This window comes from Arachis stenosperma, chromosome 4 (assembly GCF_014773155.1).
Source record: "Arachis stenosperma cultivar V10309 chromosome 4, arast.V10309.gnm1.PFL2, whole genome shotgun sequence".
Classification (NCBI taxonomy): Eukaryota; Viridiplantae; Streptophyta; class Magnoliopsida; order Fabales; family Fabaceae; genus Arachis; species Arachis stenosperma.
This window is the reverse complement of record NC_080380.1, coordinates 2,272,534-2,344,622: the sequence shown is the minus strand read 5'-3', so window position 1 is coordinate 2,344,622 and position 72,089 is coordinate 2,272,534. Positions and strand designations below refer to the sequence as shown.

The following is a 72,089-nucleotide window of genomic DNA, read 5'->3' as shown; positions in this document are numbered from 1 at the left end:
AGGACATATTCCATTTAATAAAATTGCAATGTTGCAGAAAGATTTTTCTTATATCCAATGTAAAGAAAGCAAAGTCACACCTTGTGACCTATGTCATTTCGCTAAACAAAAGAGATTACCATTTTTTCATAGTATTAGTAAATCTAAAAATTGTTTTGATCTTATACACATGGATATTTGGGGACCACTATCCACACTTTCTAGTTCCGGACACAAATATTTTTTAACAGTGGTAGACGACAAGAGTAGATACACATGGGCTTATTTCATGAAAACAAAGTCAGAAGCATCCATACTTTTACAAAATTTTGTGCAATATGCTAACGTTCAGTTTAATGCACAAATAAAATGCATTAGAACTGATAATGGACCTGAGTTTTATTGAGAGATTTCTTCACTAAGAGTGGAATAGTCCATCACATCTCTTGGGTAGAAACTCCACAACAAAACGGTATCGTTGAGCGCAAGCATCAACACATACTTGGCGTTGCAAGGGCATTGCTGTTTCAGTCTCACATACCTAAAATTTTTTGGCAATTTGTCATAGCTCATGCAATTCATTTGATCAATCGAGTTCCAAGCATTTTTTTTTAGACCATAGCAGTCCTTATCAGATTCTATTTCAAACTTTGCCGAATTTACAAAATTTGAAAGCATTTGGATGCTTGGCTTATGCTGGTACACTTGCTCATGGCAGAACTAAATTGGACCCTAGAGCTAAGAAGTGTGTATTCTTGGGTTTTAAAGATGGTACAAAAGGTTACATTTTACTTGATCTTAATACTAGGGAGATCTTTACTTCAAGACATGTTATCTTCTATGAAAATTATTTTCCCTACTTGTCTCATTCTTCACAGTTGCATGATTCTACTTACACTTCAACTATTGGTGCTGGTTGCAGGACTAATAATCTTCAATTTCAAGATTTAGATCCATTTACTTCCTGCACTTATCACTCACCTGCATCACCGCATTCTTCAAATGCAACTTCTCCTGACATTCCTATTTCATTGGAAAATAATGCAGCACATTCATTAGAAAATAATACATCTCATTCATTAAATCATTATGAGTCTCATTCATTAGACACACCATATGAGGATTTAAATACAACACAACATCACCCTGTATCTCAGCAGAATTTAGGCACACATGTTTCTGCTGACATCATTCCTATTGCATCAACAAGACCTATTAGGAACCGCAAACCACCCTCCTACTTACAGGACTATCATTGTATGTTGGCCACAGCAGGTTTAGCACCTTCTTCTACTCAAAGATATCCAATTTCTAACTTTCTTTCATATAATAAGCTAAATTTTAATTACAAATCTTTTTGTTTGGCCGTCTCTTCAAATCCTGATCCTCGCACTTATGAGGAGGCTGTTGCTCATCATTGCTGGAGAGAGGCTATTCAAAGTGAGTTGGAGGCATTGAAGTTAAACAATACTTGGAGAGTTTGCAAACTTCCAATTGGTAAGCGAGCCATTGGTTGCAAGTGGGTCTTCCAAACCAAATTTCATGCAGATGGTAGCATTGAAAGACGCAAAGCTAGCTTGGTTGCGAAAGGTTTCACACAGATTGAAGGGGTCGACTTCATTGATACATTCAGCCCTGTGGTTCGGATGACTACTTTGAGATTAGTGTTAGCAGTTGCAGCAGCTAAGAAGTGGCACTTGAAACAACTTGACGTCAATACGGCATTCTTACATGGCGATCTAAATGAAGATGTTTACATGAAAATCCCTCCGGGCTTGGATGAACAGCAAGGGATGGTGTGCAAGTTACAGAAATCTCTTTATGGCTTGCGACAAGCAAGTAGACAATGGAATTTGAAGTTGACAGCCACACTTATTACCTCGGGATACAAGAAGTCCGTTTCGGATCACTCTCTTTTTACCAAAATTACAGCTTCAGGGATCACCATTATCCTTGTCTATGTCGATGATTTAGTGCTCACGGGGGATGACATTTCGGAGATTAATCGAATTAAAGGAATTCTTCATGACAAGTTCAAAATCAAGGACATTGGTGACTTGAAATTTTTCTTAGGCATGGAAGTTGCACGTTCAGCCAAAGGTATTCATCTTTGTCAGCGAAAATATACCTTGGACATTCTTGAAGATTTTGGTTTCTTGGATTGCAAACCTGTCAGTACCCCCATGGACTACCATGCGAAACTATCTTCCGAAAATGGCACTTTGCTCTCTGATTTCACCAATTACCGGCAACTAGTTGGTCGCCTTATGTATCTAGCCAACACACGTCCGGACATCTCTTATGTGATGGGCAGATTGAGTCAATTCATTGACTGCCCAACTACTGCTCACCTCGAGGCAGCTTTTAGGGTCTTGAGGTATCTCAAGGGTTGTCCTACACTTGGCCTTTTCTTTCTTTCTGATTCTGACTTTTCAGTAACTGGTTTTTCCGATTCTGATTGGGCTGCTTGTGTAGATACACGACGTTCAATCACTGGTTACTGTTTTTATCTTGGGTCAGCATTGATTAGTTGGAAGAGCAAGAAACAATCATGGGTCAGCATTGATTAGTTGGAAGAGCAAGAAACAATCAACCGCCTCCAGGTCTTCATCTAGAGCTGAATATCGTGCATTAGCAAATGCTACTTGCGAGGCCCAGTGGCTTTCTTTCATTTTCCAAGACATTGGCATGCCACTTACGGCTCCGATTACCATTTTTTGTGACAACAGATCTGCAATTCACATTGCCGCCAATCCCATCTTCCATGAGCGTACTAAGCACATTGAAGTTGACTGCCACATTACTCGTGAGAAGCTACAAAGCAGCCTGATACACTTATTGCCCGTTTCCTCTGCTGATCAATTGGCAGACTTCCTCACCAAACCTTTGGCACTAGGACCTTTCTCCACCAATTTGTCCAAGCTAGGACTGCTTGATCTCCATCGTCCTAGCTTGCGGGAGGCTGTGACTTGATTGGTTCAGTCCAATAAGTTAATAATAGTTTGTTAGAGATAATTAATTTGTAAATCAAAGCAGTTAGAGATAGCTAACAAAGTGATAATTAGTTGTAGATATTTTTGGTCACTTGATAAGTTTGTTACAGATGAATTCATTCCCTGATGTATATATACTAGCCTCATGACTAATAGAAAACCCCAAAATCTTTCTGTTTCACTTCACAAAACTATTTCCCTTTATTCTCTCCTTCATCTTCTCTGCATCTCCAACCTCTCTATTTTTCATCCTACTTTCACATTCTTCTCCTCTCAAGAACTCATTCCACAGAGTTCGATGAGAGCTACTGTGCTTCTCGCACGCATTTAACAAGAAAACTCCATTGTTGCACTAAGTGCTTAAGCCACAATTTTGTTACTTGGTTGTCCCTGGTAACTAGTTTTATTTACCTTAAAAGTTATATAATAATTTTGAAGTATAATGGCTACTATCAAGCTTTGAACATGTTTTTAACCTTGTCCCTATTCCAAATTTAATAGTATTGCCACATTTTTATTTTGATTTACTCCCATGCAGGCACTTGAGGTCATTGAACTTGAACAAAAAGCTCAGCTTGTTCGTGAGCTAGATGGACATGTCATGAGATATGCACGAGATCAAAATGGGAATCATGTTATACAGAAATGCATTAAATCTAGTCCAACTGATCCAATTGAATTTAGTAAAGTCACATAAAATCATCTCCTATAAATTCATAGAATTTAATTATTTTATGCAATATTAAGTTACTCTGAATACTCATATTGCAGCTAGAAAAGAACAAAAATATCAAATATCTCATAATTTACTTTAACACCCTCAAAAATATATACTAATCATCAATGCGAAACCTATGGCTCTCTTGTCTTTTTCATCAATCTCATGGATCTCATTTTTTGCTCTCGTCACTTGCAACTTCTCTTCAAGTTGCAATTGAATTTTGCTAGCTGTGCTAGGCACATGATTGAATTGAAATGTATAATAAATTCGGCTTTCAAGTCTTAAAGCATTTATAAAGTTAAGTGCACTTGACTAAAACTGATAAATTACACTAAAAGTCATCTAATTATATAAATTTAAACAATCTTCAAATAATATTTATCACATAATTCAAATATATATACCAAATTTTATTGTATGCATCACAACATTGTCCAATTCAATTTTATTCGTTCAGCCATGCTGTAATAGCACCTCAAATTCAATTGCATGGTGGAACAGAATAAGGACAAAGTAACTAATCTTTGCCGACTTTGCATCAGTAAGTTTCCTTAAAAATAAATGACTAAAATAATATATAGCTGGAGATATTAGACTTTAAAGAAATAACAGAAATATGAGTACTTTATAACTGTATTAACAACAAACAAAAACAGAAAACTGTGGTAAAAAAAATACTGCTCCTAACCCATTGCCATAGCTTCAATATAATTAGTGTGTATGCACAATAGGACAAATAAACACGCTTTCGCCTCAATATACACAAACCAATTTACCCTCCATAAGAATTTCATAAAGATTACTATAACCAGAGCATTTAAAAAAAAAAAAGATAAAAAAACTTTCTTTTCTTTTCTCCTTTTTCTTCTTGTCCTTTTCTACACTCCAAACTTACCATTTTTTAATTACAATGGACCTGGGGTGCTATTACTACTACAAAAGCCAGGCTACTCAGAAGATTCATGAGAAATTGAGAATCTAGGTTTAAAACCATCTCCAGTAGGGAACTCATCCCAGTTTCTGTTTATGGCCCACCTGTCATAAAAAGTAACTCCACATCAGCTTTTGCGTCATAAACAGTAAATAGGAACTCAAAGCATCTCTCTCTTCTCCATTAGAAGGAACTAACTTTAGTCCCTGTTGTGGTCCCACTTAATTAATTAATTAAAATACTTATAATTAATATAATTAATTTTTTTTAATAATGTAATTTAAATATTTAAATTTAAAAATAATTCACTATTAAAAGATATTAATATTAAATAAATTCATATATAACAATAATACACAATAGATAATTCGGGGTTACACTAATTTGTAAAATTTCTTAATACAAAGAAAAAACATAATTAAACTCTATAGTTGACGACAAGCATTGTGAAATTGCCATATGTGTTCAATCAAGTCTTCCTTCAATTGTCTATGATGCTGCCTATTTCGAAGTTGGGCATTTCTTTGGAGAAATTGATGGTATGGTGCAAAATCTTCCTCTCCCAGCTGAGGTTGTGATAAGCCATTTTCAACATCATCATACTTTAAGCCTTGAGCAAAATTTCCTGCATAACTGTCTATTTCATCCTCAACAATCATATTATGCAATATAATACAAGCTCTCATTATGTTGGCAAGCTTTTTCTTTTCCCAAAAACGAGCTGTACCACGTATAATTGCAAAGCGTGCTTGCAACACTCCGAATGCTCGTTCCACATCTTTTCTTTGCCCTTCTTGGTATTGTGCAAATAACTTGCGTTTCTCACCTTGTGGCTTTGAGATTGATTTGACAAATGTGGCCCATTCAGGATAAATACCATCAGCTAAATAGTATCCCATTGTATAATTATTACCATTAATAGTATAATTTACCTCCGGAGCACGGTCATTTAGAATATCATCAAACACTGGAGAACGATCTAACACGTTGATATCATTATTTGAACCAAAAACTCCAAAGAACGCATGCCATATCCAAAGGTCTGAAGATGCTACAACCTCAAGTACTATGGTTGCAACCCCACGATAACCACTCATGTACATACCTTTCCACGCCTTTGGACAATTTTTCCATTGCCAATGCATGCAGTCAATGCTACCCAACATGCCAGGGAAGCCACGACCCTCCGCCATTTGTAGCAGGCGTTGTGCGTTATTTGGATTGGGTTTTCGCAAGTATTCATCCTGAAATACGGAAATGACACCTTCAACAAAATTTTCCAAGCATTCAATTGTAGTGCTCTCGCCTATGCGCACATAATCATCAACAGCATCAGCTGCTACGCCATATGCTAACATCCGTATCGCAGTGGTACATTTCTGAAGTGGCGACAAGCCTCTTCTTCCAGTTGCATCAACCCTCTGTTGGAAATACGGATAGACATTTGAGAGAGCGTGTACTACCCGAAGGAACACATTTCTTCTCATTCGAAATCTCCGTCGGAAAATGTCAGCATGATACACCGGTTCATATGCAAAATAATCTTGGAAAAGGCGATCATGTCCTGCTTCTCGATCTCTGTTGATCCATCTACGAGTAAGTGGGATAGGGCTTCTATCGATATCTTCTTCTTCTGAATCTTCGAGTAAATACTCATCGATCCAGTTATCTATGAGTGTGTTATCTTGCCGTCTTCTTTTGCCATACAAAGCCTCATTGAACATATCATCAAAATTTCTAGCCATATGGAGAAATGTAATTTTTAGTTCTCTGTCGAGGTGAGAAACAAGAGTTGAAGTGGAGTTGTGGAGTCATTGATAGTTGATATTTATAAGTGTGTCTGCAATAAGTACCTTAACGGCTAGTTTTGTAACGGTTAGTTTTGCAACGGCTACTTTTGCAACGGCTACTTTTGCAACGGCTAATTTTCCTTAACGGCTACTTAACGGCTAGTTTTGCAACAGCTACTTAACGGCTACTTTTGTAACGGTCACTTTCATGAACAATAACGACACAATAATATTGACTAATTTAAAAACTTACATCAGAAATAAATAAAACAAACTACATCACATAGCAGTAATACGCAATAAATAAATAAGAACATACTACATAACTCTACGAATACAAGGAACTATTAAGTAAACCACTTGGCCATTATTTTCTCACATGCAATCTCATGAAGAGCTCGTCGTTTCTCACTCATTGTAGACGTGTCAGCATTAAGTATTTGCATATCCATTTCCCTTTCTTTTGCTTTTATCTCCATTTCTTTAATATACCTCTGAGTTTGTAATTCTTATTCTTTCATTGCCGCTTGAATTTGTATCTCCTTCTCTTTGATTGCCATCATCTTTGCTCTATGTTCCTTCTCCTCTTCTCTTTCTTTTTCCCTTTCCATTAGTTCCTTTTCTCTAACATTCTTATATCTTCCATGAGAGATAATTTTTTGACAACCGATGATTTTCTTTCGCTAAAATCTTCAGACATCTGTGCTTTTCTCTTACCTCTTCGCTTGCTCTTCTTTGATCCTTGTGGGCGAACGGGAGAGTCCACACCGGGTTCGTCAGCCAACGGTGTTTCTGGGTTTGATGAGGATGAGTATGCTCCAGTTGCACTAACCTTGGTTCTCTTTGAGCCGCCACTCTGTGTAGGTAGTTGGCTTCTCCATTTTTGCTCCAACCGAAGCATGTTCCAATGCCTCTCAAAAGTGAATTTCTGACCATAATTTGTGGAATAAAGTTTATAAGCCAACTCCTTTATATCATCAGCGTTCGAACCACTCCTTATGTTTCGACTAGCTTGATCGTAGCAACCAGCAAATTGTGCCACAGCCTTGTTGATCTTATACCATCGTTTCTTACATGCAACTACCCCCCTTATCATGTCGGAGCAAAATTCTACACAGTAGCTATGAATTCGACTCCAAAATGTTTCTCCCTTTTGATCGGTACCAACTATAGGGTCAATTGAAACATTTAACCATGCACTGATCAGCATCTCATCCTCTTTCCAATGCCAGTGTTGAATACTATCTTGCCTCCGATCTTCAATATCATCATCATTGAGGTCGATAGCATCTAATCCATGAGGGTTGGCAAAATCTGAATATTACGAATTTGGACTAGATTGTATAGGAGTCTAAGAGGATGGATTAGAAGAGCCACCAACACCAGATGAGTTATGTCTTGATGCACTAAATTGAGTTGGAAACGGCAAGGAAGTTGGAGTAATATTTCCGATAGAGGGGTTAAATATGGATGAAAATGGTAAATGGGGTGTTTGTGAATTTTGATTTTGCGGTTGAAATATAGGAAATTGATTATTATAAGGAGTTTGAAAATTGAAATTAGAGAGATTTTGTGGATTTGGATTTTGAAATGTATTTGGTAGTATGAAGTTTTGATTTGGAACTTGAGAGTTTGAGGTTTGAGATTGTTGGGTATTTGGAATTTGAGGAAAGTTTTGTAAGTAATTGAAGAAAGAGTTGAGTTGGTTTGGATCCATTTTTTCGAACAAAAAATAATAGTAGCAGAACTTTGATTTTGTAAACTTAGAAGAAGATGAAGAAGAGTAGTAGAGAGTGTGAGAATACAAATGTATCTAAGTGGTATATATAGAGTAACAAAATATTAATTTATTAATTTAATAACAGTAACATAGTAACAACTACTTTCTAACGACTATTTTTACAACGGCTAAATTAATATAATAATATAAATATAAATAATATTTAATATTAATTATGATATAAATAATTAATATAAATTATTAATTAAATAAATATTTAATTATTTAATTTATTTAATTATTATAATTATTATTAAATTAATTATTTAATTAATTATTATTTAAATAATTAATATAATTATTTAATATAATTAATTATTATTTAATTATTTAATATAATTATTTAATTATTTAACATTTTTATAATTATTTATTTTTTAAATAACTTGCCATTTGGCAAGTTATCATTGGATGTATGGAGTCCCCATTCAGAGGGACTCCCCTTCTTGGCCCCGTGAAGGAATTGCATTCCTTTTCACTCCAACGCTTCAAAGTTCTTATGTGTCAGAGAAAGGACTCCACTTTTATACCATTGGAGTTGCTCTAAGTGTTGGACCACTATTTTGATGAGAAGGACTAAACTTTTGAATCCAATGAAGAAGCCCTTTCTTATGATCCTGGTACAAAGGGTTTTGCACCAGAGTCAAGGTTCCGTCCAATGCAAGTGATGATTCGAATTGTTCTAACACCTCAACAACCTGCCAGAACTCAGGCCTCTTGTCTGGATGCACGGACCAACATTGCTCGATTAAAGCGTCCATTGCAGGTGGGCAATCGGAAGAAATAACAGGCCTTGAATTCTGAATAAATACAAACATCACAGAAGTATTAGAATTACTTGGGCAAATCCTATAGTTTGAAATGTCATAATAACAAAGTCTACGAACAAGAAGGCCGATCATCCTCAAATTTAACAAGCTCCATTCATGGTAATCATATAAGCTAGAATGAAAAAGCCATTTATGTAAATTCATAATGCAAGTTATTTCATTTTCTAACTAGTGGACTTTCCCTGCCAACTTTGCCAAGTATAGATGAATATAATTTTTACCACTCCACCACTATTTTAAAAGTCATGCAGTCAAAGAGGTACCTCACCTAGGAATTTTGCTATAAAATATAGTGTGCTTTCAGGACATCAATGGAATGTAAACATAGACTAAAAAAGTGTAAACAATCGTTTTAAAGACTAGAAGAAGCTTAGAAAAATTAAGAAAATGTTTTAACCAATGAATCATATGTATTTAGCTAATGTTTGTAGCAACCAAATATATGTAACAAACAGCAAATCATCGGAAAAAAATGAACAACCATACAAATCTGTCCTGCTCTAAGCATAATTAAGCATGATATTACACAGTAAATCTTCAAAAAAAAAAGGAGAAATAATAATTTCTAGCAACGATCTCCCTTTAACATTCATTTTCATGTACTAAGTGATTATTCAGCAAGACAATAACAAATTCAAGGTTCAATTACTAATCAATTCAACTCACATTTCCAGCAACAAAAACATTTAGCAAAGTAATTATTTGAGCAAAACAACAACAAATTCAAGCTTCATTGATGATAATCAGTACAAAATTTGATGATTTTAAGCAACAAAGAAATTAGCTCAACAAATTATTCAAGGTTCGGTGGTGATAAATAGTAACAAATTCACGACAATGATGATTTTCAGCAAAAATAAAAACTAGTTCAGTGATATTTTTAGCAACAAATTTCAGCAACAAATTAAAATCAAAGTGCAGTGATGAATAGGGCAACAAAACTGGAAAAAAAAAAAAGAACAAAGGAATTTATTGGAAATCACCACATCGAGGACCAGCTTCTGGTTGGGCGAAGGAATCTGAGGGCAGGGAGGAAGCTGACGGCGAGATTCAAAGTAACAAGACGACAACGACGTCCAACCTCGGGACCGGCTACTTCGGCCGCTGGCAACGAGGAGCGCGAGAAGGCACACGACTAAGTGCGAGACGGTGAGGATAAATGGAGCGATGACGACGACTAGTCCCGGGACTAGCTGCTTCTGCCGCCGGCGACAACGAGCTCAGGAAAGGCGTGCGAGCGAGACTGAGTGCGAGATGGTGACAAATGGCGACATGGAGAGCGACGAGAACCTTGAGTGCGAGACCAGAGACGAGAGAGGGAGAAAGCTTGAGATTGCGAGAGCTGATGAGCAGGGAGGTGAGAGAGCTCGAAGTTCAGTGGGAAAGGGAGACGAAGGGGACGCTAAGGTAGCGTTTGTTTTGAGATACTGGGACAGAGACTGGGAGACTGAGACGCAGTATCATGTTTGTTGGCTCAGAGACTGGTACTAAAATTTCTGTCTCTGTCCTTAAAATTTCAGTATTTCAGTACCTCCAAAAAGTAGGGACACAAGGGACTGAAATTTTTAGAGATGGAGACTTAAATTTTAATAACATTTTATACCTAATATACCCTCATTTCAATTAATTAATTCCAATTTTATCTTTTTTGCAAATTAAATTAGAGTTTTATTCTTGTTTCAATTTCTGTCTCTCACTTTGCACTAAACAGAATACTAAAATTTATTTCGGTCTCTGTCTCTTAGTCTCTGTCTCTCGGTCTCAGTCTTTTAGTCTCTGTCTCTCTACCAAACGCTATCTAAGGGCTAGGGCTCTTTTGGGACAGATTCAGCTATTGGTGAGACATGGAGATTCGGCTTGGCTTGCTTGGGTTTGGCTAGAACAAAAGTCTAAAAATTTTTTGTAGGAACTTAATTATAATTTTAAATTTTTATGAATTTAAATATCTATAAAATAAAAAATTAGGAATATATTTATTATTTTGATAAAAGAAATTTAAATATAATTCAATTTTGATTATGTAAATCGATCGGATAGGATAATTATAATAAATCGATTTTTTTTTGTTTATTAAAAATAATTTATTGACTAATTTAATAATTCGTCCAATAATAACATAACATACATACGTTTTTGAAAAAAAGATATTTTTAATGTCTTTATTGAAGTAGCCTATTCCATTTTACATGCAACTAAAATGTTAAAATACTATACTACTATCGTATCGATTTTCTTTGAAAACCAATAAAATATATTATCTTTTAAGAACAGAACAATTTCGTATTATTGTTATTAAATTGCATGCCAAATCCTACGGTTAATTGAATTCATAGTAAAATTGAAGAAATTACTAGACGATGATAGAAAATCAATACAAATAATAATGTCACTAAAATTATTACAAAGGAGATGGTGGGAACATGGTCATGCAAATCAGAGGTTGGCCACTCTCTAACTACCTGGCTAACGTAATCCACCTTCAATTTGTCTTCCTAAAATATTACATTAAAAGTCAACAAGCACAAGAAATTATATATATAAGATTTTGTAGTCTAGAGATAACTTAGGATATATTTTAAACGCTTATATGCCTTTGTAATAATATCGGTAGCTGCCGATAATCACTTTATACAAAATGAACAATTTTGAATGTTCCTTCATATTGTTCCCTCTCTATATAAGCACGTCTCTCTAAGTATTTCCTTTATCTCCATACCCAAGTCTAAGTTGCTAGAACAAGAACACAGGATGGAAAGTGTTATGACAAAAAAAGTGAAGCTTCTTGTGGCATTAATGGCCCTTCAATTTTGTTTTACAGGATACGACATTGTCTCTAGACTTGCACTTAATATTGGTGTCAGTAAAGTTGTTTACCCTGTTTATCGAAATATAATTGCCCTTCTTTTGTTGAGTCTACTTGCTTATTTCTTAGAGAAGTAAGTTTCATGATTAAACATGCATATTTTATAGTTTCCTATAGTGTCTGTCACTTTTTATGTTGGCAAAATTTTAACATGAAACAATGAACAGGAACGAAAGACCACCCCTTGCTTTTTCTTTGCTGTTTCAGTTCTTCCTATTAGCATTGCTAGGGTAAGCAATAAAAAAAAAAAAAAAAAAAAAAAAAACCTGCAATTTTCGAGTTATTTGTTTCCGTTTTATTCTTCTAACATTATTTTCATTGGCTGTGATAGCATCACTGCAAACCAAGGGTTTTACTTGTTGGGATTATATTATGCTTCTCCAACTTTAGCTTCTGCAATGCAGAACTCAGTTCCTGCAATCACTTTTGTCATGGCCTCAGCTCTAGGGTATTTCATTTCACATCTTCTGAGTTTGAACATTTTTGTCATCTGATCTATTCACAAGTTTTTTATAGACTTGAGGAAGTCAACATTGCAAGAATAGACGGATTGGCAAAAATTCTAGGAACCATTGCAAGTGTTGGAGGTGCAACTGTGATCACTCTATACAAAGGTCCTCCTCTTCTCCACCTGCAGACACCTCAGATGCAAGAAGATAGCTACATACATCAGTCATCAATCAAAGTTCAGAACTGGACATGGAGTTGCGTATACTTTACTTGGACATTGTTTGTCTTGGGCTGCTCGGATGGTTTTTCAGGTGTCTTCGTCATAATCATTATTGATCATGAGTTGCATGCATGAAACTGCAAATTAGTGAACGCCTGGCTTCATTCTTAATAAGGTTGCACTGACTCTATTTGCTTAATTGTTTTCTATGTTAACCAAAGTGGCTAAACCCTTTTTTCAGGCTCCTGTGGTGAAGAAGTATCCAGCAAAACTATCACTCACTTCCTTTACATTCTTCTTTGGATTAGTTCAGTTCTTGATTATAGAAGCCTTTTTAGAAACTCATATGGAACGTTGGAAGATAATATCAACAGAAGAGCTTCTTACCATCCTATATGCTGTAATACTCTTCACTTCATCAATGAAATATAGTTCGGATGTTGATAATCTTAATTGAAAATGTCACGGGAATGTGATTCATTCTTATCTAACCTCAAATCATGCAACTTGGTGTAAGTCAACTGAATTCATTTATGTGTTGATGATTCCAGGGAATTGTATCGTCTGAGGTTGTCATATCTCTGCAAACATGGTGTATTCAAAAGGGTGGCCCTGTATGTGTTGCTGTCTTTCAGCCATTGCAAACCTTTTTAGTTGCTATAATGGCAGCCCTCATTCTTGGTGATCAGTTATACTCTGGAGGGTATGTACTATGTAGAACAATTTATTAACCCTGAATATAAGATTTCTTCAATCAGTTTTTAAAATGGCATAATTCCGTAATTTGAACCCCCCCCCCCCCCCTCCCCCTCTTCTTTTTCTCTCTTTTTTACAGGATTGTCGGCGCAATAAGCCTTGCTCAACGATGAGGAAGAGAATAAACATGCTGATGCAGCACCTAAAGGCATACGTTGACATCTCGATCCATTGACATTGACAAATACATGCAATCATGCATACCATGGCATCCAGTTTCTGGTGTAGTATCGGCACAACACAACCACTGAAATAGTCCAGCTCTTTGCAGCATTGCAACTTGTGCAAGATTCAGTTATTTTTCATTAATGTATCTTTATGCTTATTTTCACCTAGTAAATCATATCGTACTAGATATTTCGAGTCAAGGACTCGAGGCATAAGGCCTGGCTGACGTTAGTTTAAGCGAAAGATAAAACTGTCCGTTAGAATCCATGTGCTTTTGCTTTACCCATTGACATGTACATCTGAATTTAATTATGAAAGGTCACAGTCATTATGAATATTTAAAAATAAATTATCATTTAGGAAACATTTCAAGTGCACCGGGAGTATTAGTGCACCAATTTTAACCGTTGATCTGAATTATAAAAAAAATATATAATATATATTAATTGAAATCAAAAGTTAAAACAACTGGTGCACCAGTACTCCCTGATGCACTTAAAATATTTCCTATCATTTATATCTATAAAAGTTTAAAAACTGACAAATTTATCAAAAAAAAAAACGAAAATAACTTTATCAGAATAGCCTCCATAAAAGATAAATTTTTACAGACAAATATATCCAAATCCTAAAAAAGTATTTAAAATTTCTAATCTATCCTCTAAATTTAATCTAATTTTAATTTATAATTTTACTCCTCATCTTCTCTCCCCCAATTCCAAACTCTAGGTTCCTATCACAGCTCTCATCCATTACTACCACCATCACCGTCGCTATCAATGTCACCACCACCTCTACTGCCATTATACTCAACCCCATCTTCGTTCGTTATCGTTGTCTTCAATCTCATGCACCTCAACAACGTCTTCATCATCGCCCCCTCATCTTCATCTATCTCTTCCCCAAACTCATTATCCTCTTCATCTTTCTCTGAATACAATTATTCAATTAAGCTAAGCAAACGAAGCACCCATCTTTATATAGAAGAGAGAGAACAAAAACAGCATAGAGATAGAAGACATGTCTGCCTTTGATACCTTCAGTGTCGACTCCAATCACCACCAAAACCAAACCGACGAAGACAATTTCTCCGGCTACGGCGGCTACTCCAGCTTCTCCGGTGGAGATGTACCTACCGTCGACCACACTCCTCCAGCTGCATCGCCGAACATCTTCGGTTCCGATCCGGATCCAAGCTACTCCCAGTTTTCCTTCGAACCGGTGCATGTAGCAGAAAACGGTAACGGCAACGGCTACCATGACGATGGCATTTTCATCTCAGACAGACCAATGCTTCCAGCACCCGCAGAGATGGGACCAGAGGAAGGTTGGGGAATTTGAAAGATTCAAAAAACCCTAATAAGGATGGGGTTGTTGATGTTGACGATGATGAGGAGAGCGAGGCTGATGAGGAAGAGGCAGAAACATCGAGAAGGGAGAATGGTGGGTCGAATCGCCAGGCCAAGGGATGATGCTGAGGAATAGAGGGCAGTTGGGAATTTAGTAAAAATCTATCTTTTTATGGGTACAAAGCCTGTGAAAACTCACATGCAGAAGATATTTTTGGATGGTTGATACGTTTATTTAAAAAAATCGGTTTAAATACATCAAATAACTACCTACTACCTTTAAAATAATTTTAATTCTTTCGGCGTATTATTCCTAAATTTCTAACAGATGAATTTGGTATGTTCTTCTTCTTCATTTTTATTGGCCAATTTTTCTTTAAATTTGTAACACCCTACCACACTAAGTTTTACGCTTAAGTCGTAAAACAGAGGTGGTGTGGTATTACGACCTCTGAATAAAATAAGTACATATAATAGCAGAAGAATTATAATATGCTAGGAGCCTTGAAGAATAGAGGAAACAAAAAATCGCGAAATAAAAGCGCAACGCTCAAGGAACGAGTTAACCTGCGTGCTAAGAAAACCATAACTATTAAACACAAGATAACAGAAGTGGGAATAGAGTGCCAAAGATACAAAATATCAAGCTCCTAACTCAGCCTGCGAAGTCAAGACTGGCCGGAGAATATTTACACATATATACATACATATCCAAAACCCAAAAGTACATATACACAATCCTGCCTCTCCATAAACCTCTAAGAGGATCAAAAAGAATAAGTCATGCGGAGAGAAAACTAAGTACATATATATATACATCATAGCATAACAAAATATCCCAGTAACCACTCCGCCTCAAGAGTCCAGACGCCTAACGAGATGCCTCTCGACCTGCATCTGAAAAATAACAACATAGTATGGAATGAGAACCGGAGGTTCTCAGTATGGTAAAGGTGCCACACACATAATATATAAGGTCCTGGGAATGCCAGAGGCAATCCTAGAACGCCGACACTCAGATTGTAGAGCTTAAAGTATTAAACAGAAGCCATAAAAGGAGGTTTCTAAAGAATATGTAGACCTGACTTAACTTAACCTTAAACCTAAATCTCATACTGCCATTCCTCCACACCTCCATCTCCATCAGTATTTCACAGACAAATAAACAGATAAAGGAAAGCACAGGAAGGTTACAAATACTGCAGGTAACAAATATACATTTAGCATGGCAAATACATTTAAGCACACCAAATTAAAGCACAAGCAAGTAGTTCAAGTAATATGCATATGATGCATGCCTGTCCTATGGCTGATGAGGCTCATCTGTCGGTTATCCAGCCAACCCGACAAGTCTGAATTGTCCTTAGACTGTCCCCCGACGTGCATCCCCAAGAGTCTATGCATAGCTTTATCTCAAATAATCAATATTGCTCAATGGGGGTAACATTCCCGGGAATTTATATAGTGCCCGGTCACACTTACGTCGTAGGGTCAACAGAGCATCGAGTTTTCAACCTGGTACACGTGGTGGCAAGCCACGGCACTTAATCCAGGAAATCTCGTATCTCAGATTATTCAAATTCATAAGCCATATAAATAATTCAATTATAATTCATCAACTTCAACATCATTCTCAATCGCATTTCATTCATCATCATACATCAATCATATTCAATCCTTATCCTTCATTATCACACCTCTCATTCCGTCCATCAATAGTTCCAATTCAAAACATAACTCATTCTTTTCTAAATGAATCAAACTTAAAACATGTTCATTTTCTTAATAACTCTAAATCAAACCATATAACCTTTGAATCTAAATCTTTTTAAATAATCATATAAACAAAATCTCTAATTTTCATAAAATTTTGGCAGCATCTCCTCTAAAACTCGGACTTTGCCACCCTTTTCGGGTCCAAACCTGCTTTCTTTTCAATTCAACATACCCTTTCTCATTATCATAACAATCTCCACAAAAAATCTACCTCAGATCAACAATTAAACTCATACAATATTCAAATCTAACAACCAAAATTCAACTAAGAGTCATAGTTCACAAATCCTAGGCTTCTAGCACAAAATACCTCATTATCACAACAACCTCCACAATAGTTATACCTCAAATCAATAATTCACCAGATCATTAGTTAATCAACAAGCACCAAACCAACCATGTTCATCAACAATAACATTCAACCATAATTCTCTCCAAATTAATATAATAACATTCACCATCCAAAATTAATAACTAATTATCCAATAAACTTCAACCAAATATATTCATCGACAAATTACTAAACATTAAACATACACCTGCATTCCAACTTATCCTATGGTCGTCTAGCCTAAGTTTTCACAGAACATTATATATTAAATGCAAGAAACCTAAACCATACCTTGGCCGATTTCCACGTAACGACCAAAGCAAATTATTTAAAACCAAGGCACCCCTTCAAAATTCAACTAATCAGCTTCCTCCAAGTTCCAGTATTCACAATTTCAAGCTCCAATTATTTATTCACAGCCTAATACACATTCATAACACATATATATCCAATTTAATACTCAAAGCTCAAATTCAATGAAATTAAAATAGAATTATCATATCCTCACCTTACCCAAGCTTCACATAAGCAAGAGTGAACATTTTTCTCAAGCTAATTGGATCCTAAAACATCAAAAATTAAAGAAATTCAATACCTCCACTCAAATTCCCAAAAATTGGGGAAGAAGAGGCTGAGAATTAAAAAAACAAGTTACCTATGAAATTGTTCCGGTAGAAACATAGAGCTCGATGCGGTGAACGCGTGACCGCAAACAGTGCGGCGATTGGAGTTCGGACGGAGAAGTTACGGCGTACGGAAGTTAACGTGAGGGTTTACGGGAATCTCTCATTCTTCTTTTCCCTGGAAGCTGAAAGCTTCGTTTACGTTGAAATGAGGGGAACGAAGGCTTAGGTTCACTTAAAAGGGGCTGGTCCGGTTGAACCGACAGCCCGGTTCGGGTCCGGTTCAACCGGTTCGGCCCGTTCGGTCCAATTTTGGACCGTTTTCTTCGAAATTAGTGTCAAAATTTTCGTTTCAATGAGCTCTATCCTAATTTGATATAATATTCACATTTCTAATCCTCCTTATTAAAAACTAATTTATTGACTAATTATTTACTAATTTTACCGGGGTTTACATCCTACCCACCTAATAAAGAATTTTGTCCTCAAAATTCAAATCTAGTTACCTGAAAAGAGATGTGGATAGTCCTTTCGCATATCTGATTCGAGTTCCTAGGTATGTTCCTCGATACCAGCTCGACTCCAAACTACTTTTACCAATGATACTTCCCTTCCTCGTAATCGTTTAACACTGGCGTCATCAATCCTCACCGGAATTACTGGGAGTGTTAGATCTTCTCTCACTTAGATTGGTTCTGGTTCTAGAACATGACTTGCATCAGGGGTATACTTCCTAAGCTGAGACACATGAAACACGTCGTGCAAATTCGAAAGATATGGCGGTAAGGCAATTCTATAAGCCACTGGCCCAATCCTCTTCAGAATCTCAAACGGTCCAATATAACGGGGATTCAGTTTCTTAGTTTTAATAGCTCTTCCCACGCCAGTGGTTGGTGTAACTTTCAGAAAGACATGTTCTCCTTCTTCGAATTCCAAAGGCTTTCGCCTCTGATCATCATAACTCTTCTGGCGGCTTTGGGCTATAAGCATTCGACTACGAATCTTCTTTATCTGCTCAGTCGTTTCAGCTATCATCTCAGGCCCTAATAAACTCCTTTCTCCAGTTTTATACCAACACAACGAAGATTGACATTTTCTGCCATACAGAGTCTCATATGGAGCCATTCCGATGCTCGCATGATAGCTATTATTATAAGCAAATTCAAACAATGGCATATACCGATCCCAGCTCGCAGGCTGGTCCAAAACACAAGCCCTTAGCATATCCTCCAAGGACTGAATAGTTCTTTTTGACTGACCATCTGTCTGAGGGTGATACGCAGTACTCAAGCTTAGTTGAGTCTCAAATGCACGCTAAAAAGCTTCCCAGAACCTTGATGTGAAACGAAGATGTCTACCAGATATAATGGTAGAAGGCACACCATGTAACCTGACAATCTCTTTAATGTACATTCGAACCAATTCTTCCATTGTGCAACTTATTCGAATGGGAAGGAAGTGAGTTGTTTTTGTCAGTCGATCCACAACTACCCAAATAGCATCACAACCAGATCGGGTTCTAGGCAACCCTATCACAAAATCCATTGCAACACTCTCCCATTTCCATTGTGGAATCTTTAAAGGCTGAAGGGTCCCTGATGGTCTCTGATGCTCAATCTTAACCTTCTGACACGTTAAACATTTAGATACATGTAATGCCACATCATTCTTCATCCCTGGCCATCAGAACATCGCTTTCAGATCCTGATACATTTTGGTACTCCCTGGATGAATTGAGAATCCATTCTTATAGGCTTCCTTCAAGATACTTTGTCGCAGGTCTCCAACATTAGGCACAATAATCCGGTTCTTGAACTTCCATAAACCATCCTGACCTTCTGACACTCTCCACTGCTTCTCCTGTTCAACTGCTGGTAATACCTTACGTAATGCTTCACTATCTCGATGAGCCTTCAAAAGTTCTGATTTAAAATCACTTGAAATCTGCAACTGACTCAAACACAGGATTCCAAATTCTTCTCTAACTCCCAAATTCAAACCTTGAAATGCTTTCAGTAACTCTTCCTCCCGTAGCATCATCCAAGCTGCATATAAAGACTTCCGACTCAAAGCGTCCACCACAACGTTCGCTTTTCCTGGATGATAATTCAATTCAAAATCATAATCTTTTAGAAGCTCCATCTACCTCCTCTGACGCATATTCAACTCCTTCTGCTAAAAAGATACTTCAAACTCTTATGGTATGAGAAAACATGAAACTTAACACCATAGAGATAGTGCCTCCAAATCTTTAAAGCAAATACAACAGCAGCAAGTTCCAAATCGTGTGTCGGATAGTTCACTTCATGCGGCCTTAACTGCCGTGAGGCGTATGCCACAACATTCTGGTGCTGCATCAGAACGCACCCTAAACCCTTCAGTGATGCATCACAGTACACTTCAAACGGTTCACTTGGTTCAGGTAATACCAATACAGGTGCAGTAGTCAACTTGTGCTTCAATGCTTGGAAACTCTCTTCACACTCCGGAGTCCAGATAAAAGGCGTATCCTTCCTAGTCAATTTAGTTAAAGGTAAGGCGAGCAGTGAAAATCCTTTAATGAATCTACGATAATATCCCGCCAAACCTAGGAAACTTCTGATCTCTGTCACTGAAGTTGGTCGCTCCCAATTCATCACTGCTTCCATCTTAGCAGGATCCATAGCTATTCCCTGCTTACTCACCACGTGGCCAAGAAACTTCACCTCACTCTTCCAGAACTCGCATTTAGATAACTTAGCGTACAACTTTCTGTCTCTCAGAATTTGCAGTACAATTCACAAGTGATCAGCATGCTCCTCTTCAGTCTTAGAATAAACAAGAATATCATCAATGAAGACAATATCAAACATGTCCAGATACAGTCGAAAAATCCTGTTAATATAATCCATAAATACTGCCGGGGCATTAGTTAACCCAAAAGACATCACTGTATACTCATAATGACCATAACGCGTCCTGAAAGCAGTTTTTGGAATATCCTCGTCTCTAACTCATATCTGGTGATACCCGGATCGCAGGTCAATCTTAGAAAACACACCAGCACCCTGTAATTGATCCATTAGATCATCGATTCTAGGCAATGAATATTTATTCTTCACAGTGATCTTATTCAATTGCCGATAGTCGACACACAGCCGCATACTCCCATCCTTCTTCTTTACCAGTAACACTGGCGCTCCCCACAGAGAAACACTTGGTCGGATAAAATGCTTACCCAAAAGATCTTCCAGCTGAGCCTTCAGTTCAGCCATTTCTAAAGGTGACATTCTATAAGGAGTAATTGAAATCGGATCGGCTCCAGGCACCAACTCAATTGCGAATTCCACTTCCTGGTTAGGTGGAAATTCATTAATTTCATCCAGAAACACATCTAAAAATTCACATACAACCGGAATCTGCTCTAAACTCTGATCATCACCTGATACTCCCGCAGTTAATAACATAATACCCTGACATTCAGTTCCAGAACAGTTTACTATCATAGAATTTAAATAGTAACTATTCACCACAACTGGTGCTTCTGACCCTTCCGGCATAAACTGTACTGGCTTCTCAGAACAATCAAGCAAAATATGATTCTTAAATAACCAATTTCCCGACTATCACAGCGCCACCTGCCTGCAGGATACATCGTGTCCCCTGTCACCCATACTAAACTTCACCTTGCAACTGATAATTTCCAAATCCAACCCATTACTCCTCAGGAACCTGTTGTGCCTGTAACGCCCTTTCCAGAGCCTGAATCCAATTATGTGCATCAGTGGGATTGAGGTTCTCCTGAAGATCGGAGGGTGAACTTTTAGAAATGTAGCAAGTGTCATAGGACCGTCCTCATCATTATTGTTACCGTGATTACCTTGGTTTATCTTATTACCCAGTGCCTCGGCTGTCACCTGCATAGCTGCAGCCATATTTTCCAGGGCAGCCATAAAGTCTAATGGATCATTCCCTGCCAAACCAGGAGTAACGGTGCCTATCCTACCTCTACCTCACCTGCGACCGCGTCCGCGAGTCGACATCTGGTCCTTATACACACTAAACAAGTGATATTAAGTTGATCAGTCTCAATATCGCAAGTCTAATGCTTTAAGTTCCAAATACATGCTCACAAACGTTTATGCCATATATATCAGTCAGATATCCTAATAGCACATAAACACATATACAGAGAATGCACAGAAGTACAATCAGTCCGTCTTTCAGGCTCTATAGGAACGAACTGCTCTGATACCATAATGTAACACCCTACCACACTAAGTTTTACGCTTAAGTCGTAAAACAGAGGTGGTGTGGTATTACGACCTCTGAATAAAATAAGTACATATAATAGCAGAAGAATTATAATATGCTAGGAGCCTTGAAGAATAGAGGAAACAAAAAATCGCGAAATAAAAGCGCAACGCTCAAGGAACGAGTTAACATGCGTGCTAAGAAAACCATAACTATTAAACACAAGATAACAGAAGTGGGAATAGAGTGCCAAAGATACAAAATATCAAGCTCCTAACTCAGCTTGCGAAGTCAAGACTGGCCGGAGAATATTTACACATATATACATACATATCTAAAACCCAAAAGTACATATACACAATCCTGCCTCTCCATAAACCTCTAAGAGGATCAAAAAGAATAAGTCATGCGGAGAGAAAACTAAGTACATATATATATACATCATAGCATAACAAAATATCCCAGTAACCACTCCGCCTCAAGAGTCCAGACGCCTAACGAGATGCCTCTCGACCTGCATCTGAAAAATAACAACATAGTATGGAATGAGAACCGGAGGTTCTCAGTATGGTAAAGGTGCCACACACATAATATATAAGGTCCTGGGAATGCCAGAGGCAATCCTAGAACGCCGACACTCAGATTGTAGAGCTTAAAGTATTAAACAGAAGCCATAAAAGGAGGTTTTCTAAAGAATATGTAGACCTGACTTAACTTAACCTTAAACCTAAATCTCATACTGCCATTCCTCCACACCTCCATCTCCATCAGTATTTCACAGACAAATAAACAGATAAAGGAAAGCACAGGAAGGTTACAAATACTGCAGGTAACAAATATACATTTAGCATGGCAAATACATTTAAGCACACCAAATTAAAGCACAAGCAAGTAGTTCAAGTAATATGCATATGATGCATGCCTGTCCTATGGCTGATGAGGCTCATCTGTTATCCAGCCAACCCGACAAGTCTGAATTGTCCTTAGACTGTCCCCCGACGTGCATTCCCAAGAGTCTATGCATAGCTTTATCTCAAATAATCAATATTGCTCAATGGGGGTAACATTCCCGGGAATTTATATAGTGCCCGGTCACACTTACGCGTAGGGTCAACAGAGCATCGAGTTTTCAACCTGGTACACGTGGTGGCAAGCCACGGCACTTAATCCAGGAAATCTCGTATCTCAGATTATTCAATTCATAAGCCATATAAATAATTCAATTAATTCATCAACTTCAACATCATTCTCAATCGCATTTCATTCATCATCATACATCAATCATATTCAATCCTTATCCTTCATTATCACACCTCTCATTCCGTCCATCAATAGTTCCAATTCAAACATAACTCATTCTTTTCTAAATGAATCAAACTTAAAACATGTTCATTTTCTTAATAACTCTAAATCAACCATATAACCTTTGAATCTAAATCTTTTTAAATAATCATATAAACAAAATCTCTAATTTTCATAAAATTTTGGCAGCATCTCCTCTAAAACTCGGTCTTTGCCACCCTTTTCGGGTCCAAACCTGCTTTCTTTTCAATTCAACATACCCTTTCTCATTATCATAACAATCTCCACAAAAAATCTACCTCAGATCAACAATTAAACTCATACAATATTCAAATCTAACAACCAAAATTCAACTAAGAGTCATAGTTCACAAATCCTAGGCTTCTAGCACAAAACCTCATTATCACAACAACCTCCACAATAGTTATACCTCAAATCAATAATTCACCAGATCATTAGTTAATCAACAAGCACCAAACCAACCATGTTCATCAACAATAACATTCAACCATAATTCTCTCCAAATTAATATAATAACATTCACCATCCAAAATTAATAACTAATTATCCAATAAACTTCAACCAAATTATTCATCGACAAATTACTAAACATTAAACATACACTGCATTCCAATTATCCTATGGTCGTCTAGCCTAAGTTTTCACAGAACATTATATATTAAATGCAAGAAACCTAAACCATACCTTGGCCGATTTCCACGTAACGACCAAAGCAAATTATTTAAAACCAAGGCACCCCTTCAAAATTCAACTAATCAGCTTCCTCCAAGTTCCAATATTCACAATTTCAAGCTCCAATTATTTATTCACAGCCTAATACACATTCATAACACATATATATCCAATTTAATACTCAAAGCTCAAATTCAATGAAATTAAAATAGAATTATCATATCCTCACCTTACCCAAGCTTCACATAAGCAAGAGTGAACATTTTCCTCAAGCTAATTGGATCCTAAAACATCAAAAATTAAAGAAATTCAATACCTCCACTCAAATTCCCAAAAATTGGGGAAGAAGAGGCTGAGAATTAAAAAAACAAGTTACCTATGAAATTGTTCCGGTAGAAACATAGAGCTCGATGCGGTGAACGCGTGACCGCAAACAGTGCGGCGATTGGATCTCGGACGGAGAAGTTACGGCGTACGGAAGTTAACGTGAGGGTTTACGGGAATCTCTCATTCTTCTTTTCCCTGGAAGCTGAAAGCTTCGTTTACGTTGAAATGAGGGGAACGAAGGCTTGGGTTCACTTAAAAGGGGCTGGTCCGGTTGAACCGACAGCCCGGTTCGGGTCTGGTTCAACCGGTTCGGCCCGTTCGGTCCAATTTTGGACCGTTTTCTTCGAAATTAGTGTCAAAATTTTCGTTTCAATGAGCTCTATCCTAATTTGATATAATATTCACATTTCTAATCCTCCTTATTAAAAACTAATTTATTGACTAATTATTTACTAATTTTACCGGGGTTTACAAAATTTATCTAAAATTTTTATTTATTTAATTTTCGTCAAATATATGTATACAAATTATTTGAAAAAGTAACATTTAGTATTTTAAAAAAAAACAAAATTCACGTCTTTTTTTTCTCTATTTTTATCTTTTTGATGAGCTTTGTTTTGTTTCCCATAACTTATATTTTCAGTTGCTTTTAAATTAAGCTGTAAACAGATTTTAAATTAAGCTTTAAAAATACGTTCAATTACAAATTTACCGTTAAATTAAATTTTATGGTAATCAATCAATTAACTTTTATTTTACTAATAAATTATTTTCATGCAAATTATTGTTAATTTTTCAATATTATTCTATAAATAAATTATTTTTTTAAGATAATAAGATGATAATTTACTTGTCTAGAAATTATGATTTCATTGTCATGCACGTTTTTGTGTTTTTACTTACCAACTAGAATTTATTTTTAATGAAATTAGAATTTATTTTCAATAAAACAAAAGTATCTAATCAAAATATTAATTTGGTCTTCTTAAATAATTGAACATAATATTATTAATTTTGTCTACAACAAAAATTTTTAATAAAATTTTTTCAAATAAAATCAACCCAAAAATAGAAGAAAAAAAAGAACAACTAATAAAAATATTTATTTTGGCATTGCCATCAAGAATAGGATAGCCATAGAAAAAATCCAACCAAATAAAAAAGACGTAACTTATACAATTAAACTACCATTATATTATCACAATAAACTATAACATCACCAACTAAAGAGACATGCAACAAATATAGAAGAGATCATGCCAAAATTTCAACTATGCTCATGTTATCAAACAGTCCACATTATACCATAATTACATTTTTGTCTTCTACCACATGAAATTGCGATGAATTATCTTGGCATTTATGATATCTTCCTTAGACTTGTAAAGAATCTCTATTTTTATTTTTTCTTTCTTCATATTAACCAACTATATTAAACACGATTCCCACAAAATCATTAACACTAAATTTCAAAGCTAATATTTTCTACCTATTTTATTTGCTAGTACAATTATTTCTTTAAAAAAATAAAAAACATAAATACATTCTACACATATCTTTTAGGCTTTTTATTTAAATAAAATAAAAAAAGATTAATTTTATTTGATTCTTTTAGATTAAATTCAAAAACGTGAATCTTCTAAATCTATTAATACATAAATTGTGTTAGAGTCATGTGTATTAAATATTATATTAAATATCACAATCTAGGATAATTTATGCATCAAATATGAATAGTAAAACTCTCAAAATTGTTGTCTAATGTCCAATCAATTTCATCCTGAAATATTAACATGGTGTGATGACATAAACATGTACGTATTTATTAAATAATTTTCATCATTTATAGAGGAATGAATAAAAACATAAATTAAGAAATACATTTGAAATAATAAATTTGAGGGGTAAGTATGGTTTTGGTCCCTAACGTTGAGGACCAGAATCGAAACCGTCCCTCATCTAATTTTCGATTTAAAATCGTCCTTAACGTTTCTTTTCGTATTAAAATCGTCCTTTTTATTTTTTTTGGACAAAAATACCCTCCCCTTTTTTCCTTTTCCCCTCCCTCTCCCCCCTCCCCTTTCCCCCGGAAATGGATCCTCTCCAGTTTTTTCAACACTTGACAAAATACAGTGCAATCTCTCACCTTTGATTTTAATAGTGGGACCAGAAATAAATAAGAGAGAGAGAGTGGTGAATGGTTAGATTAAACACTGCACACCATCCAGTTTTTTATTCACTGGAGAGGATCCATTCCCCTTTCCCCCCACCCCACCGTCACCCCTTCCCCCCTTCCCCCACCACCACCCTCACCCCGTCACCCCCTCCTCCTCCTCCCCCTTCCCCTTTCCCCTCCCCCCTCCCCCTTCCCCCTTCCCCACCACCCCGTCACCCCTCCTCCTCCCCCTTCCCCTTTCCCCTTCCCCCATCCCACCGTCACCCCTTCCCCCCTTCCCCCACCCGCACCCCATCACCCCCTCATCCTCCCCTTTCCCCTTCCCCTCCCCCCACCCCCACCCGCACCCACACCCTGTCACCCCCTCCCCCTCCACAAACGTGTTTTTTTATTTTTTATTTTTTAAAATTTTATATTTTTTTTAAAGTAGGGGTAGTTTAGGAATTAAATTAAAATTTTTATTAAAAAGGACGATTTTAATACGAAAAGAAACGTTAAGGACGATTCTAAATCGAAAATTAGATGAGGGACGGTTTCGATTCTGGCCCTCAACTTTAGGGACCAAAACCATACTTACCCCTAAATTTGATTAAGAAATATAAATAAGAAGAACATACCTAATTGAAAGTTTGATATTAGTTCTGAAAAAGGGATTGGACGAGAACGAACGTGTGAAAATGAAGAAAAAGGGAATAAAAGTAACCGTTTGGTCCAATTCAAACCGATTTTTTAAATAAACTATTTGTATAAAATAAACCGATTTTTTTAAAACCATATAGTAACACGTGTTAGCCATTCAAAAATAACTTCACCTGCAGTCGACTGCAGGTGAGTTTCTGCCGTACAAAGCCACTTTCATTTTTTGTGAGTATATTTGTCAGCGTTCTAAATTCTAATGAATACAAATGGTAATTTATTTAATATTTAAAAACCCATTTTAGATGAATCATGAGTCTAAATAGATGAGTTCTCTATATATGAATGTTAAGTTTACGGCCATGAATTCTTTGCTCCTACATTTTTGTAGGAGTATTATTAACCTTCATAAAAATAATTATAAAATATACCCTTTTTTTTTGAAAAATTTACTAATTAAATTTTGACCCCTCAAATTATTAGTTTTTAACTTTGTCTCCTTTCTCTTTCATTTTCAGATTCAAAGACATTTAGAGAAAAGAGATCTGCTAGGGTTTCCTCTCTTTATCAATTTCTGCTAGAATTTTCAATCTCTGTCTCTCCCTCTTCCTCTTCCCCTACCGGAAATCTCAATATCTTCCTCTTCCCCTTGCTGCCGCAACCTGCGCCCGCCGCCGCGCAAGACGCCGCCGCCTCCGCGCAAGACGAAAAACTGAGAGAGATTAGAGTTCTTGGAGAGCATCAACGAGACTGATTAAATCTCCTTCCGAAATAGAGTTCTGAGTTTTCTCCCTAAACCTCTCTACCAGGTTTCTTTCCTTTAGATTCATTCATTTCCTTCTTTGTCATCCTTCTTATGCAAAGTTTCATTAGATTGAACTTGTTCGAATTGGATTAGTCATTAGATTGAAGATCATGCCAAACCCCTTTAAGCTAGCCAAGCAAAGTTTCTTAATTGAATATCTTATTCTTGTTTAAATGAACTATGATTTAAATTGTTTCAATGGAACCAAATTTAGGTGCTCAACTGCTCACAGAAACTATATGCATATATAATCAATAAGGAAAATGCTATTTCAGATAGAATTTTTAGTTATTAGCAGAGCTAATCTTAACAAATTATTTTGTTATTTGTAATTATCAGTCTATAATTAGGAGTTTTAATTTATCTTTTTATTAAATATCAAGAAAAAAATGATCTTTATAGTGATTTTTAATTCAAACAAGTACAAATATCAAATTTCCAATTGACTTGTATATAAGAAAAAATCTTTATTCAAATATATGGGTTTAACATTGACTTTTGATATGAATTAGCAATCTGGTATATCCAAGAAAAATCTGGCCAACAGATATTATTTTTTACCAAAACAAACGAAGGAATCAAGATCTGGAATATCTCTTGGAATCATAAAATCAACGAGGCATTCTGTTATTTGCTTGTTCTTAGTACTGTAATGATGCCTTGATCTCATTATCCAATTATCTTTATTTGATTATTGTCTTAGTGATAAGTTGGAATTTCTGATGAGAAACAAACAATTTGCAAACCCGGCAGCTTAGTCAGATCATGGCTTCTCCTTCTCAAACTCACCACAATGTTGCAATGCGGGTCCTTCTCAAACATCCAAAGGTCGATTGTCATTTTGTTTGACAAAAAGTTCAAGCGGGTGTGATGAAATTACTTTCAGTTCCTTCTTCTCGACAATTGACCGACATCCTTATCAAATCTTCCTCCACTCAATTGTTTGATGCTAATAAATCTTCCTAGAGAGGTCTGCTAGGGAGCACAAAATTGGGACAATTGGTAAATTTTAAATTGCTTTTGTTACTATATTACCCTATTTGGTTGCGTGTCATTGTTTTCATGTGTGTTTTATGTAGATATTAGATGTGCTTCTCTTGTAAGTTTAACTCTAATGTTATGTTTTGTGAAGCTGTTTTAGTTTCAATATTTGGAGATTGATTTTCCCATCATCAGGTAGCTTTTTCTTGCCTTGTAATGATTCAACTCTTAACCTGCAGAGAGCTTTTTTAAATTATCCTCGTTTTAGCTTTTTATTGTTATATTTCAATCTCTCTTGTCCATCCTCTCATTTCTGGATTCTTTTTCTTCTAATGTTTCATGTATTCAGTCTTCATTGGAGCTTGATCATTATTTGTATCCCGGATAAAGGTGATGAATCAGGGCCAATCATACTTCATCTGGATTTTTACATGCGGTAAGTTTATTTGTACTTTCCCTCCATTTTTCCAAATAGGTTATTAGTATTAATTTTTTTCTTTGTTATTTTGAAGTGAAATATGTAGTTTGTGTTTTCTTTCTCTTGTTAACCTATATTCATAGGATGTGATTTGGTGGGAATGTATATGGATAGAGCAAAATCGTTGCATATTTGATAGGATAAATTATAGTTCTTTTTACTACTGAAACTATTTAGTCTTTAAGTTCAGTTGTTTGTCTGTGTGTGTAGCCAAATATAATACCCAGAAATTTGATATTGCTCCACTAGTTTTTCCTACCAGAGTTGTCTGCCTGTCATTACTATTGCTTTGATTCCTAAACCAATGTGCTGTTCTTTGACCTTTTGTGTGTGTGTGTGTGGCTATGCTTAGCCAAATATAACACCAAGAAATTTGATATTACTCCACTAGTTTTTTCTACTGGAGTTTTCTATCTGTCATTACTGTGGCTTTGATTCGTAAACCAATGTGCTGTTTTTGACCTTTTGGATGACTCTAGCTGAAAACTTGAACCACACTGCAGTATGATGTTAGCTTTTAATATCTCTACTTATGACATTTTCACTTTGCTAGATATTTGAAGCAGCAAGCATCTTTGGCAAATAGATCGTTATCCAAGTATAATTTTTTTAATACATATTTCTACAAGAAGCTTCAAGAGGCTGTTTCGGTTAAGGTAATATATTATCTTTATGCACATGCATAGCTGTATTTATGTCATTATGTGCATGTATGGCAATAATTTTCTAATTATTTGCAAGTAGAGTTTAGATGTTTAAGATCATCACATTCTTAATTGTTCTATTCTAAAAATAATATGCCCTTTACTGGCTGCTGGTTTGACTGATAGCTGATAACGTATTAATGATGTTTAACTTCTGTTATTAAATATATTTTTAGTTGATAGTTTTGAAGGAAACATTCAATTGATCACTATACAAGTGCAAATGACTGATCGAAGAACTATTTCTCGGGCAGCATAAACTATTAGCTTATCACTCAATGTATATTTTTTTTTTTTTTGCACTGGTTCTTTCTAGATGACATGTGAAGTTATTATGGGGAAAACATATCTAGAAATTGGAGTGGGATATTTGATAGTTCATTAGTTAGAATGCATGATAGAGAACAAGTGAATAATAGGTGTAATTATTATTCTTATTAATAGTTAAATTTCAGCTAGGTATTGTCTACATTTCAAGCCTAAAGGCTTTTTTATGTGAGGGAGGGTATAAGAGACAAACTGCATCCACGTGCCTTAACCTAGCAACTTAGGCATTTTGGAGTGTTAATTTTTAGTATGTTCTCTAATTCATTTTCCCATTAAATGATATAGCAAAGTGACAGAGCAACATTCTTTGTCAAATTCAGAAGGAGGTGGAAGGGTGTAAATATATTTCAGAAGGCCTATGTTTTGGTGTTTAGGAAGTTATGGGTCAAGAATTTTCTCATGAAGGAGTTAATAGCGAGAATACATCATATGAGCAGGAGGAAGTTGACGTGGATTATATGGATGAGGACGACACAAATGTGGAACCAATGTTCGATGAAGGGTATAACATTGACTCACTTAAAGACATTGGGATGATTGAATTTTGGAACATTAGGGATGAAGATGTATGATGAAGATGTATGTCATTTTCACTTGTATGTCATTAATTATTCACTCAACCACTATATATTTATATATTAATTTATACATTTTTTTATATATATTAATTTATACAATTTTTTTTAACTAAATAATTGATTACCAGTATACCTTGGCTTGATTTTTAAAAAAATGGAAATTCAAATCGCCAAAACTTGATGGTAGACATGTTATTGATATTTTATAAAGTTAATTGTGGTAAAGTCAGAATATATCTTGGAAAAATAAATAAGAATGTTCACGTTACATGCAATTATGCAAAGGTGACCTACATTGTTCAAAAGTCAAAACTAACATGCTATAAAATTACAAGTAAAATGTTCTTATTTCTTCTTCCAAGACACTAAGTCCAACCATTGTCCATGCCTTTGGTGTCTGAAACCAGTACCTGCATTATACCAAACCAGGTGAATTAGTTCATTTCATTTCTTTAGACAAAAGAGAAGAAGTTGCATCACCCCAATTTGAGAGACTAATCAAATGTATGATTTGATGAATTCAACTAATTATCAATTTAAACAGCAAGAATGAAGCCACAGAATTGTACAGCAGGCCACACATCAACTCCAAAGGACATGTCCCCTGTTGTAGCAAAATCTCGATAAACCTGAAGTGCAAATTTGGGGTTCAGGTCCTTCCACTTGCTAGTATCATGAATGTTATAAGCATTCATTTCACGCCATGGATCGTGTGACCCAAGATCATGAGGCACAGCCCCTCTAACCTTATGAATTCCGCAGTTGCCCTCTGCCAGAAACTTCACTTTTCTTCCATCTTCACATAATACAGCTTTAGCGAAGTCACGCTGTATATTTAATTCAATCCTTGGAAAGAGCTCAAGAAGGGCAAACGAAGCATAGAAGTGCACATCATATGTGCACCACATGATATATTCAACACCTTCCAAGTACAGAAACCTTCCAACATCATTGCCAGAGTAACACTAGCATCACTTTCTTGGGAGAGATCACCACGATGTTTTTCATCCACGCCATCTACCATGCAATCAACGTCACTGGCACTATCTGTTGTATACTCAAACATCATAGGTGCTCTCTGTTGTACGCCCAGCATCTGCACCTTGTCTACGACTCACTTTGGCTTCAGTCACTTTGACTTCTGTATTTTCCAATTCTTTTACCTGATCCCGGCTTTTATTCCTCATATTTGAAGATCTGGAAGACAGATCAAAGAGTCTTCATTTATTAGACTAATCTGACAATAGCAAGATCCACCAAAAAGCTAGATTTTATGCAGGTTACTCAATCACAAAACAAATATACTTAAATGAATACATACCAATCCAAATTGTTCCTCCAGCAACAAGAAAGTAGAGTTCATTAAACAATGTGAACTTGTACCTGTAAATGAAAATTCAGTTATATTATCTAAATGAAGAACAGTCTGATAAATATGGGGGGAGGATGATCTAGGAAAGATTGAGAGAAACCTTTCTTAGTTAAAATAAATAACAAAAATTTATAGACAGAAGAGCTAGTCATGAACTAGCAAAGAAAAAAAAAGAAAAAGAAAAGTTCTGTTTTATGTTTTTTGCACATACTGCAGAGGCTCTAAGCTAATATATACCTGGCAATTATCCATAACAAACAAATACACAAGTTGATGCTTAAAAATTAAAATGTCTTCATGCTTAAACAGAGAATTACCATTCTGGTAGTGACTCATCCTGAAGAATAGGATTTTGCCATTTCTCAATGTCTTCTTCCCATCGTTTGTATTCTGTTTGGAATTTAAAACATAACAAGGTTTATAAATATTACTGACAGAATCTAAAACCACTTAGAAACATTACTTTAGAGGCATTCATATCTTTTATCCTTTTACGGTGTGTGAAGATCATAACATATAATACTAATGCAAAACATAACAAGGTTTATAAATATTACTGACAGAATCTAAAACCACTTAGAAACATTACTTTAGAGCATTCATATCTTTTACCTTTTACGGTGTGTGAAGATCATAACATATAATACTAATGCAGATAAACCATAGTAAGGAAGAATATCAACTTCAATCCAATCAGACAACATACGAGTTAATGCATCATGGGCCAAGTCCTTTGCAGCTCTCTCAGAAGTCCCATAAAATTTTGTGTATCTCCTGCAGAGTAAAAGAATTGAAATTATTCAAACAAAAGCGCACCACAAAAAAAAAAAGGTCGGCATACTACGTCTTGCTAGACATTTACTATATACAATATTCTTACATAATTCTGATTACCTATGAAAAGTGCTGCCTTTTGAGAACTTTACTTTTGGAGATGACCATGCAAGACTAAATGCCACAGTGCATTTTCCATAGGGTTCCACTAGATTTCCCTCCAAACAAAATCACTAGAATCTTCTCTCATTTTCTATTTTTTCCTATAGAGATTTACAGAAAGATTACAGAACAAGCCCATAGCAATTTAATGTCTAAACTATAGTATGGAATAAGTACGAATTACTTCAACAACTGGTGCTTGACACATTGGACACTTCCTTCCACTTCGATGCAAATCATTAGCACAGTTAGAACATGTGCACATGTGCCCACATCTGCAAGAAAAAAACCAAAAAACAAAATGCTTGTTAAGAGATTAAACTCGAGAGCAAAATTGGCTGCTGATGTATCAAAATGATACTGAATAGTTTACCTGTACAAGAGAGAATCAATATTGCTTTCGCAGCAAATGCAGCAAACCCCTTTCCTCATGCATTCCCATTTGGATTTATCATCTGGTGAATCATGGTCACGTGTTCCTGTGATTAAATCAATTCAACTTGATCTTAGAGCTAATGAATTAATGAATGATACAGGTAGAAAGACAAAATTTACGACTAGAAAAAATGTATACCTGATGAACCAGTTGAGCGATTTAGGGCCGCAGAAACCTCTACCTTATTGAGCGTGGGAGGCGTGGGGAGGCGTGGCGCGGCGGCGGAAGCAGGGCGCGGCGGAAGCATGGCGCGGCGGCGGCGGAGGCGGAGGCGTGGCGGGTCGGCGGAAGCAGGTCGCGGAAATTTGCAGCAGAGGAAGGGGATGAGAATGGTAGGGATTGCAGTTGGATGAAAACCCTAACTGCTTCTCTTCTCTGAATGCCCCTGAATCTGAAATCATAAAGAACGGGGATGGCAGAGTTAGGATTTTTCAAGAACTCTAAGGAGAGGGGAGAGTGAGGGCAGAGTTAGGGAAGGAAAGAAAGGCTTCAATCTGGTTGATGCTCTCCAAAAATCAATAATCTCTCTCAGTTTCTCGTACTAAAAATGGGAAAGGAAGAAAAGTTAAAAACTAATAATTTGAGAGGTCAAAATCTAATTAATAAATTTTTAAAAAAAAAAAAATGGGGTACATTTTATAATTATTTTTATGATGGTTAATAATAAACCTACAAAAATGTAGGAGTAAGGAATCTATGGCCTTATAATAGACATAAATGCAAGCATTAAATTTAAAAATTAGTTAACATATGAGGTTATATTAGACTTTTAAATTTTGAAAAACACAAGTCAATTTTGAAAAGCTCTATCTTATAGCTTAATTTGATAAAATTTTTACTTTTTAGAAATAACTTATAAAAGTTAATTTTTAAAAAATGGTTTTTTAAAAGTTATAGTTTGGTAAAGCTTTTACTTTTCAAAAGTAACTTATAAAAATTAACTTTTAAAAGATGGCTTTTTACTTAGGACAGTGAAAAATTTTTCTTTCATGCCGAAGCAACGTGGAGTAGTTGGACGTGTGTAAAGTTCTTCCCCAAGAAACAACAAGTTTGACCGAAGCAGAAATAGCAGGCTTTAACATGTAAAACTGATTAATAAGATAAGTACTACATTATGTTAATTAATGTGGTTAAATGTTTGGACCATTTTTATTTCAAGCCCAATAAAATTTTTTGAAGCTGGGTTATTCATTCAACAAGAATAAATTGGGATGCTGTATCCCTCTTTGGGCTTAGTCCCAATAATAATAATAATAATAATAATAATAATAATATGTGAAAGAAGTGTTGGAGCCTTGGAGGAACTAGGATAACCCAGACGCCGTAGAGAATTGTGTCTTGTGTTGTGCGTTACATTTTAGTTAATCAAATGTATGTCCTAAGGGATTTTTTTTATTTATAAAATAAAAAAAAGTATTATTTTTTTTAACATGATTTCCGAACTTTAATTCTCTAAATACGATTTTTTTTTTGTATTTAAACAAGTTCGCCGAACCCCCGGCAAACTCTATAAAAATTGGCAAGTTCGCCTAATATGCGGCAAACTCTATAAATTTTTTATAGTTCGCCTAATCCCGCGGCGAACTCTGTTTTAAGTTTTTCAATAAAATTTTTTGAAATTGGGTTATTCATTCAACAAGAATAATGATTTTCGAACTTTAATTTTTCAAATACGATTTTTTTTTTTTACATTTAAGCAAGTTCGCCAAACCCCCGGCAAACTCTATAAAAATTGACAAGTTCGCCTAATCTGCGGCAAACTCTATAAATTTTATATAGTTCGCCTAATCCCACGGCGAACTCTGTTTTAAGTTTTTTCAATTCCGTTTTTTAATCCATTATCACCATCTCCAGATAATATATACATCTACAAATAGTATATAAGAATACACAAAAATACACGGACAACAAGCATGACTTTTTCAAGGATTTTTTTAATTATAAATTAAAAAAATAACTCATACTTAACAATGGCAACTATTGTTATCGTCTCTAAAAATACGTAGATACTTTTTTATCATTCTTAGTTGGTTTAATAAACATCTACTTACATTTTAATCGAAACAATTCTTTCTTTAAATCAAAGTTATCATTTTCTAATTTTTTTAATTCTTAAATCTTATCAATTTTCAAATTATCAAAATTACACATTCTAAATTCTATTTATAATTTTCCTGACTAAGTTTTTTTTGTTACATATTTTCTTTTCTTTTCTTTTTTGGAATTGGGTTATATATTTTCCTTCCTAAGTTACCAATCACTAGCGACTACCATTGTATTTTTGTTTTCTACTTTTATAATTATCAATCTTTTTCACCAAAAATTTTTTCTCTATCCAACTCACAAAAACTTTAACTCATAATTTTAACAATCGAAAAACCGAACCAAAAAGTCCATCCCACATCATAACAAAGCTCATATGCTGGGCCTACACCAAAAACCCCAACATCATCATTAGGATGAATAACTCTAACCAAATAAATCCCCATCTCTAACATGGACTGCATATCCTCTGACTCTATACAGTCTATGTCTCCATTTCAGGAACAACGTTACACGTTTCACAAATATAGCTCCTTCACGTCGTTTCAGCAGCTGAAAAAGAATAACCTCTTCATCATGGTAGCATTTGTCTCATGCTATTGCTATGGCTAAAAAAGGCCAATGTGAATTGTGGTGCTTTCTGGTGTCACCAGTAATATTTTTACTTAATGTTATCCATTTAGAGTCTATTAATATTAATTCATTTCTTCTGTTGATGCAGCAAGTCTCTGGGCGTGTTATGTCTAACCATTTTCACTTTCTTTAGTAATCAGAAAATACGGTAAGGATGTATATATCTCATTAGAATGGCTTCTTATAAGAGGAAAGGAGAACTATTTTCGGAATCTACTTCTGAGTCGACTCTTGTAAAACTGGGCTAGGGTTACCAGTGATATTTGGTGTTGCCCTTTTTACTGATGAGGGGAGGGTTGTCTACCCCTTTGATTGCTGCTGTGGGAATAGCAGGTCGGTACTCATGCAGAAACTTTAGACCATCTCCAGTAGGGAACTCATTCCAGTTCTTATTTATGACCCACCTGTCATAAAAAATAACTCCACATCAGCTTTTGCGTCATAAACAGTAAATAAGAATTCAAAACATCTCTCTCTTCTCCATTAGAAGGAACTCACTTTAGTCCCCATTGTGGTCCCACTTAATTAATTAATTAAAATACTTAAACTTAATATAATTAATTTTTTCAATAATATTTTAAATTTATAAATTTAAAAATAATTCACTATTAAAAAATATTAATATTAAATAAATTCATACATAACAATAATACACAATATATACTTCGAGATTAAACTAATTTGTAAAATTAATTAATACAAAAAAAATTATTACAACGGTTAATTTTAATAATGTAGTTAATATTTTAAATTTTAAAAATTATTAAATAAATTAATTATGATTTAATTATTTAATTATGTAAGTGTTAGTATTTTAATTATTTAATCTAATTAATTATTATAATTATTAATAAATTAATTATACTTTAATTATTTAATATAAATTATTAATTAAATAAAAATATAATTATTTAATTATTTTAAATTTTATATAATTATTTATTTTTATAATAACTGTTATGTGGTAAGTTATTATTGGTTACAATGAGTCCCTCTAAATGGGACTCTCTCTTCTTAAAGAACGTGCTGAAACTCATGTTGGTTATGCTCCAATGGTAGGATTCCTTAAATGTCAGAAAAAGTTAAATGGGAACCCACTCATTGAAGATGCTCTTAGATCAGTATTCTGCTACAGTGATGTCATCCACTTGGATATGACAAGACTTTATTGAAAAGCACCGGGACGGTTTTTTCTATTGTCAGCCCTTCGATTGAATAGTTTTTAGCAGTTGTGTGAATTGTGGACCCCTTGAGTGTGCTGACTGCCTCTTAGTTGCTGTTGTTCTCGGTTGGGTTTCTGAGTTCTGGACCCCTTGTTAATAGTTGCGTGGTAAGTTCTTTCTTTTTGCCGATAGAAATTCAGGTGCAGTCGACTTCACGTGAAGTTGATACCTGAGAGTTGTTAGATGATTTGATTGATTTAACTAAATTTTCATCTAACGGCTCTCAGGTATCAACTTTACGTGAAGTCGACTGCACCTGAGTTTTCACCCTTTTTGCCGGCATGCTGTTTATAAAATTGAAAAAGGAACGGTAAACTTAACATTCGTATATAAAGAACTCATCTATTTAGACTCATGATTCATCTGAAGTGGGGAGTAATCGGGTTTGGTGTTGAAATATTTTCATACTAACACCGAATAAAATATTGGATGGTTCAGTTCGGATTATATTTATTTGATATTTTTTAATAAATTCAAATTATAAAAGAAAAGAAGAGGAGAAAAATTCGATTAAGAGATATAAAAAGAATTGACCACTAAACCAATGTCAGTGACACAAAAAAAGGAGGTGGCCATGTAAACGCCGAAGAGAGCTAACTCTTACATGACCCACAAACATTATGGAAATAAGTTCAATGGCGAAATTAAGAAGATTCACCATAATTAAAGGTCCTGCCAGACATATTTGCTTTCTCACTTCTTTAACCACTGATTTTAACTTATTTTGCTTGGATACATTAGGCTCAACAGAGACACGGGTATTATTCTTGTATTCTCCCTCCATGGACTAATTTATATATTCTTACGTGTAAGTTGTGGAATTAAGAAGTTTATAAAAAAAAAAACAAGTTAGTCTAAGATGATAGAACTTATGAAGAATGTGTTGTAACACAATAGATTAAGTTTATATTTAGTTGAGTTTTATGGAGGCATAAAAAATGGTGGCTAAGGATGACATTAGGTTAATCCCCTGTTTAAAATAATTTTTTTTTAAAATTTTTTTTTTTTTTTATCAAAGATAGAATTGAGACTCGAATTAAATTAAATAAATTATATATACATATTGTGTTTTAAAATTTGAATTTCATTTGGATATTTTTTTTATTGTTAAATAATTTTTTTTTGTAATTATTGAATTTTATAATATTTAAAAAAATTTATTCTTTTGACCCAATTATATTTGTAGAAATATTTTTATTTAGTATTTTGTTGAATTTTTTGTGCAGAATTTAAAGTTTGAGAGTTTTATGTGTTTTAGTGCCTATAAAAGTATAATATCAATAATAGTCTATTTTAAATATAATATTGAAATAAAATCACAATATTTAGATTGAAATTGCATAATAACAAAGAAAATTAGTTTTTAAGAATACTAATAAAGTGAAAGAGTTGTGACAAATAAAATTTAAAAAAAAAGATATAAATAGAAAAATAATGTATTATTATTGACAAATTTTCTCTTACTAATTTGATTTCAATTATTTTTACACTGATAATTACAAAAAAAAAAACGAATTAAAAAACACGTTAGCATATATTTAAACATAATACATTAATTTTCAGTCTCAGTAATTTTAATTTTATGTAATTTTTTTCAAAGAAATAAACAAACCAAAATAAAATAAATGACAATTCAATTATTTTAAAAAAAGCATTAATTAAAAATTTCACTATTAAGTATAAAAACGGTGATCAAATTCAGAATCTTAAAAAATTTCAATATCAAAATTAAAAAATTTTTGTATTAAAATTAAAATATTTTAGTGTCACCATTAAAAAATTTTATTACTATTTTTTACTTAAAGAATAATGTTGAGTTTGAAAAAATTATATTTAAAATAATGATCAAATATTATTAAAATATATTTAAGTGCTTAAATTATTTTCAATTATTTAGTTGATATGTTTGTTAGTGTGCAGATTTTTTATTGGGGCAGAAGTAACATAAGACCAACTTGTTATTTGAATTTAAGTTTTGTGCAAAAATTAATTTAAACATAAGTGGTTGTATGTTGAAATGAAAGTGGCCCATATCACAAGCTTATAGACCAATATTAAAGGATCAAGGAAAAGAACCCAAAGGTTCTCAAAGCAAGCATCGGTTACCTACTTCCTTGTGATTGGAATTCAAAATTCAATTTGATTAAATATACTCCATGGTAACCGAAACTCAAAATTAAATTAAGTTTATTATGAATTGAAAGCTTCTCTCTTCTCTCTTCTCTCTTCTCTCCTCTCTCTTCTCTTTCCGTCACATCCATCAGAGAAGAAGATTGAAGAAGTTATCAAAAAAGCTTACAGAAAAAAAGTTATGAAGAACAAAAGAAGATCTTTACTTCAGAAAGAAAGATTTTGGAAGATGGCCTCAAGATTTTGATGTCAAAAAAAGAAACAATCTGCCTCGTTGAAGAAGCAATTCTGAGGTGAAAAAGTTTAGTTCTATTTTTGTTCATCAAAGAAAGAAGACAGCCGTTGAGCTACATGTAGGAAAATGGAAAGCAAGAAGCTGTCTTGGGTCAGAAGATCATCAAGGGTTCGAATCCTTTCTTGGAGCCAAAGACAAGATCAAGGGTTCAGATGGAAGGAGCTTGATGAAAAGAATTGAGAGAGGTACATGCATGTTGGTTTTTGGTTTTTTCTCTCTCTTCTCTTTGTCCGATCCGCTGCTGTTTTTGGTTGGAGAAGAAGTTCTTGGTTGAACTGGTTTTAACCTTGGAAGTTTCCCCTTCTATAATAAGAGTGAACGGCCAAGAGTTGAGATCAAGGAGAGTAATCATAGAATTCTCATAGCTATCCTGAAGCTTCTTGAGTTCTTCTTCTTTACTGGTGTTCATTTTGTTTTCTTTTTCTTAATATTGTCTGCCTGAGTCTCATGATAAGTATAAAATGTGATTTTTTGAATTATATTTATAAAAAAATATTAAAATTAAGTATTTTTTATTATATATTTAATATTATTAAAAAAATGAGAATGTGTTAAAAAATATTGCATGATATGATCTTACAAACACTAAAACATGCACATAAAAATACAAATTATTTTGACTTTATAGGTGGAAATTGTAAAAATATTTCGCAATGTGAGAAGATGCAAAATGTCCTTCTTCTCACATTGCGAAATATTTTTACAATTTGCACCTATAAAGTTAAAATAATTTGTATTTTTATGTTTTGATGAGTTACTCACAAAAGTTAAGCACATTTTGCATCTTCTCACATTGCGAAATATTTTTACAATTTGTACCTATAAAGTCAAAATAATTTGTATTTTTATGTGCATATTTTAGTATTTGTAAGATCATATCATGCAATATTTTTTAACACATTTTTATTTTTTAATAATATTAAATATATATAATAAAAAATACTTAATTTTAATATATTTTTTACAAATATGATTCAAAAAATCACATTTTATACTTAAAATTTAGTGATTACATCAAATAATTTTTTTTACAATTTTTTTGTTAATAAAAAATATTTTAAAAAAATAAAAAATTATTGAAATTGAATTTTGATTTAATTTTTTAATATATTTTTTAAATAATTATCTAATTATTTTTGTTCAACTTTTTAAAAATTAAAGACAATTTTAGTAGTTTATTTTAATATTTTTAATTAGAAAAAAAAAAGCTATGTATCCAATAAAAATCTTCTACTAAATTAATTATTAATGTTTGCGTAACTCATTTTCAATTTATATCCTGTATGCGAAGAGGATGGGATTGCGCATCCATGAAGTATAGGGTGAAATTTGCATATCCAATTTCTAATTCAATTTCAATTGAAGGCGTAGAAGAGGCCATCATAGAATAAAAATAAAAGTTTGAAACAGCGAGACGACCAGAGAGGGATAAGTTAGTGAGTGGAGTCATACGGTCAAATGTGATTAGATTAGATATTTAGATGAGATGACACTTGAGGAAAGAGGCATTTCCCTGTTTTGTCTGATATATTTATTTTAAAAAAAAATGTGAAATGAATGAAAAAAAATGACGGTAAAATTTTTATTATACTAAAATTGTCGCTAAAATCAGCAATCCTAAATAATAAATTGACCAGTTGATAAGTAAAATTAGAACAATTTCAAATTTTCAATACAATCTATAACATGATATAAACTGATATCTTAAATCATCTCAAGACATGTCTTATACCCATACAAAAAAAAGTAAATTCAAGCACTTAATTGACATTTGTTTGATCTCAAAGCCAAATAAATACTTAGTTGTGATGAACTAAGTACAGAAAATTATCAACAACACAAAAAGATCATTTATAAATAAATTACACAATACTACATATAAGTGACACAATAATAGAAAAAGAGAAGGTGGTGAAGAGTTAAAACGATTGAAGGCAATGGGTTTGACCGTTTGAGTGAGAGATTATTAAAAAAAAGTAAATTCTATCATGTAGAGTATGATTTTTTTTTACATGCGTAAAATAATGTTGACACTACTAAAAATTGATAAGTGTCTCTCTCAAGAGATTATTTTTAAATGACAGCTTGTGTAGGTGTTGTTCAACTTTCATCACCTGAAAAAATTGAGATTAAGAATAGATAATTATCATAATGACACTAAGTAAAATTAAAATTAACCATAGATTGTTATTGGGTGTTGGACTTAGTTATTGATGAGTCTTGGATGTTTTTGCAAAAAGGCTTTAAAAATAATAGAAAAAGAATTTTTGAAAATTTATTGTGTGGGCTTAGTATTCAATTTTGAAATTTTTGAAAGTAAGATTAAAGTTGCAATAGAGTTTATGGCCTCAAATTACATATTAGAGGCCATAAACCCTATTGCAACTTTAATCTTAATGTCCACACAATAAAATTCTGAAAAGCCTATTTTTATTATCTTCAAAGCCTTCTTATAAAAATATCCAAGGCCCATTAATGACTAAGCCCAACGCCCAATAATAATCTATCATTAAATTTAATCTCACTCAATGTCATTATGATAATTATCTATTATTAATCTCAATTCACTCACGTGATGAAAGTTGAACAATGCCCACTACAAATTGTTATTTCTACTGTTTTTGACAAAAATAATCTTTAAAAGAGATATTTATTAATTTTTAATAATACCAACATAATTCTACACATATAAAAAAAAATCACGCTCAATAGAATTCACCTTAAAAGAAAATATTGGAAAATGCAACGAAAAATTCCAATGGGCAAACAATGCTTGCTTTCTATTACTCTTCAAGAAAACAAAACAGAAAACTTTTTCTAAATGTTTTCTCTTTCCGCTTTATGAAAAACCTATATAATAATAATTATATTATTTCTATTAAGTAATTGTTCCTAAAAAAAAGGAAAGTGCCAGATATAATATAAGTACTAAAATAATATTGCAAAGTATTTTTTTAGTAAAAAATAAAGATTATTGTTTATAATGGGTTTACCTAATGATAAAGATGTAATTGTCGTTAGATAAAATGGATAGTTTAGAATCGTTAAATAATTTGATAAATTTAATTAAATTATGATTTAATAATTTTTAATTATCAATTTTACATCAAAACAACTACACGTGAATTTTTACTTTAATTAACTATTCATATCCTGGTCTAATAAATAAAAGTCAGGCTCAACAAGACAAAAGATTTACTAAGAAGATAGATCTTGAAAGACTTCCAAGATAAAAGGAATAATTATCTATCAGAAAAAATAGAACTACTCTAACAAGGTGGTTAGTAGCTCTATTATAAATACACTGAACCCAGGTATAACTCACGTCTACTCTACTAAAAATCTGCTTAAAATCCTTACTAATTTAAGTATCTGAATCTCTTGCAGGTACCAAATCAACGTTTCAGGCCCAAATTAAGGGATCTGAACCTCACGTTTAGATTCAAATCAATGTTTTAGGTAACCCTCGAAACACTAACATATGTCTTAAATACTTTAATTTAATTTAATAATTATTAGTAAAAATATTTTAAATACTTTAATTTAATGATTATAAAATAAATACATTAAAAATTTAAATTTTGTATATTTTTAATAAAAATTTTAATTTATAAATTTAACATGTATTTTAAAAATATATGTTAATTAAACTCTATAATAAAAAATAAATAAAAACATGATATGTAATAGAGAAAAATAAAAAATTGCTATTTTTGCCATTTTCCATCATTATCTTTTTTAAATTACATCATTAATTTTTATCTCACATCTTTAATAGTATAAAAAAATAATCTACAAAAAATATGGATAAATAATTTCTAATCAATTAAGTCAATTATAAATAATTGTAATTAATAATTATTAATTTTATATTTTTAAAAAATAAAATATAAATAATTATTAATTAATAATAATTTAAAAAATTAAGAGTAATTATCCAATTCGGTCCCTAAAGATTTTAAAAGCAGATATTTTAGTCCTCAAGAAAAATTAATACACAGATTAATCCCCATCATTTTCTTCCGTTAGACATATCAGTCTCCAGTCTATTTTCCAACGTGACTCATCAATAGAAATTGCTGACTTGGCACGTTAACTCGCGCACGTAGCCGTTAAGTGTCCACGTGTGCAAAGAGGACAGAACAGTCCCTGGACTTGTTAATTAAAAGTTTAAAACACAGTCCCTGGGCTTGTTACGCCCAATTCTCACCTCTTCTTTCCCTCTATTACTCCATATGTCTTTATCCTCTCTAAAAGACATGAACCCCATAATTCACTCTCGATTTTACATAAAAATCCTGTACCCCTGTAACTTCATCTCTCACATCACCCTATCACCGTCAACATTAGGACTCCGTTCATCATCGTCACAATCGTCAATTACTTCCATTGTCTTCGAATCTCACAAAGCGTTGCGATGGATGCCACGATAGCAACGAGGTTTTCACTGAATACTCATCACATTTGCAACAGGTGAGTACATAATCTTCATTAGGATAATTTATAGGATACAATGATACTTTACTTGATTAATCCATTAATTTTATTGGATGATTAGGGTTTAATAAAGGTAAAAACTTGTGAATTATAATAATGTTTAGTCTGTATAGGTTTATTTTTGTTAGAATAATACATCATGTTCAATAATGGTATATTTGAGTTTGTAGTTTTAATTTTGTTAATGCTAATCTATTTTAATTCTGTTGTTAGATGGAATATTTTGTGGTTCCTATTTTTCACCATGGAGATCACTTTGTACGAAATAATAAGGGTGTGCTGCTATATATTGATGAAAAAGTGGACAAATTTCTTGAAATGGACATCGACTTGCTATGTTTCTTTGATTTGAAAACTCTATTCAAAGGGTTGGAGTATGATGATTACAAAGCTATGCATTGGTTTGATTCTTCTGCCTCTGAGCTTGAGTCTAGATTACATCCCATTGAAGGAGATTCTCAAATTAATGAGTTACGTATGTATAAAGAGAAGAACAAAGAGAGTCCAGAATTTGAGTTATACTTTGATCATCCAATAATGTTAGCTCCACTTGAGAATGAAGACCTTAATTTTGAGTGTGATCAATCTAATAGTAGTGAAGATGGGTGTGTGGTAATAAGAAAGAAGATTGTTAGGTGTGAAGAAAAAACAGACCATAAAGGAGATATATGGAAGAAGAAGACAAACAAGGATATTAAAAGTAGGACTCTAACTACAAAGAAGAATCAATTGAGTAGCAAGAAGGCTAGTGTTCCAACATATGGGAGGAATAAAGATGGATCTATTGTTGCTGGCCCAAGTGGTGTTGCTAGGCTTAGTGCTACTGCTAGGCCAATTGGTTCTGGGTCAATTGGTGTTGGACCAAGTGGTTCTGCAAGGCCTAGTGTTGCTGGTGGGACAAGTGAGGTCGGTAGGCCTAGTAGTACTACAACAAGATCTGCTAAGCCTGGTGTTGGAGTTCATGGCATTAATGTTAATAAAGAGGATGAAAAGGATGAAGAATGTGAGGAGGAGATAGAAGAACCTGTATTTGACTACGAGTAAGAGATATTATTAACTCCTGAGAGTTCTGAGGATGAGCGGGAGAGATATGAATTTCCACAGTTCAATGAAGGGAATGGATTTGGTGAAGTTTATTTTGAATTGGAGATGGAATTTTCAACCATCAAAACGTTCAAGAATGCTTTAAAGGACCATGTGATATATGAAGGGAGAAAGATAAGATACATAAAGAATGACCAAAGGAGAGTTAGGTGTGACTATGAGTATGATGTTGTGAGGATTAAGAAACCTAGAAAATCAAAGAATCAAAAAGAAGAAAATATGGAGGATGCAATTGGAAAGGATAAAAATGAGTAGAATGAAACTGAGGAGAATGTTAATGTGGAGAACAAGACTGCTGAAGGAGGTGATGCTAGTGAAAACGTTAATGGAGATGCCCAAACTAATAAAGAAAGTGATGCTGTCCAATCCAACAATAGGGCAGAAACTACTGATGTTGTGAATGAAAATGGACCAGAAAATGAGTCCAATAGTGAGATTGCTAGTGGTTCACCTTGTCCATGGCTTATATATTATGCATGGAATACTCAATTGAAGAGTTACCAGATAAAGACCTATACCCCCGAACACACTTGTGCTAGAGAATTCAGCAGCAACATGGCAAGTCAGAAATGGGTGGCAAAGAAGCTCGAAAATAAAACTATAATAGAAGGAGGGACGTCGAGTTCACGGTAGAGGAGTGGATAAATTCTCAAAAAAACCCCAAGAGTTGGGGTAGAGCTAGGAAGAAACAACTTTACAGAGCCTAAAGACCTTGGACTCAAAGTCGATGAACAATGTGGTCAGCAGATTCTTGACTATTTTTTTTTCACCAAAGAGGCTGACCAAGCTAAGGACCGATGTTCACACCTTCAAGCAACAAGAGGGTATAATTTACATCTTTTTTTTTAAATCTTTTTCTTTAAAAAAATAGATGTTTTTCATATAATAAATAAACAAAAAAATACTTTTATATTGTTATACCCAAACATAATTGATAGATAAAAAGATCTTTTTGTATGAGATACCCAAACATAAAATTATTTTTACTTTTTCATAAGGTCTTTTAAAAAAAGATAATTCAAAAAAAGATCTTTTCTTAAAAGCTCATCAAAACAAGTACTATAGTGTATCTATGTGTTGAGAAGAAGAACAATGAATACAAAATAGTTGACTAATAATTTTTTTTTTCTGTTGGGACTACAACTTATGAAGCAAAAGATATATATATATATATATTTCACCTGCTAGTATTTTTGGTTCCTTTTTATTTTGTCTGACTTTTCTTGCCCTCCTTTTTTATTCTTATTTTTTATGTTCTTTTTTACTAAACTAATTATTTGTACTTACACAATAGAAGACAGGACAGGGAACTATAATATGACTTTCTTAGAAGCATATCTAAAATAATATATCTACAATTTTAAAATTCTATTCTCTATCTCTTATAATTGTTTATTTATATTTTTTGTTTTAATTGTTAAGATATTTTGAAGATTCTATTCTTTGTAAATTATGATTGTTTAGTTATATTTTTAATTATTTTTTAATTATAACATTTATTCCTGTTTTCTTTTTCATTTTTTAAGATATTTTGAAGATTCTATTCTTTGTACATTATGATTGTTTAATTATATTTCTTGTTTTAATTATTTTTTAATTATAACATTTATTCCTATTTTCTTTTTCATTTTTTAAGAAAGATTTTCTTTATCTTTTCATTTTTTGGACTTGAAACCAGTAATTCTTTCTATCAGTGTTTTTTTAGAAAGCACAGAATTTTACAATGAGTAAGCCTCCTCCCCAATACCTTTCGTGTGCTACATGTTATCCAGGATGCAAGTAACTTTGTTTCTATTTTCGTTTTGAGTTATTACGTCGCTCCCTACATGGTTTTGCTTGTAATAAATTGTCGAGTTTAACTCGTATGTTACTCTCTCATCTCATAATTGTGATAAATTGTTATCGGTTCTCTTGACACATAGTCCATTTTTTTATTAGTTTTTTTTAGTTTTATGTCTTTATTTACTGTTTATTTATTTGTTTGTACTATTTCATTAAATTAGACATTGATAAGAGCTAGATATTTTCAAAATTGTTAACCTATAAAATTGTTAAGTAAAAAATTTTAACTATCTTAATCAAGATTGTGAGAACCGGACCGGTTATTGAACCGATCAAGTGACTGGTTCAATGATTCAATGGTTCAACCAAGGTCGAACCATGATTGAACCGGTTTAATTAATAAACTTATGTTTGGTAACGATGTTAGAATTTTGCGCACTTGTATATATAAAATTTGCAGCCAAAATTAAGTTTGCAGCCAAAATAATCACAATGAAACTTTTCTACGGCAAGCATCATTAACCTTTAAAATTAAAGATGACAAATTTCTCATTCTAACACAAGTATAATAAGCTATGTTCTTTAATTGTGATTGCAATGCAACAACAAACCATTATGTCCCAATGGCATACATAACATCAAGGTAATACATTTAAAAAGAATGAATAAATAAACAAAAGGAGTTCAGCTCAAAACATGAGTAAGCCCTTCAAATAATCAAAGTTTATTTGGTCCATCGAATATGCATTTGACATCAAATTGATTATCAATTTATATATTACTAAATTGGTCAAATTAGTTCCAAAGATATATGAGATATTTAATTGTCTTTTCACTATCAATCTGTTATATTTCTCCATAAAATTAAACCACAAAAACATAAATTGGTTCTTGATGAACAGAAAAGTAATTATTAAAGGACCATTTTTGATGCTGCTGTCACAAATGAAATATAAGGATTTAAAATAATAAAACAAAAAGTAGCAGAAGCAATACTTTGAACAGAAACTGAATTTTAATTCAATTCTCTAGCAACAACTTGATACATCATATGCATTGTCTGGCTCTGTATAAGAAAAGAACGAACTGAGAAAATATTTGCCTCGGATTATATCAATTCATACAGCATTCAAAATCTAAAATTATATTAAGCAAAAGTTAATGTAGCATTCAAAATTCAAAGTCCAAAAATTGTATCAATTCTATATAGCATTCAAAATCCAGAATCCAAAATTGAACTTATATCAAATTTATATTAAACAAATTCAGAATTACAGAATAATTAACCAGAGGTCAGAACAAAATACCAACAATCTAGTTCTGTTAACAACAATGAACAGCGAAAAAAATTAACTCAAAAAATAACTAATTAATCCAGAAAAAAATCAACCATCAACATAATTAAATCCAAAAAAATAGTAATTAACTCCCAAAAATAAAATTGAAGAAGCAGTGGAGGGATGGAGGCTTACCAACGGTGACAGTGACTGAGCTACGAGAAAGAGAGAGGGAGAACAGAGACAAAGAAGAAAAATGCCGACGAGAAGCAAACGTGCATGAGCGACAGTGGCGAGGGCTGGCATGCGTTCTGGAGCTTGAAGGTGGCTACAGCTCTGATAAGATTTCCTTCGCGTGTGAGAGAGAACCGAGAGAGATTTGCTTTCTTTGTTTTTTTCCCTTAATATATAGTGTAGCGAACCGAAATGCTAAAAAATCTGGACAGTTCAAACGATTCATCGGTTAACCATCGATTCGTCTGATTTTTTTCTGGTTTTTTACAAATCGGTTTCTAACATCAATTGGACCAGCTAAATGACCGATTTTCGGTTTTCAGAACCTTGATCTTAACTACTACTATATAATGAATTAGTTCCAAATATTTTTAAAATTATCATATAAATTTAATTGAGACTGAAAAAAAAATTCTTCTTACAAATTTTCTTAAAATATTTCTCAAAATTTTGAAATTATAACTTTTTAAAAAATAGTATTTTAAATAGTAATATAATTAATAAGTTAAAAAAACTGGCTATTTGAAAATCTTGAAAGGAAAAAAATGCCAAGGTCCAATATATTAAGTGTAAAAAATAAAAAATCAGTTAGAGTTAGATTAATTTATCTAATATTTTTCAAAAACGAAAATAGCAAATACAAAATGTTATGGGAATGTATGCATGTGGTTATTGAAAGTTCATCATCTTATCTTCTTAATTATATTTATATGCCTCTATTTCACATTAACGCATGCCATATATACATGATAATGTGCATATAATAAACATGAGTGAAAGAGGGAGAATCTTTTTTAATTAGTGATCACAACTAATTCCTTTTTTTTGTTAACGTGACCGCAACTCGTTTAATTTCACCATTATTATCGTTTCTTTCTTTGTATAAATTATTATATCATGCAAATTTAAAGTTAATCTAAAGCTTTAACATTAATATTATTATTAGGGGTGGGGATGGTTTGAATTTTCAAAAATTCAAATTGCATTTATTTTAGAACCAATTTTATGGTTCATAAAATAAAACTAGAATCGGATTAAAAAGAAAAAATAATTCTAAACTGAAAAAATAAAAACCAATTTCAAATCGATTTTGATATTTAGTCACCAAAAAAATCGATTTTGATATTTAAATCCACTTTTTATATATAAATCGGTTTTCTATTTGGTTTTTTAGTATTCAAATTTAAAATCCGATTTTTTAACCAAAAATTTAGTTTTAAAATTAGTATTTAAAAATCTAATTTTTAAACTATAATTTTTTTAATAAAAAAATTAATACTAAAATCTTTTTAAACTATATATATTCATTACAACTAGAATTTATTTTTTATAAATCTAATAACAATAATTAATTTATATAATATTTAATCATTCTCAAAACATTAAAAGGATATCATCGAAAAATCTCCCTAAAACAACAACCCTTAAACATTAACCTTTACAGGTCACTAGAACTTTTTTTTCTTCATCAAGAACTTGACAAATTCACATATGATCTCTTTCAAGATGAGTTTTTATTTTTATTTTCTTCAATTTTTTACAATTCTAAAGACGAACTTGCTTAATAATTGACCAAGTGGGTGTTGATCATCAAAATCACCATTTGAAAATTAGCAAATACGTTTCTAATTTTCTATTTTTTTTTCTTTTTCTACTTTTGTTGAAAATAACAGCATCAATATCTTGTGATGTTAACTAATGTTAACAATTGAATGAATTGGACTTAACAATTTTATATTAATTAGACTATTCAACCAACCTTGCTGTAATTAGTAATGATTTATCTTCATGCAAACAAGCTTAGTTGGCTACTAAATGAAAACAATTAAACTCCAATCCTAACTAACACGCTCTCATTCACTCATTTTGTCGAACAATTAGAACGCGCACCGCCAAACATTAGAAAAAATAATAATAAGCATAATTTCCTTCATCAGCAATTTATTTCATGAAAAATTTTACTAATTTGTGCAAAAGAAAAATTACAATTTATATATGCTGATCTAAAAATCTTCGTCCTCCTCAAACTGGAACATAAACACGGCGTGACCATCATCACTTTTATCCTGATTGCTATTCTTATTATTATAAGAGTAGTTATAGTTGTTGTAGTAGTGTTGGCATATTTTTTTCACCAATTCACTCTTAGATTAGGATTTTTTTTAATTTTAGATTTTAATTTAGATATGAATTTAAATTTAGATTTAAACTGTTTAAATGGTTTGGATTAAAAAACCAAATTATAAAAGAGATTCAATTTAGTTTGAATTTTTTTGTATTTAAATTTTTTTTTTAAATAATTTGATTTAGATTTGGTTTAAAATCCAAAATTTAGATTTTTTTATCCAGCCCTAATTATTATATTGAAAGGCATAATAGATTTTAATTTTAGAAGGGCATATGAAGCAAAATATGAACATTGGTAAATGCAAAAAAAAGAGCATGGAAAAGAAGCATTGTTCTACTACAATTTATTTTTAAAAAAAATTATTTATCATTTAACTTTTTTGTTTGCTGGTTAGTATCATTTCCTTCCTAAAAATTCTTCTATTTAATTTGCACGCATTTAAAAGAAAAATAAAAAAAAAAGATTTATAATCATATAATTATATAAGTTTTAGCCACTTTTCTTCAATTCTTACACCATCTTTTAATTCTTTTATATATCTTTTATTTTCATTAGACACTTCATCTTTTATTTTATAAGAAAATAAAAATATTAGAATCTTCAAAATGCATGTATTACTATATAATGTAATTGTTTTTTACAATTTTAAATGCCATCACAGGTTTACTTGTTATCAACTATGGACTTATAACACCACTTATTGCAATTTGTGGAAGAATGTAATTGTTTACGGTGAGTTCTTTAATTGTCAATATCTTTTATTATTTGTCTTAATTAGTTTTTAATAATAAAATTTAGGATTAATAAAATTGTTTTAATAAAAGTAGTGTTGTTTAATTTTAAAGTTGGTAAATATATTCTAAATAATATCATATAATTATTTCTTCCATGCAAAAAAAATGCTTATTGAAAAGAATATTTTTTGAATAAAAATATTCCATTACTATAATTATTCCTTGAATTAATAATAACAATTATTAATTTTTGTTATAGACGGACAAATAATTAGCATTGTGCACTACTTAATGCAATTTCTAAAATTCTAATATATTTATATTTATAGTGATTATCATGGCTATAAAATATTACTAAAATTAAAGTTATATTTTTTTAATATTTTAGTAATATTTTTATAACAGTGAATTTTAATATTCCATCATACATTTGCTTATACTACCAACCGTGGACTTGCAACACCACAAATTGCCATCAACAGGAAATTAAAGGTATTGTTATTTTTTATATGTTTGGAAAATCATTTGAAGGTTAACGTAGTTATCAGATTTATAAATTTACAAGTTTAATTGAATATAAGGTTTTCTCAATTTATAAAGAAAAACTAATTATATTTGTATCTTGCAAGTGTTTTTTGTATTTGAAATGATGACCTATAATTATATATAAATATTTATATCTTATATCTTACTGTAATTGTAGCTAACTATTAAATATGAATATTTCAGGAAATTGATCATCATGGACGTATTATGCTAACTGATTATGCTGATTATGACCCTAGTCCCACTCTAATAAATAAAACTAAATTGGCTGCACCAATTGAGTATGGAACTCCTCTCAAGCCACAACGAAAACCTCCATCTCCTAATCTTCCTAGTATAATTGGAGTTACCAACTAAATATTATCATCTAGGAGTTGTTTTGGAAAAACTTTATGTAATTTATATTTGGAATAATCTATCTTAGTTAATAGGGTATTCTACTTTTCTTATTTTCGTGCTTGTGTTGTGGGAAAACGGTGTAGCTTTTGATATCTTATAAAATTATAATATCTATGTACTTGTTATTACATTTGATTTGTGTTTATCTAACTTCTTCAATAATGTTCCTTAACTTTTTTTTTTAATTTTCTTTATTAGATATTGATATTTGTCATTACTAATTTGCCTTCAACTTCTCAAATTAAGCATTATTTAGTTCCTTTGAAATTTTGCTAGTCATTATTATTATTATTATGAAGCATGCATTTTTAAAAGTTCAATATAGAATATTGAAAGCCATAATAATATTTTTAATTAATAAATAATGATGTGAAAAAACAAATATTCAGTGCTATATATATCTATTATCTATTGGTGCTTGTTTTGATACGTTAATTAATTTATATACGTACCAAATTAATATGATATAAAAAATAAATAAATATAAAATTATCCAGTAGCGTAATAATCATTTATTTTTTATTTGTATTTGAAAAATTTATTAAATTATTATAAAGATTAAATACTCTTATAAAAAGACTAATATATTTTTATAATTATGTTTTAAAAGATTAAATAATTCATTTTATTGTTTTGATTAAAAAAATTTTTACACTGAAAATAATTATGATTAAATAATCTTAATATATTAACCTTTAAAATAAATAAAATTGAGTTTAGCAAGGTACAGTATGTCTTAATAGCCACCTTCTTATTTCAACCTAAAATACCTCTTTCATGGTCTCCTTAATAAAAAAAAACACCTTTTTGTGAAGTAAAAAATTATTAACCTTAAAAGTCCCCTTCTCTTTCTTAGTTAACATCAGCTCTTCTTTTTTTCTCTAAAATAATTTTCAACATATCTTTTTCGTTCTTCCATGAATGACATGAATTTCTTTTCTTTAATTGTTTGCAGCATTGACCGACCATAATACATTTGGTTCACTACAATTTAATATTTTTCTTTGATTTTTAACCATTTTATCTTTATATCAAGATTCCAATTTATATATATATGATATTGCTCTCCACTTGAGTCTCATTCTTATTCAAATATTGTTTGTGCCTTGTATTTTCAAATTTTTATCTCTACATATCTAAACTCTAATAATTCAATTATTAATATTTAATAGTCTTTTTCACGCCTCTGGTAGCTCTTTAAGCTAGTGTTTTGGACTTAGTGCTTGTATCACATTCCTTCACAATATTTTGTGTTAAAATAAAAATAAATGCACACAGTCTAATAATAAATCCCTTAATAGTAAAAAACTGTATCCATATTTTTAGTCTTAGCTCAATTTTTATATTCTCGCCAAACTATGAAGATCAATATCATTCTTGAGGTTAATTGCACTACTGATATTAGAAGCAACAAGGCACACCAAATATTAATTCATCCATGGTTAGGGGATTTATTCTGAGACCATTTCTGTATTTGAATCGCCATTGACCGGTCAAACTCATTGATGCAAATCATGTGCCAAAAACCGGTTATTCAATTGCAAAATGTGAAAACTATAGGTTGAATCTGAAATAGCTTTGGTTACACACTCCTTCTTAATTTGCCTATTTTTAATTATACACTTATTAAAATAAATACTAAATTTTGTTAAATATTTATAAATAAAAAAACAAAATTTTTTTATTGAAATAAAAATAATATTTAATTAATCAAAATACATATATATATAAACTTTTTTTTTACATGTAATTTTTCAAAGTTTTTTAAACCGAAACACATACTAAATACAATTATATATGAAAAAAAAATATTTATGTTTTTTTTAAATAATGATAACGTCACTCCTAAATTAATAATACTGTTTTTTTAATTATATTTTTTATTTTCTTTTAAAATGATTTAAAATTACTTTCAATCTTTATTTGTTATATCAACATTCTCATATTTATTTTTGTTAGATTCATAAGGACTGTGAATAATTTTATAAAAAAAAAATAAAAATATATAATTAAAAAAGAATACTATTTTTTCAATCTTTATTTGTTATATCAACATCCTCATATTTATTTTGTTAGATTTATAAGGACTATGAATAATTTTATTAAAAAAATAAAAATATATAATTAAAAAAGAATATTATTATGAATCTAGAAGTGATATATTATGAATTTTTTCACTTTAATATTTATGTTCTATATATATATATATATATATATATATATATATATATATATATATATATATATATATATATATATATATATAGCTGTGTGAAATAAATATTACGTACTTTGATTCTGTTTACAATTAGACCATCTTTAAATTTTGTTAGTTGACCATGTAAAATTTTTTATTCTAAATTAATGTATCAAAATTATATTATTTGTAATCTTAAATCTATTTTAAGTATAGATTAACAATACAATGTAATAAAATTGTGGGTCCATATGAATAATTATTAGTAATCTCAAAACTCTATACATATTATACTCATTACTCACAACTACTAATGATAACCTAATATGCTAATAAAAATGATTAAGGATACGGATATATATATTTATGGGAGAATAATATGGTTACTGAAATTAATCCTTAGGTAGCCACCGACCCACAGTTATATCCTTATTAATATGGTTATTAAAATTAAGCATTTATTAAAGTTGACCCTTATTAAATAAGGGAGAATAATATGGTTATTAAAATTAAGCATTTATTATAAACTATGCAAAAGTTAGTTGATCCTTGTTAAATGAGAGAATAATATGGTTACTAAAATTAAAGGATAAAGTATATATATATGGAGAGTTTTATTGTGGGTCTCACTTTTTGTATTTGTATCATGTAGTATATATACTAAATAGCATTTTCGTATTTTTAATTATGCCCTTGTTAAAGTAAATACTAAATTTTATTAAATATTTACAAATTAAAAGAAAAAACAAAAATATTTTTTATTATTCATAAAATTTTTTAGTAAAATAAAAATAATATTTAATTAATAAAAATAAACATGTATACAATTTTTTTTTACATGTAGTTTCTCAAAATTTCTTAAACCCGCATACTAAATACAATTATATATGAAAGAAAAAAAAGATAATTTATATATTTTTTAAATAATGATAACATCATTTTTAAATTAATAATACTATTTTTTAATTATATATATATTTTTAAGTTATTTTTAATCTTTATTTATTATATCAACATCCTCATATTTATTTTTGTTAGATTCATAAAGACGGTGAATAATTTTGTAAAAATATAAAAATATATAATTCAAAAAAATAATGTTATGAATCTAGAAGTGACATTATGAATTTTTTTTAATATTTATGTTCTAAAATAAATATAATATATATATAGTGTAATATAGATTAACAACAGATTAACAATATAGATTAACAATATAGTGTAATAAAATTGTGAGTTGATAGTCATAAAAAAAATTGAACTGATATGAATAATTTTTAGTAAACTCAAAACTTTATACATATTGTACTCAGAACTACTAGTAATAACATAATATGCTAATAAAAATTGAAGTTAATATACAGTATATATATTTATTATAAATTATCCAAAAATTGACCCTTATTAAATAAAGAAAAATAATATAATTACTAAAATTAAGAGATAAAGTGCATATATACACTATAATTTAAGAGAGGTATGTAATAAATTACAAATTTTTTTATGAATATACCAATAATATAAATATTCTTGTTCTGGTTCGAAGAATTATACACACCGTTGTTAACAATATAATAAATTTAATTATTATTTTTATAACATTCTGCATCTTTGATCTCTGATTTACACTATTTTACAGTGTGAATTGAAATATGCTTTGTGCATAAGAGAATTGAATGTATGTAGAAGTATAAATAGTAAATACTAATTAAAAGAATAACTTAAAAATTTTATTGTGTTCTAATAATAGAAGGTTGTGGAGATGTAGAATGAGTTAATATTCTTTCTTATGATAATTTAATTTTTGATAACTAATCTGATTAGATTGATTGACCTTATTCTTAATTGAGATATCATAAAATTGTTAAGTAAAAAAATTTAACTGCCTTAATTATTATATAATAAATTAATTTCAAATATTTTTAAAATTATCACGTAAATTTAATTGAGACTGAAAAAAAAATTCTACTTGCAAATTTTCTTAAAATATTTCTCAAAATTTTGAAATGATACCTTTTTAAAAAATAATATTTTAAATAGTAATATAATTAATTAGTTAAAAAATTGGCTATTTGAAGATCTTGAAAGAAAAAAATGCCAAAAGTCCAATATATTAATTGTAAAACATAAAAAATTAGTTAGCGTTAGATTAATTTATCTAATATTTTTCAAAAATAAAAACAGTAAACACAAGTTATGAAAATGCATACATGATTATTGAAAGTTCATCATCTTATCTTTTTAATTATATATCCATATGCCTCTATTTTACATTATCGCATGACATACATGATAATGTGCATATATAATAATAAACATGATAATTAGTGACCACAACTAAATTTTTTTTTTTGTTAACGTGACCACAATTAATTTAATTCCACTATTATTATAGTTTCTTTCTTTATATAAATTAGTATATCAAGTAAATTTGAAGTTAATTTAAAATTTCAGTATTAATATTATTATACTAAAAGGAATAATAGATTTTAATTATAGAAGAGCATATGAAGCAAAATAAAAAAATTTAAATGCAAAAAAAAGCATGAAAAAGAAGCATTATTCTACTACAATTTGTTTTGAAAAAAAAAAAAAACCCACCATTTATCATTTAACTTTCTTGCTAACTGAATAGTATCATTTTCTTTTTAATAGCCCTATATTTAATTTGAGTGCATTTAAAAGACAGGCAAAAAAAGGAAAGAAAGAAAAGGATTTATAACCATATTCTTAAGAGCTCCTCTATATAAGTTTGAACCATTCTCTTTACTTTTCGCACCACCACCATCTCTTCTATACATCTTCTATTTTCATTAGGCTCTTTATCCTTCATTTTATAAGGGAAAAAAAATTAAAATCTTTAAAATTCACGCATTAGTATCGAAGTAGTTTTTTCTAATCATCTTTTTAAATACATCAACAATTTGTGTTTTAGGATTTAGATTTTCTAGGTTAAGAATAGTTTTACAAAATACTAAAACACAGTATCATGATAATAGTATTATTAACATGTCTTATTACACTCAAAGATTAGACCATTTTAATTATAAACCCGAAAGTGCTATCACATTTAAACAAAGATATGTGATAGATTTTAAAAATTGGGGTGGTTCTTAATCGGAAGCACCGATTTTTGTATGGTTTAATAGCGAAATTTCTTTAGAAGATGGAATTAACGCGGTTGGATTTTTCAAAGACAACGCTCTTCGTTTCAATGCTCTTCTTTTATATACTGAGGTAATAATTAATTATGATTTTTTTTAGAAAACATGCTTGACATTCTGTAATCCACCTGAAAATTTTTTCCTTTTTTATTTAATTTTTAAAATCATTTCGTAGATAACATGAAAAAAATATAATTAAGAACGTCCTAAAAAGGGTGCATTTATGGTAGGATTGATTTTTTCACTTAGCTTTATTACATCAAAACATAAAATCACATGTCTTAATTATGTGGCCAATATATAATCTAAGTAAATATATCTTAATAATTTCTATCTACGATTAAAATAATGTAAATAAAATAAATATATAATTTCTGTTTTCTTGTTTAATTTATTTATGTTAATACACATTTTATATTGTTATTTATATCATATACTAATTAATTAAGAGATTAACTGAATGTTATATTATTATTATTATCATTGACAGCATAGATACTATGAAAAATCATTTCCATTTGGCTCAAGTGAAGAAGCTTTGAAAAATGCAAGTACTATGGGATATTTAAATTCAGCGCAAGCATTAGCAGATTATGCTGCTATTCTTTTAGACATTAGAAAAACTCTCAATGCTCATGACTCTCCTATCATTGTTTATGGAGGTTCTTATGGTGTAATAAATCAATTTTCAGTAACCTAGATCATCCATATTAAATCATCAAAAATATATATTATAATGCGGAAGCGTACCTGAATTCATAAACATAAATTATACGACCGGAAGAGTTTAGATCTTGTGGTTCTTTCGATCTTCCTCAACCAAAGCCTTCTGTATTCCTAGGAGGCTGAATCGCAACTCTTTTGATGGGGAAAGAGCAACAAAGGCGACTTTGGTATATTGGGGACCAAAACCCTGAAGGTCTATTTATATTTGAGCATGGCACCTATTAAACCCTTAAGCCCAAATAAAATAGTATCTAAAGCCCAAAAAATAATATATCTAAAATCCAAAAAGATAATTATCTAAGGAACAAAAGATAATATCTGGTTTTATTCTCATTTAATTCCAAATCAAAAGTAATAATGACCTATTCAATTAGCATTTAAAACAATAAATAAGATCATCATTATATAAGTCATTTAATTTGAAATATCATAATTTATGATTATAATTAATATATGTATTGCCCACAAATAAATTAAAAAATTAAATAATTTCCTAACATCTTACGGTGGATGTAAGTTATATTATATATTATTAATTTTACATGAAAAGTTTTAAGCATCATAAAATATGTAAACAGTATATATATGAGGACCATAAAAATATTTTTGAATTTTGTTATATGTATACATATGATTAATATTTATTTTAATTTTTTTTGTTTATCTACTAGTGCTTGCAGCATGGTTTCGGCTAAAGTATCCCCATATTGCATATGGTGTTTTAGCTTCATCCGCCCCGATTCTCTATTTTGACGGTGCCCCACAATTTGGATATTATTATATTGTATCCAAAGATTTCAGGGTAATACATTATATATATGTTATTATTTTATAAATTTTATATTAATTATTAAAATAATATGTATTTTGGTAAAAAATTTAATAGTGAATTTTAAAAGACAATTATTCAAATTTGCTCTTTTGGTACGTAAGAAATAAGTAAGAGCTATTATTACACTATTCAAAAGTCTTGGTATGAAATAGATGAAATAGCCAAAAGACCTCATGGCCTCTCAATTTTGAGCAAACGGTTTAAGATTTGCAAGTAAGTCAAATATATATTTTTTTGTTCTATATTATTATTATTATTATTATTATTATTATTAAATACATTAATTTAAATTTTTTAGGAAATTGAAAAATGTTGAAGTTCTGAAGCATAATTTAAAGAATATATATTCTATCGGAACTCAGTACAATCAACCATCGGTTGAGAGCATATGTGACACTATTGATAGAGCAGCTAATAAAACGAATAAAATTGGTCAAATATTTAAAGTTTTTGTAACTTTTAATCACCAATCAAATTTTTCATGCTATGACATAGAACATCATAACTCAGTTGAACAATCTCCAGATGGCAAGACATGGGATTGGCAGGTTAAAAAAAAATCTCTGCTACTTTTTTCTTGGTTTATATATATATATATATATATATATAATATCTAATTAACTAATAGAAATTAATTAATTTAATAAACAGACTTGTAACGAGATCGTTGCTGCAGATGGTATTGACAAGGATGCTTCAATGTTTCAACCAAGACCTTTTAATATGGAAGATTATCTCGAGGCATGCCAACAACAATATGGCATAACTCCATTGCCTCATTGGATATTACCATATTATGGCGGTCAGGTATTTAAATAATAATTTTCAATTTTTTTATAAATCATTTTTACTAAATAATTAATTATTGATTATCATTAATTTTTATTTTATATAATACAGGATATAAAACTAATCTTCAAAAGATTTGCCAGTAATATAATTTTTTCCAATGGATTAAAAGATCCATATAGCTCAGGCGGGTAAGAGATTTTAATATAAATATCTGTCTGTTTATTAAGTATATACAAAAATAATAAATATGAAATTAATTAAAATTAAAAGATAAATATTTTAATAATATAATGTACACTACGTATTGCAGGGTATTGGAGAGTTTATCAACTAGTCTGATTGCTATTACCACTGTCAATGGTATTAATATATCAATCTTATTTTTTTTATAATAAATAAACAATTTTAGTTATTTTTTTATATTAATATTATGCATTATTGGCCTCGAGACTAAAAGTATAAGTATTATTGTTACTACAGGTACTCACTGCTTGGATATCCTTCCAGCACAACAGAATGATCCGCAGTGGTTGATCAATCAAAGACAAGTTAAAATCAAAATCATTGCAAGCTGGATTGCACAATACCAAGCAGATGGATTAATTTGTTAATGATGAATGATAGCCTTTTTTTTTGTCCTTTTCATGAATGTACCTTACATTCGTCAATTTTATATATTGAGTTGATGTACTTTACATTTTTTAAAAAATTAATATATTTAGACAGAAAATAAAAGATATATTTATTTTGAAAAGGAAAAAAAAATACTATTTACATTTTATTTAAAGGTGAAAAAACAAAAAAAATAATTTGAGTGTATTTCCAACATAAAATAAAGTCATATCATGTAATGATATGAATGTCAATATAATAAAAAAGGTTTTATAAACAATCCTCTTCAACATCTAGCAAGACTCTCTTAGTGTGAATTGGAATATGCTTTGTATACAAGAGAATTGAATGTACCTAGGAGCAATAATAAATACTAACTAAAAAAATAGCTTAAAAATTTCATTGTGTAGCAGAATAAATTAATGCTCTTTCTTATGATAATTTAATCTTTGATAACTAGTCTCGTTAGATTGATTGATCTTATTCTTAATTGAGATATCATAAAATTATTAAGTAAAAAATTTTAACTATCTTAACTATTACTATATAATGAATTAGTTCCAAATATTTTCAAAATTATCACGTAAATTTAATTGAAACTAAAAAAAAAACTATACTTATAAATTTTCTTAAAATATTTTTCAAATTTTTGAAATTATAACTTTTTTAAAAAATAAGTATTTTAAATAGTAATATAATTAATAGGTTTAAAAAATTGGCTATTTGAAGATCTTAAAAGGAAAAAAATGTCAAGTGTCCAATATATTAAGTGTAAAACATAAAATATTAGTTAGTGTTGGATTAATTTATCTAATATTTTTCAAAAACAAAATCAGCAAAAACAAAATGTTATGAGAATGCATACATAGTTATTGAAAGTTTATCATCTTATCTTTTTAAATATATCCATATGCCTCTATTTCACATTAACCCATGACATACTTGATAATGTGCACATAAGAAACATGAGAGGGAGAATCTTTTTTAGATTTTGGTCATTACTGTTCTTAGTGGCTGCTGGGGCAGCAGCTTTGGCATCTTCCAATGATGGATCCAACTTTCTTTCTAGTAAATACCTTCTATCAATCTCTATTCTATTACTTTCTTTCAAGAACAAAATTGAGAAAATGATTATGAAAATGGTTCATGGTCAAGTTATTAATATTAGAATTATGAATATTAATCACCAAATTGAAAGAAAAAAAAAATATATATATATACACTATTTCTCCTCAAGTATATAGTGGGGAAAATTTGATCAAAGAAAAAAAGGGGAATAATCAAAAGAGCACAATATATATATAGGAGAAATAGGATGCATGCATCGGTTGATTCATACATCTGCCTTTTTTTAATGAAATAAGATTTAAATGTTATTAATTTATTACTATTAATGGACCTGTATATTATTATTATTATTATATATATATTCAAAAATGCGATAACAGATTTGCTTGCTACCAACTATGGACTTACAACACCGCAAATTGCAATATACAGGAAACTAAAGATATTGTTATTTTTACATGTTTGAAAAATCATTTGAAGGTTCAAAACGTAGTTATCAGACTCTATGAATTTACGAGTTTAGATCCCCAATAGAATATAAGGTTTTCTCCCATTTGTAAAGAAAAACTAACTATTGTATCTTATAAGTGTTGTCTGTATTTGATATGATGACCTATAATCATATATAAAATATTTGTATGTATCTTATATCTTGCTGTAATTGTGGCAAAAATTAAAGTTGTTGTAGCGTTTGGCATCCCATAAAAGTATAAAGTAGTGTCCAATTGAATCTATGAGTGATAATATCTGTGTACCTGTTATTAACTTTGATTTGTGTTTATCCAACTTCTTCAATAACGATCCTTAAATTTTTTTCATAGATATTGATATTTGTCATTACTAATTTGCCTTCAAATTCTCAAATTAACCAAATCATGCTTAATTTGAGAATTTGAAGACAAATTAGTAATGACAAATATCAATATCTAATAAAAAGAGTTAAGGATCATTATTGAAGAAGTTGGATAAACACAAATCAAAGTTAATAACAAGTACAAAGATATTATCACTCCAGATAGATAGATTCAATTGGACACTACTTTATACTTTTATAGGATGCCAAACGCTACAACTACTTTAATTTTTTCCACAACACAGGCTCGAGAGAAACTACCATAAGGTTGTCTCAAAAACGCTTGCTTCAAAATCCTTGTTGAAGTCCAAAGTGTTTGCAACCCAACTATCAGAATAATGTCTGAATAAGTTAATATGACAACGAATACAATAAAGCATAACCAAAACCATAAAAATTAAAAATCAAACAGAGTAGCATTGCAAACAATTGAAACAAATCTAAGAAAATTCCACATATAAATTCAGGAAGCTTTCAGGAATAGAGTTAAAAAGAACGTTTTTTTTTATTTCGACAGGGCCTACAGCTGAGAGTTAAAATACATATAACTACTAGTTAAGACAGCATCACCATGGAATGTGCCTCTAGGAGAGCAACAAAATTGGAGAGAGGAAAACAGAAAATAAAATAAAATAAATTTCTACCCTAGATGCAGATTAACTTTTTCCCCCATATATAACTTGTTATACAAGTTAGCCTCTATTAATTCCAAACAAATATAGAGATGTGATTGAAGAAAGGAAAAAAAGAATTGCGATGGTAACTATAATAACATGCTCAATGTACAGCGTAAAAAGCTACACTCATTCTCGGGCTTTTTGAAACTGTTGATCAACACCCATGATATATAGTGTATCAAGTGAATCTATTAAAGTTGCCCAAGACCTCCAAAACTGTTGACACCACTTTGACTGAGGCTGGCATCGCCAAGGGGGGAAATAGTTATTAAATATTCAAATTTAAAGAAAAATAACGAATTAATAATAGAAACAGTTATTTGATAATGCATAATATTTTTTGCATTGCAGTAAAAAATAGCAAACAAAATCAGGCATTGCAAAAACACCAAAGTAGTGTCATATTCAAAAGAAAGAAGCTGAACTACTAACTTTAGACCAAAAGCTTTAAAATTGATTGTTCATACATAATTACCATACTTATAATCTGGGAGAAAAAAAATACCTGAAGTTCATCTTGGCCCCATGCATACTTCTCATACGATCCCCAAGCATGAAGCATAGCTTCTTTTACTTTTTCTCTTCTCTCAATTGTCAACTGGACCATCTACAATCTCTTTACTAGACTTGGTAGTTTTCCTCCTTGAGGCAATTTCTCCAACTTTACCACCATGGGCATTATTTAGCTCTTCCAACTGAAACAAGACCAATTGCTTACTCCCCGAAATAGCATATTATTAAAACTGAAAAACACTTCTCATGACAAAATATTATATTAACCGAATACAAAACCTGTGATGTATACAAACAGATCCAAAAAAAAGTATAATTAATATCAAAAGATGAGGATTTAGCTTTATATGAGATTGAATGGAAAATGAGAATTTAAACTATGGATTTCAATCAGTTTGATGCAGGACTGATGCGGACAACACCAAACATATATGGTCATTTTGTTAGTTGTGTTTTTTCCTTGTGATTGCAACATACAATGATTCTTTTTAGTGAACTAAAGACTAAAACAAATGTACAAAAAGTTAGGCGCTTTACATCTTCTTACCAGATTTTGCATATCAGTAATTTCTTTCCGTAACTCCTCAACTTCTACCTGCATTTCACAGAACAATTAATAATGTCTGCAAAATGAACTTATGCAAAAACCAAAAGGATTTCAGCTTCCCTTAAAAAGAAATTTGAATAGGAAATGAAAAAGTTCTACTTCAAAATCATCTACATGAATGAACCATCCTAGTTGTGCCCACCTCTAATTACAGCATTCTCAAGTCTCAACCTAGTAACAACTTGCTTGTTTAGCAGGAATAAAAAACAGTAGTTCCATATAATTCAGCTCCAATGTTTCCTTCAGAGTTAATCCACAGTCTAATTCCAACAAATTAACGACTATGCAACTAATTAAAGCCTCAATTGAGCAGATCCCTACAGAATCTTTGACTAATTACTAAGCTGAAAACCAATTCACAATTATAAATAATTCTGAGGATTAGGGTTTACAGCGTACAGGGAAGAGGGAAGGAGCACCGACGGAGGGAGAAGCGGCGGAGAGAGCGTGAATGGAGGGTTTGCGAGAGAGGGAGGCCTTGCCAGAGAGAGTGACGGCCGAGGGAAGGTCAGGGTTTACAGCATACAGGGGAGACGGAATGAGCGAGCATAGACGGAAGGTGGATGGACGGAGGGAGCGCCGGCAGAGGCATTGCGAGCGCCGGCGATGAGAGGAGTTAGTGTGTTAGGGTTTCACCAAGAGTTGTAGGGCGTTAGTTTTTAGGGGCATTAGGGCGTTAGAGAAGAGTAGTCTCAGTTTTGGGCGCGTTAGGGGTTGGTGGAATCTTTCGGTCCCCTTGTTGAAAGTTGAAACAATTAGAGAAAGAGAAAAGGCTCCTACTTACATGAAATCATCAAAAATGACTTTCCCTGAAGTCACCTTTCTCATTGAAATAAATGGCAAGACCTAAATCATACACTCTATGTTACACTTTTTTAAAAACACTTAAAACTATAACACTTTATAAGAAAGACGTCACTTTATGGAAAAAAGTAAATTAGAAAGATTAAGAGAATAAATAACTAAATTATCAAAATTAATAGATCAAAAATTTATGATTTTAACAAATATTAATTGTAATGACACCGAATTTCTAAAATCAATACAAAATGATTTTTCTCAGAATCTTTATTTTACTATAAGTTTTATTGAAGGATTTCAAAAACCTGAAAAAACTTATATTTCACACGAAATTTCTAAAAAATACTACCATGGAAATGATTCCCCACATCTTTATCATACTTTTAACCCACAATTAAATTCTATAGTAGACATGCTTGAAGAAATATTAGTATCTATAAAATTTCAGAAAAATAAGGAAAAAGAGAATCCCAAAGAAGGAAAAATTCAAAATATAGCCAACATAACAGAACTAAAAGTAAAACCACCGTTAAAATTATGAATATTGAAGAAAAATTAGAAGAAGTTACAATGCTTTTTAAACAATTAAAAATGGCTCAAGAAAATAATATTATAGAGCAAGAATTTCAAATAGAAGAAGAATTAGTAAATTCTGAAAATATAGAAAATGAAGAACACATCCTAGATTATTCAAGTGATGAAGAACCAGCAATTCCAATACAAGTAAAAAATGAAGCTGGAACATCTAAGGATAATCAATCTCAATTTAAATGGGAAACAGGTTTTGAAAATTATGCTTTTAAAAAGGGATTTATAAATAAAGATTCAAAGTACACAAAAATACCATCAAAATACGTTCCTAAGATCCAGGAAATGGAAGGAGAAAGAATGCTCGATTTAGACTGTAAAAAGAATGAAAAAGAAATTTTCGAGAACTGGTTAAATTCCTTTTTATTAGAAGCCTTTACTAATCCAAAACTTAGTGAATTGTCTGGAAGAGATATCTGGAATTATATAGGGTTTTGAACTGTAAGAGATTATATGACATCAATAGAAAACTAAATAATAGAAGAATTAGCAACAAAAACAACAGCTTATGAAAAGATATTACATATAATGATGATTTTATATAAAGAATTTTTTGGAAAAAATATTATAGATCATAGACAAGAAGTATATAATAAAGAATATCAAGAAGCAAAAAACCATTTAGCTAATATTCAGATATATGATTTATGCAATGTGGAATCTTATATATGTGAATATAGAATACATTATTATAAATTAAAAGAAAAAGATAAAGATCATTATCTTAGTATGTATATAACAAAACTTTCATATCCTGCTAATGAATTTATAATGGGAAGATTTATAAGAGAAATAAATAGAGGGACAATTGAAAACAATTTTGGTGGAGCAACCTCTGCAATAAGAGAGGAAATAAAAGAACGTTGTATGCAAGAAGCGAGTCAAAAAAGATTTGCAAATATAATTAGAATTTGTTGTCAAGATAATGAAGAAATACCTCAAAAAATATGGTCTTAATAAAAATTTTCAAAGAAAAAGAAAATATCAATTTAGAAAAAGAAAATACTATCCAAACTGGAGAAGAAAGAGGTATTTTAGAAAAAGAAATAACAATAAAAGACAAAAAAATGACTATTGCCCAAATAAAAAAGAAAATTGTAAGTGTTGGTATTGCCAAGAAGAAGGACACTATGCAAATGAATGTCCAAAAAAGAAGGATAAAAAGGACCTTACCAAACAAATAGAAATTGCTAAGTCTTGTTTCATGGAACCATTAGAAGAATCTGATGATAATTTAGACTATATTTTTGAATATGTCTCAGAAACAGACTCAGAGACTGAGTAATAATGCCACATTTATTACTATAAAAATAACAGAAAAGTTTATAAATGCTTTTATAGATACTGGAGCAACACAATGTTTTGCTAGTACAAATATAAAACTTGATTGGAAAAAACTAAAGAAACCATTAAGAGTTAGAATAGCTGACAAATCAATACATAAAATTGACCAAAAAACAGAGATGGCTGAAATTTTTATTCAAAATTATAGGTTTATTGTTCCATCTATATATATGTTAGATTCTGGAATAGATTTTATCATAGGAAATAACTTTTTAAAGCTATATCATCCATTCATTCAAGAATTAACATATATAGTTTTAAAAGCTCCACACGATTCTTCAATAAATCAAAAATCAAAACGTATAAAAATACCAACTACTACTATAGATAAGATCTTAAAATTTAAAATATTTTCTATATTAGAGACATGTTATTTAAATTTATACTTTTAGATAAATATTCTAAAAAATAATCTTGAAATAAAGGTAGAAGAACTTTTGGATGAAATTTGTGCTGAAAATCCTCTAGATATTAAAAATACAAATAACGAATTAGTAAGCATTAAATTAAAAGATCCTACAAAAGAGATAAATGTTCCAAATAAAATTCCTTATTCCGCAAGAGATAGAGAAGAGTTCTCATTAGAATGTAGAGATCTTTTGGAAAAAGGAATTATAAGATTAAGTAAAAGTCCTCATGCGGCTCCAGCCTTTTATGTCGAAAACAATAATGAAATTAAAAGGGAAAAACGAAGAATGGTTATTAACTATAAAAAGATGAATGAAGCAACTATTGGTTATGCTCATAAACTTCCAAGAAAAGATTCTATTTTAGAAAAAATCAAAGGAGCAACTTGGTTTTCATCTCTTGATGCAAAATCAGGATATTGGCAACTTCGTTTAGACGAAGAAACAAAGAAATTAACTGCTTTTACTTGCCCAACAAAAGAATCAACAAGTGTGTTGCTCTATGAATGGAATGTATTACCATTCGGATTAAAACAAGCCCCAGGTATTTATCAAAGATTTATGGAAGAAAATCTAAAAGAGTTAAATGAATTTGTTTTAGTGTACATTGATGATATACTAATTTTTACAAAACAGGATAAAGAAGATCATCTTCAAAAATTATTAATAGTTTTAGAAAGATGTAAAGAAAAGGGATTAGTTCTTAGTAAAAAGAAAGCAAGAATAGCAAAACAAGAAATAGAGTTTCTTAGATTAATTCTATCCACTCAAGGAAAGCTAAAACTTCAACCAAATGTTCTAAAAAAGGTAAATTTATTTCCTAATAAAATAGAAGATAGAAAACAATTACAAAGATTTTTAAGGTGTATAAATTATATTTCTGATCAAGGATTTTTAAAGAATATAACAGAATACACTAAAAGCTTATTTCCAAAAATAAGTACTAAAAAAGAATGGAAATGGGATGAAAAAAATAGTATGCAAATTCAAAGAATTAAAGAATTATGTGAAAAACTTCCAGAACTTTATATTCCAGAAGAAAACGACTACTTAATAGTAGAAACAGATGCTTCAGACATAACCTGGTCAGGATGTCTAAAAGCTAAGAAAGTTATAAAAAGTTTGAAACAAGAAAAAGAATCACTAGATTCTAAATATTCTCCAAAAGAATTACTTTGCAGGTATATTTCAGGGACTTTTACTCCAACAGAACAGAGATATACCACTCATGAAAAGGAAACTCTAGCAGCAATTAAATCTCTTAAGAAATGGAAAATTGATTTACTACCCAGAGAATTTACATTAAGGACAGATTCAAGTTACCTAACAGGTTTCATACGATATAATTTAAAAGTTGATTATAATCATGGACGATTGGTAAGATGGCAATTATTTTTGTTACAATATCCAATAAAAATTGAATATATTAAGGGTGACAAAAATGTTATTGCAGATACATTGACAAGAGAATGGAGTTCGTTTACAACGCATTAAATCAAGAAATTCAAAAATATCAGCAAGAACTCGAAGAATGCAAGCATTGTCAGCAAATAAGGACACAGATCCAATCCCTCAAGAAGGCCATCGAAGCAATGAAATCAACACAACAACTGAAACCATCAGAGTTCAGCCAGCCAAGCATGGTGGACAAACCAGGTGAAGAAAAAATTTTAGAAAATAAAACAATTGCTGAAATTATTAAAAAATCCACACAAGACAAAAAATATTATGTAATTTATAATGGCTCCATGAAAGGAGTATATGATGCCTGGAAAAAAGCAGCGCCATTTACACATCAATCAAAGATAGTTCATAAAGGAGGATTTTTAACACTAGAAGAGGCAAAAGAATCCTTCAGGGAATATGAAGCTCTTCATCCAGAACAAACCCTAAAAAGAGCAAATAAAGCTCCAGTTCAAGCCCAGAGAACAGGAATAATGAGAAACATTCCTACAAGGGCTGAAATCAAGGAAAAGAAAAGGGTCTGTAGATCAAATCTCAGAGAAACCCTTAACATAGTCTTGAATTGGACTGAAGAAAAAAGGGCAAGTTTGGGATACTATCCCATCACCAAAGAACAGCTAACAAAGCTGGTTGTTTTTCCAGAGGCTTCCCCATCTGACACTTATCAGTTTTTCCAATATGGATTAATTGATACAATTTTAATTTTTAATGATCTAAAAATTATTAGTGAGTTTCCTGCAGGGTTCATTGATGCAGTAAAGAGATTTAAAAATATGATTGACAATGTAAATCCAAGGGATATATCCCTAAAATTTACAAATAGTCAACCTATTTTTAATGAAGAAGAAGAATGCTTGGTTCCAGCACACCAAGTAATATTCATGTCCGTCTTCCCAGGAAACTTTCAACCAATTGATCAAGTTCAAGATTTAACAATCTACAGTCATGAAGGAAGACTAGCTAGCACATTAGCAAGGGTCTTTGAAAGAACTCAAAGGATAACAAGAGAATCTCACACAAGAATTAATTATAAAAGCAGAAATACTCTGCTTGTATCCAGTAAAAGAAATGAAATTGAAGAAAGAGAGATGAGACTCTTGGTGGAATTTGAATCTGTATTCTACAATCTATCCGGACTCTTAGAAAAGCTCCTTGAAGGGATAAAAAGGAATCTCTGCTATTTGATAAAAGACAGAGAAGACCACAAGTGCCAGTTGTGTGTCTTAGAAATATCTGAAGAAAGCAATAATGAAATAGGATCCACCCACATGATAAAAGAAGAAGACAGCGCATCCACCCACATGATAAAAGAAGAGGACAGCACATCTGAAGCATCCCTCAACATTATTGCATAAAGACATAAACGATTAGGTCATAGAGCACCAACAATGTAGCTGGTGCAAGATAATAAACAATGACGTAAGCAATGACGTCATAAGAAGGGTAAGGATGAAAATTGTCCATCAGACCCAACCATTATAAATAGATTGCTTAGGCAATTGTAGAAATCATCAGACAGTAGAAAGCAGGAGGCTAAGAGTACTCATATGCTAGGAGAGCAAGGAGGAAGCTGCCGAGGCGATTCTATAGTCTGAGAAAGAATTCCCTTAGGGAAAAATAGTTCTAAACTCCCCTCTGGAGTTAGTATCTACAATCTCCCCTCTGGAGATAAAAACACCTTATGTAAAATATACCAAATAAAGGAAGTTTTTCTCCAGAAAGGTACATCTTCATCCTAGTCTTTCAATTATGAATTATTTAGAAAGTTTAGAATTAATAGAAGAATCTGATTATTATAGATTAACTGCTTTATTAGATAATGAAAAACAGGCTGTTCTAAAAACAGAATTAAATCTCAAATCAAATGAAAATTTTAATAAACAAAATCCTTTAAAAGAAGTTTTTAATAGAAAAAATATAATATACTATGGAAAAATTCAACTTGAAACCCCTATAAAGATAAAATCCGCCAATGGAGAACTTGAAATAGCTTTGATAAATGATGAAGAATTGAGTAAACAGATTGAGAAAATTAAAGATCAACAAAAAAGATCTAAAATTGGATGGATTCATATTAGTACTATACAAGTCTTAATCAAATCTACATATATGAAAGGAATTAATTCGCCAATAAGCCTAGCAATCTGTGACAAAAGAATTACTGATGACCCAATAGATCAAATAATTGGAATTGTTCATGGAAACTTGGCAAACGTAAATGTTAAATTCAATGCCCATCTTGGATATGCTATACCTTATCAACTGAAAAATTGGGAAGATCTATAAGTTTGGCTTATAAATTCACAAAAGAATCTAATGGAACAAGATGATGAACCATTTTCATACATATGCAATAAATTATGCTTTAACAAATAGCCATCATAGTATAATATTTAAAAACAGAGAAAGAATTTATGTCGATGAATTATTTCAGAAAATTGTAAAAACAGAAATACCAAAATATAAAGCTATTGAAAACCCAGTTCTATTATTAAAAGAACCATCAGGAAAATTAGTTTCATCGAATTTTCAAATAAGAGAATCTAAAATTAATAGCCCTTTAAGTTTATCTAAGTTAAAGATTAAAGAAGAAAATTCTGAAATAAAAGAATTAACAAAAAAGGTCGAAAAATTAAATGAAACCCTAAACACTAAATTATGACAATAAATAAAGAAGAAATATATGTAACTTATCAAGACAAGAAGCAAGAGCTCTTTGAAAAAGAAAATCATTTAAATTATTTACAGTTTTCTGAAATAAATCAAAGAGCATTTGAAGCTCTAAAAATAATTTATGACAAGTTGAAAAGAGAAGTTGAAGAACTAGAAAAATTAATAGAATCTCTAGAAAATAGTGATGAATCAATGATAGAGT

General features: G+C 31.3%; 1 protein-coding gene, 4 long non-coding RNA genes and 2 pseudogenes across 6 annotated transcripts; 2 read left to right on the top strand and 5 right to left on the bottom strand.

Annotated features, from left to right (window-relative positions):
• Positions 1 to 5,049: 5,049 nt before the first annotated feature.
• LOC130973952 (uncharacterized) lies at positions 5,050 to 6,369 on the bottom strand. The gene has a single exon (XM_057898648.1). It carries the CDS (start codon positions 6,367 to 6,369, stop codon positions 5,050 to 5,052), a length of 1,320 nt encoding a protein of 439 aa, XP_057754631.1.
• A 5,403-nt stretch (positions 6,370 to 11,772) lies between these two features.
• LOC130973951 (WAT1-related protein At3g18200-like) lies at positions 11,773 to 13,426 on the top strand (annotated as a pseudogene).
• A 2,022-nt stretch (positions 13,427 to 15,448) lies between these two features.
• On the bottom strand, positions 15,449 to 17,803 carry LOC130973630 (uncharacterized). Its single transcript, XR_009084210.1, has 4 exons — positions 17,593 to 17,803; positions 17,446 to 17,500; positions 17,229 to 17,357; positions 15,449 to 15,727 (listed from the first exon to the last, which is right to left on the bottom strand). It is a non-coding gene; the product is annotated as an uncharacterized LOC130973630 (long non-coding RNA).
• A 4,190-nt stretch (positions 17,804 to 21,993) lies between these two features.
• Positions 21,994 to 24,335, bottom strand: LOC130973629 (uncharacterized). The gene is made up of 4 exons (XR_009084209.1): positions 24,165 to 24,335; positions 24,018 to 24,072; positions 23,801 to 23,929; positions 21,994 to 22,313 (listed from the first exon to the last, which is right to left on the bottom strand). It is a non-coding gene; the product is annotated as an uncharacterized LOC130973629 (long non-coding RNA).
• A 6,655-nt stretch (positions 24,336 to 30,990) lies between these two features.
• LOC130973437 (uncharacterized) lies at positions 30,991 to 33,719 on the bottom strand. Of its 2 annotated transcripts, XR_009084136.1 has the most exons (9): positions 33,683 to 33,719; positions 33,482 to 33,587; positions 33,293 to 33,383; positions 33,067 to 33,209; positions 32,879 to 32,946; positions 32,490 to 32,562; positions 32,122 to 32,183; positions 31,547 to 31,997; positions 30,991 to 31,210 (listed from the first exon to the last, which is right to left on the bottom strand). It is a non-coding gene; the product is annotated as an uncharacterized LOC130973437 (long non-coding RNA). The 2 variants fall into 2 exon arrangements; XR_009084135.1 differs by having other exon boundaries at positions 30,991 to 31,997.
• A 24,056-nt stretch (positions 33,720 to 57,775) lies between these two features.
• LOC130973945 (uncharacterized) lies at positions 57,776 to 60,891 on the top strand (annotated as a pseudogene).
• A 2,394-nt stretch (positions 60,892 to 63,285) lies between these two features.
• Positions 63,286 to 65,366, bottom strand: LOC130973672 (uncharacterized). The gene is made up of 4 exons (XR_009084233.1): positions 65,010 to 65,366; positions 64,551 to 64,598; positions 63,996 to 64,185; positions 63,286 to 63,730 (listed from the first exon to the last, which is right to left on the bottom strand). It is a non-coding gene; the product is annotated as an uncharacterized LOC130973672 (long non-coding RNA).
• Between the last annotated feature and the right edge of the window lie 6,723 nt (positions 65,367 to 72,089).

Coding starts and splice junctions, on each gene's coding strand:
- LOC130973952 (XM_057898648.1), bottom strand. CDS start 6,369: ATGGCTAGAAATTTTGATGATATGTTCAATGAGGCTTTGTATGGCAAA.